Source organism: Phalangium opilio, unplaced genomic scaffold, assembly GCF_054372755.1.
Source record: "Phalangium opilio isolate 3A_F unplaced genomic scaffold, DU_Popi_V2 ptg000041l_1, whole genome shotgun sequence".
Taxonomy (NCBI): Eukaryota; Metazoa; Arthropoda; class Arachnida; order Opiliones; family Phalangiidae; genus Phalangium; species Phalangium opilio.
In genome coordinates, this window is record NW_028324165.1 from 5,721,131 (window position 1) to 5,782,408 (window position 61,278).

The 61,278-nt window shown below is 37.2% G+C and overlaps 3 protein-coding genes and 1 long non-coding RNA gene across 16 annotated transcripts; 2 read left to right on the top strand and 2 right to left on the bottom strand.

The window, feature by feature from the left end:
- The first annotated feature begins 25,648 nt into the window (after positions 1-25,648).
- On the top strand, positions 25,649-39,694 carry LOC149679555 (uncharacterized). Of its 10 annotated transcripts, none has more exons than XM_089835350.1 (8): positions 25,649-25,704; positions 25,792-25,974; positions 36,824-36,900; positions 36,962-37,082; positions 37,189-37,321; positions 37,412-37,450; positions 38,388-38,543; positions 38,620-39,694. In XM_089835350.1, the coding sequence occupies exons 3-8, from the start codon at positions 36,888-36,890 to the stop codon at positions 38,911-38,913; spliced, it is 756 nt and encodes a 251-aa protein (XP_089691476.1). In that variant the 5' UTR covers positions 25,649-25,704; positions 25,792-25,974; positions 36,824-36,887; the 3' UTR covers positions 38,914-39,694. The 10 variants fall into 10 exon arrangements, with proteins under 10 accessions (XP_089691476.1, XP_089691475.1, XP_089691474.1 ...); XM_089835351.1 differs by having other exon boundaries at positions 25,668-25,760; positions 25,834-25,974; XM_089835349.1 differs by having other exon boundaries at positions 25,667-25,974; positions 36,811-36,900.
- A 1,499-nt stretch (positions 39,695-41,193) lies between these two features.
- LOC149679556 (uncharacterized) lies at positions 41,194-41,479 on the bottom strand. The gene is made up of 3 exons (XR_016365826.1): positions 41,449-41,479; positions 41,320-41,385; positions 41,194-41,248 (listed from the first exon to the last, which is right to left on the bottom strand). It is a non-coding gene; the product is annotated as an uncharacterized LOC149679556 (long non-coding RNA).
- On the top strand, positions 41,469-47,146 carry LOC149679557 (uncharacterized). 2 transcript variants are annotated; one of them, XM_089835339.1, is made up of 8 exons: positions 41,469-41,783; positions 42,804-42,885; positions 42,946-43,008; positions 43,519-43,650; positions 43,741-43,910; positions 43,985-44,028; positions 44,752-44,873; positions 44,945-47,146. In XM_089835339.1, the coding sequence occupies exons 1-8, from the start codon at positions 41,737-41,739 to the stop codon at positions 45,785-45,787; spliced, it is 1,503 nt and encodes a 500-aa protein (XP_089691465.1). In that variant the 5' UTR covers positions 41,469-41,736; the 3' UTR covers positions 45,788-47,146. The 2 variants fall into 2 exon arrangements, with proteins under 2 accessions (XP_089691465.1, XP_089691464.1); XM_089835338.1 differs by having other exon boundaries at positions 41,473-41,783; positions 44,682-47,146.
- Positions 47,147-51,507: 4,361 nt separating this feature from the next.
- Positions 51,508-59,427, bottom strand: LOC149679558 (uncharacterized). 3 transcript variants are annotated; one of them, XM_089835335.1, is made up of 3 exons: positions 59,293-59,427; positions 54,278-54,394; positions 51,508-54,183 (listed from the first exon to the last, which is right to left on the bottom strand). In XM_089835335.1, the coding sequence occupies exon 3, from the start codon at positions 54,175-54,177 to the stop codon at positions 52,225-52,227; it is 1,953 nt and encodes a 650-aa protein (XP_089691461.1). In that variant the 5' UTR covers positions 54,178-54,183; positions 54,278-54,394; positions 59,293-59,427; the 3' UTR covers positions 51,508-52,224. The 3 variants fall into 3 exon arrangements, with proteins under 3 accessions (XP_089691461.1, XP_089691463.1, XP_089691462.1); XM_089835337.1 differs by having other exon boundaries at positions 51,508-54,197; XM_089835336.1 differs by having other exon boundaries at positions 51,508-54,394.
- Positions 59,428-61,278: the final 1,851 nt, after the last annotated feature.

A 61,278-nucleotide genomic window follows, 5' to 3' on the forward strand; every position in this document is an offset into this window, starting at 1 on the left:
GGGTTCGCCAGTAAATCTAACCAGTATCCCAGGACCTGAGGTTGGGTATCTCTTAATCACACGGTGTATATTTCAAAGGGTGGATGAAATAATAATCTGAGTTTTTTTTAACAAAGAAAAAAGTTTTTTGTATATTGTAAGTTAATCTAATTTAAACCAGGGTTTGCTTTTCAATGACTTTAAGGATTTTAACTTAAAATTGCGATTGGCGAAACTGAAGTAAAGACATCGATGTAAATGCCACTGTATGCCGCTGAGAATGTAATGTTTAAAGGAAAAGTTTAAGTAACATAATAATATACCTTAAAAGAACGGCCTTTTTCTAAACATAAATGGTAAATATTATATAAAAAATTATTTCTTATTACACATTATTTAGCATTTAATTAGTCTTAAAAACGAGGGATTGCCGGATTGGTTAATTGGCGTCTGCTATGTCGAACTACTTACCCTCGCGATTGGTTGAATTCTCACTGGCTGAGAGAGGTAAGGAGTAAGAGGTTCGATTGGGCAGGCGCCACTATTAACCAATGGCGGATGGAGCAGTAGTCCTTGTTTTTAAGACCAATTAAATGCTAATTATTAATTTGTAATAAGAGATCATTTATTTCTTTATTTTAATATTTAATTCCTTTTATATTTAGAAAAAGGTATAATGTTATGTCACCTGACTTTTCCTTTAATTCAAATTAGAAGCCTAAGTTCTGTGGCGCCATTTAACGTCAATAATAGTAGGGAAAAGATCATAAGTAACATAAGATTAATAAGTATAATACTCAATGAAATAGCAAATGTAGGCGTGTTTCTGTGTCAAACCGAGTGTTATTGCTCTAAACGTTCGTCGAACTGTCAATAGCACAACTTAACTTGTTATCACGCTTTCATACAAAAATCGCTATCTATAACATGGGAACAAACCTTATATAATAATTTGTGGTAATTTATTTTTTTACGTGTATGCACGCTTAGCAATTTATAATGTTCGGTAACTTACATAGGTAATTTAACGGTAGATTACCATTGTTAAATTACGGCATGATAAATAAATCATAAAAACATTTTACGACGGCATTTGGTAAAGCAACGGTAAGTTACAAAGGGTAAATTTCCGACACATTTTTAAATGCGAAAATGGCAAGTGTCACACTTTATGTTATTATGTTACTTACGATGCCATTAACTAGTACAAAGCCATCATACTTTTCTACCATAGAATAATTACTTATTTCAACGTATTAAGGTAAATTAAACACTATCATATAAGCACGTTTTAAATGAAAATAGTATGGTTTTTTGAATCGGAGTACATGAACTTCATTGACGTACAACTCACTCAGTCACCCTCCCTTCGAAAAACTCGCCAAGAATCAAGAAAGTCAAGTACGAAAGAGAAGAGAAAAAGGAAGATATGCTCTCTACTTACCACCTCCGTTTTCGTAGCACAAATAAGGAAACCGCCAAACATTTCCTAGTCCTACCGCGTAGCTGATGCAACCGAACATAAAGTCCAGTTTACCGGCCCATTGTCCGCGTTCGGGCATATTTGTCGCGTTTGACGTACAACTGTCCAATCCTTCGGACAACGACACGACACTAGTCAATTCGGTGGAGGCGGTGGACGAATGAGTCAATTTGGTCGGTACGTTAGGGTTAGCGTTCGGGTCTTCGATGTCCGCGTTAAAACCTTTATTAGAAGCTGGTGTCGCGTTGGACACTTTGCGACGCGACGCGCCGAACGTAAAGCAATTGAAAACCCACGTCTTCATATTGTCTTCCTTTTTATCCAGTTCTTGAGTTTCAGTCTATTTTGATGAAAAAAATAAATATTCAAAATAATGAATGATTTAACCTTGAACACTCTTTCAGCCTATTATAAAATTTAGCGCCAAAAATTTCCTCGTTTAACAGAACTTTAGCTATAAGTTGCGCAAGACGATTGCGGCGACCACCCACTTTTAAAATTTAACAACTTTTTTTAATCGGTTGTTGCGAATTTCTGAAATACTCAGTAATGTTTTTTCTATTATTTAATATAATATAATAATAATTATTTAAATATATATATATGTTATCACCGCTATTTCGGAGACTACGAACGACTCTTTTGTAGAGTGAAGATGGGTTCAGTTCGCCGGTTAACCAAGAAAGAAGCGAATTTTGTTTACTGCCTCTAGTTTTGTTCGAGAGATTTTTTTTTTAACTCTTAACGATTCTCCTAAAAGGGAGGACGGATTAAAAGCGAACTCTAGCGGATGAGTATTGCACTTAATTTGGCGCGAGATGAGGAGGATGGGTATGTATGGCTTTGGGTAAGTTCATCTCTACCGAGCTGCAGAGACGAGATTAATCTAGTTTTCAAAAAAGCGCCACTGGAAAGTACTGTACATACACGAAAGCCCAGGCCTCAATTAAATGCAAGGCTAACAGTACGCTGTCTAGTAGATAGAGTCAGGATTACGATGATTTCTTCCACTTGGAATCATTAACAGGCAATTTTCTTTGCCTTTCTGGTTGAAATAAAGGGGAGGGGTGAAGAAACCCTCAACCCTGACGTCATGCATAATGCATTTAACCTTAAGTTAATAAGATATGTTCCTCCATATGTTTGTCACTGGTTACAAACTAGAGTTTGTCATGAAGTGACGTAGTCATAGATTCGAGGTAAAGCGACGCCTGGTGAGGCGCTGTCAAAGGCTTAGTAATGTAGACTAAATAGGAAGATGGAAGTCCTGTAAAATTAACCGAGTGTAGTCAATTCTCGCTTGTCCTTCTCGAACTAGCTCGAGCTGTCTCTAGTAATACCAAGTATAGATAGTGTCATACTTATGGAACTTGTCTTATAAACTTATGATTTAACTTAGAAACCACGTGATATTGACCTGTGTTGAAACTCCCGTGACCCATGAGCGTCGAACTCGAGTGTAAACAAGTTGTCTTTGCGTCGTTTGGACGAATACACCTAGAGTCAACGGTTGTCTCATATATTTAAAAAGCCAATGAAGCGCTATGGAGGAGGTGCCTGTTTAAAGAAGTTTTAGGCCCTTCCCCTTAACTTCAATCAGATATTAGTATGGGGTCTATGGCCTCTTAAAGATTCTAAGTGGAAGAAATCCATGTATTCAAGATAAGATAGAGTATGAAGCAACGCGTAGCGCACCTATACAGGGTGGAAACCTTTGCCAGTGACCAGTCTAGATACTTTTCCTTACGCGTTGGTTGTATGCAGGGTATAATTTGCAAGTGGTTCACAGGCGCAAGTAGAGAAATTAAATGAAAAGTAGCCAAATGATTAAATGGTCCTGACTGACTGATAATCAACGCCCAGTCCAAACCGCTTGCCCTAGAAGGCTGAAAATTTGCAGGAACGTTACTGATAAGTAGTAGGCGCGTACTAAGAAAAATTTTTACAATCGGCCGCCATCTTAATAAATGGCGCCCAAAATGTAAAAAATCTTCTCTATGCAGCAAAGCCCGCGCGTTTCAACCCATTTCACTAATATTTAGTACACTGGTTTCCTTTAACCTATAGACGGGCTGAATGGTCTTTTGGATTCGATTTGTGGCCATCTTTTAAAATGGCTGCCAGAAATTTAAAACCCTTCTTTATGGAAAAGTATTAAAAAAATGTCCCGACGGGCTGACGGGCAACGCCGAGTGCCTTCGCTCCTAGAGTGCTACTAAAATATTAGTCATCAGTAAAATCAACCCATGGTTCCAATTGACGTATTCATTATTTTATACCCTCTTTCGATTAAAATAAACGAAAAATTCTAGCACTGGGTATCCATTTAAGTTACAATACCAATGAAAATCGGGTGTTTCAAAGTTAAATTTTCGGCAAGCCAATGTGCTTTCGAGCCAATGTGCTAGCGAGAGGTAGGCCTATGGGCCAATGAATTGATAATTGACTATGGTCTTTAAAGCTTGGCATTTGCTCAGATAATGGTTCCGGGACCTTGTTCAATTTTTCTTTTAATAGTCCGTGCTAGACTAAATTTATGTTTCCGGAAGAGATGGAAGACTGTACTCGAATGGAGGGACCTTATTTATTTTCTCTTAAACGAGTCACCTATCACGTACTCTCGTCGTTCCTTGAACTTGGACGCCATAACCTAAAATTATCTCAGTTCTGGCTATACGTAATAACGACATTACGTCATCGGAATTTAGTTTGTCTATAGTGTGTCTCCAAATTTATGACTTTAAATAGATGTATGTCTATGAATGTACGTTGCTCTAAACATGGATCAATTCATTTGGATCAGGAAAGAAATAATTTTAGATAAAACAATTCGTTACGTAAATTTATGGTTGTTTTTGAGCACTGAACTGAAATTATCTGTAGAGTAGTTATCAAACAAATGATCACGAGAGTTAAGTGTCCCATAATTATATTGTCAAAAGACCTAACTATCCCGATTTCCAAGCATAAATTGTCCAAAGACCTTACTATCCCTACCGAGCATAAACTTACTGAAAACCTTACTATCCTGAGCATATTGCCCAAGCATAATTGGTCCCAAGAATCCTAACTGTCACGAGACCCAATATGTTCCCAAGAATCTTTGCTGCCGCGAGACCTATTTGGTACCAAGAATCTTTACTGTCAAGAGACCTAATTGGTCCCAAGAATCCTAACTGTCACGAGACCTAATTGGTCCCAAGAATCTTTGCTGCCGCGAGACCTAATTGGTACCAAGAATCTATACTCTCACGAGACTTAATTGTTTAAAAATGGATACTGTACCGAGACTTAATTGTTTAAAAATGGATACTGTACCGAGACCTAATTGTTTCAAAATCCAGACTGTCACGAGACTTAATTGTTTCAAAATCCTGACTGCCACGAGACTTAATGGTTGTTTGTTTCGTTTGAATCGTCATCAGTCAGAACAAGAACAGATATTTAACCCATTTTAAAAGCAGTTCCACACGGGAAACACTGCGAGACTATGCTAATAATCACGAGTATAATATATCAACGTAGCTTTAATAACATGATTCATTAATGTTCTTATATAATTATTATCTTACCATGATCATTTAACCGTCTCAAATCGCATTCAGCACGTAAACTAAATTGCTAAATATCAAAAACCCTTTTATAATATCTGCATTTATTGCAATCTTCTCGTCTTGCTTATAAAAGAGGTTTAAAATATTGCTTAATTTTGATAAAATTAATCCCTTAATTCCTGGGAAAGTTTAAAACATCGATAAACTTGAAGAATGCTTTTTCTCATAGGTTTATACGAGGGTTTGGTTCCAACCGTGCCCTTAACAGCAGTTGATTAACCAATAACCGCTCGATCAGTTAATCTACTAACTTAATCCTAGCACTCGAATATTGATAAATTTCTGAAGTCGTAAGATTAATAAATATAAAACCAAAAAAAAGTGGATTGAAATCTGAAACGTAAGGTTTTTATGGATGTGTTTCGTTAAGCTCAGTTATCTATTACTATATTAATGAATATTAATCAACGCCCAGCCCAAACTGCTTTGCCTAGGAAGCTGAAATTTTGCAGGGACGTTACTCTTAAGTAGTTAGAAACGCTCTAAGAAATATTTTTCTAATCCGCCTCCATCTTGAAAAATGGCGGCCAGAAACGTATAAAACCTTCTTTTGTGGAATAACGTACGTGCATTTCAACAGATTTACTTAATATTTAGTATACTGGTTCCTTATATCCTATAGACTGGCTTCATAGCTATCGGGTTCAGAATTACGGCCATCTTATAAAATGGCGGCTCTTTATGGAATAATTTTGATCTCGCGTTTCAACCGATTTCACTAATATTTGGTATATTGGTCCCCTATATCCTATGCACGGATCTTATGGCTTTTGGGCTTCAACTTGCCGTCATCTTTAAAAATGGCGGCACGAAAACTAATAAAAAATGCTCCGTCGGACTAACGGGCAACACCGGGTGGCTTTGCATGCACTACTTCTAATTATAAATGACGATTAGAGCAAGTTAACAACTAGAAACAAAGATACTTGACAGAGTAAGAAAAAGAAATGTGATGTTATAACATAATGTAGTCTTATCTCAGATGCTACTTTTCTGCTTAATGTTATATCATAATATTGTCATATTTTAGATGCTGCTTTTCCTTCATGCAATCAAGTCAGGTGCAAGATGTATTAGTAGCAAAGGTGCACGCTCAAACTAAGAAAATTTTGTGCGTAGAACTTCATTTCATTATATTATATCAAGAATGTATTAGGGATGCTATAAGAACATCAAATCAATCGTAACTCGCATTTCTGATCTCTGCACATTATTGTTATCGCCTCCCTTATCCTTATACACCTTAAAATCCCTTTACATCACCATTAGGAGGTTAAGGTCAAAAATTGACCTTTTTTATAAATTTAACCACTAGAGGGAGAAAGTAAATTCCCTCATATGTTATGCAAAGTATCAGTTCATCTCTAAAACATTGCCTTGTTTAAAATTTCTTACGAAATCCTAAATACGTTCTTGATTAAAACCAGATAAATTCATAGATTGCCGTCTCCTAATCTAAGATAAGTAATTTCAAAGAATAATTTTCTATTAGCACATACATCTTGTGAAATCCGACAGTATTAGAGTGTGATTAGATAGGACGCAACCTCGTCTGACCTTGCTAGCACGTGTTCATTTCTCTCCTAATAGGTATTTCAGATTATTTTTATCAACTATATCAAATCATGCAATGAAGCAAGTTGAGGAATTGCCATTTTTAGGCTGACAAATTGTCAGCTATGGTCAAGGTCTTTTATACGATACAAGAGAAAAACAACACAAAATGTCTAACAGCTATTTTAGACTGCCTGCTAACGCGTGACCTGTGAGCACGCTTAAGAAGGAGATTCAAAGGGGGAAGGTAACTATAACGGCACAGCCCGATCTCTCTCTCACGCGCACCAACCTCGGCGCACAGCTGACGAGCCAGACGTCACGTGATCCGTACTGGTCGTAAGCGAACTTCTCTGATTTATTTTTCCTCCGGTTTTAAAAGGATAATTTGGTCTCTTAGATTCACTTTCTTAACCGTTCTCACTGGCGAGAGATTCTTTTTGGAGTGCGAATTGTTTTTAAATCATTTAGGCCAATCTGATTCTTCATTGATGATGTAATCGTTTCAGTAAAATCAGGTCGGGGTACTAGTAGTGAGACCTCACAACATCATACCCTTCTATCTCTTACTTCGGAGCCATGCTCCTATACGCTATACCTAAAAGGAATCTGCATGATTTCAGGCCATCTTCACTATTGGGAAACAATTAGCTCCCTGGATAAGTTAACGGGAAAGCTTGTTTGTGTTCTGACTACAAAAAAAATGCGCGTTTCTGTAATAACCTAAGCCAGGTTCACACACTTATTGGGGAAACCGGTTCGAAGCGATAACTGTGATCAAAACTGATGGTCGAAGAGCTAATTACCTACGCGGCTTTTTGAAGTTACTTTACGAACCAACATGAATAAGGTTTCGGGGCTAGGTTCGAGTTTTCAAGTTATTTCACCTGGGATGAGACTAGTCTTAGGAATATTTTCAGGACCAGTAACCACTAGTCCAGACTCCAAGTATATAATAAATTGATGTTGGACCAGAGGAAGTGTGCTATTTCCCAGACTGGACAGCACTAACAAAAACGTCTCAAAGTGTGAACCGTGGCTGGTGAAGTCGCTTCAGTCTGGTAACGAAGGTTTCAAAACTAGTTGGGCAAACCAGTTCCGAACCGACTCCCGTATGAGTGTGAACATAGCTCTATACTAGTTTAATAATATATTATCAATTGTTATAAAAAATTAGATAAGACTAGATAGGAGGAACTAATTTATGCCAAAAGATTTGACACGAGTTAAGAAATGTATGTTAAATCTGGCGATAACGCCTAAATACATCTTAAAATAGATGTACTGTACTTCTGATTACGTAACAATCAAAGCATAATAGATCCATTTCAAAAGGGGAACGCGTTATCATCTGGTTGATATAGGGTTAAGACGGAACATCCGGTATGTGGACACAAAGACGTTAAATTAGGGCTGCAAAGTTACCAGTCCAACGAAGTCCTTTTGTTTGAAAGTCTTTGGATGATCTACAAACCGAGTTTCTCTCTTAAAAAAACAATGATTGTGGTCAAACACTAGAATCTATTTTACATCCACTTTGAAACGGTGAAACAACGCAAGATTGTTGAAGGACTAAAGATCTAGTAGTAGTAATTGTTAACGTATGACAACTATAAACAAGAACCAAATACGGAGTCTTAATATTAACATACGTCAGTTAGCGTTATTCTAAAGATTTACACCTCAAAAATTACATAAAATTTCGGTGATCGATATTTTACTACTCTTATTGAGTCAATACGTTGATTTGTTTGATAGAAGTTTATGATTCATAAGTGTAAAAATATAGGCCTACTCTTCGTTCAAAGTAAGGCATGTAACATTTGAACTCGGCACATCATAACTTTCAAAAATGATTTTGCTATTATATTTAGTTCACTCTTCTTTTTTAAAAGGAGCACGTACAATTGAAACAAGTTGCATTTATTCTCTTTGGAATGATTAGATAGTCTCAAAGACCGTAATAAAACTCACCAAAACATTGGGTTGACGCTTTGACGATTTTAAAGGGTATGGGAATTTACAATTTCATATCATATTTTAGCACGAAAGTGGTATTATATTTCACTTTCAACTCTCTACTTTCAAAATATAAAGTTTTTAATATAATTGAACCAAAGTTTCTATTTTTAAAATCCATTGGAAGATCACGAAAACTCAGTTTCGATATATAAATAACTTTGTCTTGTCAGCTTGTTCGGTTGGTTTATGACATCACTATGACGTTAAGGAAAAAAGCGCGGGAAACCTATACGTGCGAGCGCGAGCGCGAGCTATACGCATCTCGAGCTCTGTCCATGCTTTGATAGCGGAGAGAGTGGCACCATCTCGCGTGCGTGACGTCAAAAACAAGAAAACGTTGTAGCCTTTCTTAAAAACTTTAAAAAGTGGATTTTAAATAATTTCATATGAAGCATTTTCAAATTCATATTGCCAAATAACTAGAAATCGGAGAATTAAAAGCTTGATATTTATGAATTCACAGTAATTAATTCTATCTTTTGCTATATAAATCAGAGGTTTTTCAAACGAAGCTTCTCATACCCTTTAAAAGATACTTGGCCCAAAATAAATTGACACATTTTACCCTAAGTTGCAGCAAACCAATGAAGAGGATAAACAAGATAAAATGGTATAGTTAATTAATTCGTTTTATTAATGGCAGCTTTAAAAATTTGGTTAAAAATAAACGTGAGTTTAAATATCACCTATAGAGCTGTGTCAGTTGAAGGGGGGAAACGTCACAGTTGGGCCTGCCAATAAACGGAGCCGGTTTTCACCCTCCCTCCGTGCGGGCCGCTGAAGAACTCTATGCTAAATTTCGCGCACAATATGGCGCCTAGGCGGGGACTGACGAAACCCCGCCTCAAAAGCTCTCCTTTCCCCCCGAATTGAAATAGCTCTATTTTATCAATCTGTAGGCTATAAAAAAACTTGTTTTTAACCCTTCATGATCACTTAAAGGTGACCTTCTCTTATAACATAGTTGTTAAGATATTATCAACTGTAATAAAAATTAGATAAGACTCGATTCGAGGAATTAATTTTTGCTAAAACGCTCGGAACGAGGAACTAACTGTATGTATTTTCAGACGATAACGTCTAATTACATTGTGTATCGTTAAATCTATTAAAATATATTTTCTTCTGATAAAAGCGCTATTGCTGGAAGAAGTTGAAAATATCCATAGGAATGTTGACACAACAAACTACCTCATAAAGGAAAGATCTAGAATTTCTGAACGTCTGACAGAAAGTTATTAGCTACAAAACAAGAAAATTTTTATTACGAATAAGAAATATCATTATCTACTTGTGTTTGCGTAATTCTGAAAAAATTAGACCTCATAAAGTTAAACCAGGGCAGTAATGAAGGTACGGTATTAGCCAAGAATTAAACGACACCATGAAAGCCCGCCCTAACCCTCAATTGAACCACCTCATTTTGTCCCAATACGAGTTCGAAGCTGCTTGAGGTTTATTCTCAACCAGTTTCTTGCCAAACTTGTTTTTCGTGTACCCGATCTTCACGGACACACTGGCACAGACACCAAAGGCTACTCATAACTAATCTTTGTTTAAAATCTACATGTAGATAAAAAAACCCCGGAAAATCTTCCCTTAAAATTTCATATTGAAGCATTTCTAGATTTTTAAAATTACCACTTTCCAATATAGCTTCATTAACATAACATCACTAACCGAAGCTTTATAATTAAAATACCTATTTTTAAATCAAAATTCAACCAACACCGAGTGGCATTTCCAAACAGTTGTGAAAAAGATTCTAAAAGAATCTTTTCTAAACAAAGACAAATTCTCCACTTCCAAGAGGTTATAAATGCAAGTAGATGATTTAAAAGAGCTTCTAGTGCGACATTCTTGTCTGTGATCATAAAATGAAAGTTAAAATAATAATGTGAAATTACTGTAACTTAAATGAGGTAAGATGGAGTAGAAATCATGATGGGCAACCTGCGGAACTGAAACTCTCCCACTGTACCTTGCGCACGCCCCTTCCCTTAGGTAGGCGATTGTTAAGTGCTGCCGCGTAGCACCATTACATTTATATGAGTTTTCGCTTCTATTTTTAAGACAGAGCGGGCGTCCTATAAGATTCCCTACCTAAACGATGAGGATGCTGGGAGGACTTCGTTGCCGTAGATGAGGGTACGGACGGCACTGCAGCGTTATAGGTATGGGGGTAACCACTCCATCCTTCTCTACTTCAAGTTCATGCGAACATGGAAAACAGAGAAGACTAGAAACATCTGGGCAATAATAGGCCATTCTGAAAAGGTTTCTGGGGTCTAGTTTAAATGGTCCCGCCACGCGCATATAAAGTTGTTAAACGTAGGATGGGTAAGTATTGTTGTCATATAAGGTTAGGCCTTTTTTAATTTCAAATTATAAAAACTTTAATTACACAATTCTGGCAAGCACTGCTGCACTGGAGCGACATAACTATAATTTTCCAAATTGTTATTTATCCAGAATTTTCAAAATAATTATGATTTTATTGATTATTTACCCGAGTTTGGCTCTAAACAAAACCCCCTTACAATTATTGTTTTCCCTGATTTTTCCAAAAAATTATGATTATCCTGATTTTTTCAAAATAATTATGACTTTCCCTGATTTTCTCAAAATAATTATGACTTTCCCTGATTTTCTCAAAATAATTACGATTTTTCCCTGAATTTCTCAAAATAATTATGATCTTTCCCCGATTTTCTCAAAATAATTATACTTTTTCCCTGATTTTCTCAAAATAATTATGATTTTTCCCTCATTTTCTCAAATTAATTACGATTTTCCCCTGATTTTCACAAAATAATTACAATTTTCCCCTGATTTTCTCAAAATAATTATGATTTTTCCTGATTTTCTCAAAATAATAAGAATTTCTATAATTTTCTCAAAACAATTATGATTTTCTATAGTTTCTCATAAATAATTATGATTTTCCCTGATTTTCTCAATATAATAAGAATTTCTATAATTTTCTCAAAACAATTATGATTTTCTATAGTTTCTCATAAATAATTATGATTTTCCCTGATTTTCTCAAAATTATTATGATCTTTCAAAATAATAATAATGATTTCCTACATTATATCCCTGCATTTATTTCTGTTCTAAACACATTTCCATGAAAATTCCAGGTCTTTTCTCTTTTCCCCCATTCCTTTGAACCTTTTAAAAGCCATACTTTCCTAATTAACTCTTCTCTTTGTACTATAACATGTCTCGTGTTATTTTCCGGAAAATAAAGGATTCTCTTTATAAACGGCACACGGTACACTAGTTACTATATCTGGAATACTCACGGAATACCTCAGTCAATCTGGAACCATTTACTAACCCCTAGGTAAACGGGAAACCTTCATTTTTAACAGCATTGTTCGTAACCTATGCCTGTGGTAAAGTTGCCTTAATGCACGATGTCTAACTTCTGTTTTACCAAAGGTTTTACGTCACAGGGGGAGACCTAGGAACTCAAGAATGCTCAAAAGTACTCAATCAAAGACGTACGGTCGTAGAAAACAAACCTAGCGGAGATCCGTGTACCGTACCACGACTCCACGAGGCATTTTTTTGGAAATATTCCAATTGTTTTAAAATTGAACAACAAACTGTTTTTATTTCAGCTTAAGTGTTCTACGAGCTTAATGCTTACAGCATCTTTAATTCTTAAAGCATAAATGAAGCACTTTTAGTAGGGGCTATCCTTAACACTGTTGTAAATTGTAGTTGAATCCACATCATATAAAACACATGTTTCGCTACTACTCAAAGACTGTGATTTTAGATTGTTAAGAAATTGTATTTAGACACAATTATATTTATACGGATTGTGAAATAGGAATTCAAAGTTTTATCATAAGCAAATGCAAATATGAAGAACAGAACAGGAACAGAGAAATAACCTGGACAAATGTCCACTTTCAAAAATTAGGTGGGCCAGTTTACAAATTAAATGCTTTTGGGTCTACTGGCCTTGTGGTCAATTAATTAATTAAAAACCTTTCCAAGGTTAGTTACCCATTTCAAATGGCCTGTGTCCAGTTATATTTCAATAAAAGTGCTTGGGCACTACTGGCCACAGGTCCAGTTTAAAAGAAAAGTTCAGGTAACATAACATTATAGCTTAAAAAAGGGGTCTTTTTCTAGATATAAAAAGAATTAAATATTCAAAAAAATAAATGATCTCTTATTGCAAAATAATTAGCATCTAATTGGTCTTAAAAACGAGGACTACTGCGCCACCCGCCATTGGTTTAGTGACGTCTGCTAAATTGAACTTCTTACCCCTTACCTCTGAGCCTATAAGAATTCAACCAATCCCATTACTCCCGTATTGGTAAGTGGTTGTGGCAAGTAGAAGCCACTAAACCAATGGCGAATGGCGCAGTAGTCCCCGTTTTTAAGACTAATTAGATGCTAATTATTTTCAGTAGCGTTGCTAGGGTTTGGAATTAGGGGGGGGGGCTTAATCTGGGCAAACTATTTGAAAGATGTTATAAGAAATTAATAATAAAATTTTGCATAATTGGTTCATGATATATATAAGTATATTCAAAAATTTGTGTCAACGTGAAATTATTTTAAACTTGATATACAAACTTTTATTGATAAAGAGTTAACAAAATTTCCGTTGCACGCTCTACATCTCATGCTACGATTGTCACATCGGGAGCAACTTTTATCAAATTTCGTGCTAATTTCATTAATCATTAATCATTCGGCAAGGACCACGTGCCACAAGAATTTTGTTATCAAGATGGCAGGGCCTTACACGATTGGTTGGAGGTCCTTATTTAAAATTATCCATAAAATCGGAACCTAATTTGAATTTTAAAATCATTTGGAGATATTTCCTGACTGTGTCACTATGCAGAATGGTCTTATAATTAGTAGAAGAATCGATTTAAAATCACTTGATTTTCCACTTCACCCTCCCTTTAAATAAATCTTAAGAAGACAATAAAAATTAAAGAATGGATTTCAACCCACTAAAGAATTTACCCTTTAGTCAAACCAGGATATAAGTTTCGGTTTCAATCAAGTTAAGAGGTCTTTCATAGAAATTATGTTATGCCATATTACGAAATATCCCTTAAATGCCTAAATGGGCTCTTAAAAGGGATGGGCCTAACTCGTCCGCGGGAGCGACGGGATATCCTCTGTCGTCCTTTTAATCTAAAACCAAGACTTTATAATATTTAATCTTTAATATTTTACGAGGCATTTCCAAAGTGAAGGAAATAATGTCTTTAAACTTCCTTCTTAATAATTAAGTTAAATTAGTTGCGTAAGATGTGCGTGTAAAAAGCTTGTTAGTCAAGAATTAATTATGCTAAAGTTATATAGACAGAGTACCATTTTTAATTGATTGAAGAAAAAAACTTCTAATTAATAAATAAATAACTTATTATTATAAAACAATTTCCAGCTTTCAAAAATTGATGCGCTAAGCCTAACTCAGAAATAAAGCATGCATTTTAATTTTTACAAAACCGGTTTAGGTTGGAATAACTGATTCAAAATCAACCTTTATCTGAAAAAAAAAATGCTAATGACTTGCGTGCTTTTTCATTTTAATACAAAGAAAGAATAAATTGGGATTTTGTTAATTTAAATAAAATGCTCGTATTTTAATTTTGAACTCGTGACTGAGACGTAAAAATGTTTGGTTCTTATTTAAAATTATTGTTATTTCGATCAAATTTAGCTTGAAATTAATTTTACCTTGTGTTCAAAAGGGTGGTACAGGACTAAAGTGTATAGTTACTGCAAGAAGTGATATCTAGTTTATTAGAAAGAAGGTATAAATTCGCCTCATTTCCAGCTTTATCTCCAGTCCATACGTAGGTCCGGAGTTAATCCCCGCCTCTAAATTACAACCAGCATCTCATTGGTTCTTGAAAAACTCACGTCAGCTCGACGCGAATGACGAAAATTACGTATTTTCCGACTGAGGAGAGGCGAAATAGTCCGGCCTCCTTTTACGTCCCCCCCCCTTGTATTTTGAAAGGGGGACTGGGACTATTGCGGGCGAATACTTAGGCATCTTATACCTTCTCCCTAATAAACTAGATATCACTTCTTGGTTACTGGGTTCTATTTGCGATTTTGAGTCGAGTGCTTTACGGAAAACCCCTTTATTAAATTTGCACTCCCTTTCATTTTCTTACTTTAATTAAAGGGGTAATCCATAAAACACTTAAATCCTAGCTTGTAAACTGTGATCCTTGGGGAAAAAATGTTTTAGAACATTTTTTTGACTCAAATTGGTTCAAATTCTTAAATTAACGAATTCTGATAGTGCAAAGGGACCAAACAAATAACGAACTTTGTTAAATGTATACAAAACTAGTTAAGTTACATGGCGTTTTCCGGGTGTTTTAATTGTCTAAACGCTAAGGAGTTTTTGGGAAGATCCGTATGAAATATCAGCATGAAAATGTTTTATTAGGGTTTTAATAAGGGGTTTCTCATAAAGCTTAAATGTTACGTGCCTATAATAGCACTTCATAACAGGTTTAATGGTTAGGAGCTCGCGAATCCAACCTTGAGGAACAAAAAAATACCACTCTAAAACCTTCCCCTTTTATTAATGATATCAATCATGCAATTTGTTCAAATTCTAAAATTGATAATTCGAATTGGGACTGTACATTAACAAAAAAAAACATTCTGAAATATACAGGGTGTTTCTGATAAGTCTGGCATAAATTAAGGGGGATGTTCTTTGGGAAATCGATTTTGAGTCGAAAATGTAACTTTCTTTCTTCATTTTGCCCCAAGGGACACTGTTTTAGAGTTAAGATTGGATGGAGTATTTTACGGATGACCCCTTAAATTTAATTAAGAAACTGATTTAGACAATGATTTCTAATTTAATTAATTAAGGGGCCATCAATAAAACATCCATCAAATCATAACTCGAAAACAATGGACCGGACTGCGAAATACCATAGATGTTACGACATTTTCGACTCAAAATCAATTTCCCAAAGAACATCCCCCTTAATTTATTCCAGAGTTATCAGAAATTAGAAATAAATTTTATTCACTTTTCAAAAACCTCCAAATAAGAAAAATTAAACTGAATTTCTAATATACACTATATATATATATTAGAAATAAATTTTATACATTTTTCAAAAACCTCAAAATAAGAAAAATTAAACCTGAATTTTAAACCAAAATAAAAAGAATATTCAACTTATAAAACTCACCATTTTTTCTCGTCTTACTATTTCCAACCCACGCACTGAAATGCAATAAAAAAAGTAGCAGTCGACTAAAGTACAGAGAAAAGATAAAAACAATGATCAGGTAGATTAGTTTTACTATACGCTTTGACGCCTCTACGGTTTTAAGGTTCTGGAGAGAAATTTTGAAGTAAATGTAACATTAAAACGCGTCAAACGTAAGGGTTTTTGATAGAAAGCGGATGCCTTATCCCCGTTTTTCGAATGAAGCTAACCCTAAACTTCAATTAAAAACACATGGAAGAAGCTTTTTTCTTGTGGGGAACCGGTTTATTAAAGTAGGACCTTTTATAAAATGGGAACGTTGAAATTTTAACCTTCTTTATTTGGATTAGTTTTGAAGAAATAATACTTTCGTTTGATCTAAGATCTTAGCGTTTTAGATTATAGAAAAATGAAGGACAAATATGCATACATTTGTGTGTAATGTTTTATGTATACATATATATATATTTATACAATATATTATATAATATATATAATTATATTTATTAGATATATTATTTATATTTATATGCATATATAAATAATAATAAATACAAATATATAAAAATAATAAAGAATAAACAATTTGTATAGATATAAGTGTATAATAAGTATATATAAATAACAATAAGTATATATATTAAGTATATATATTAAGTATTTATTATTGTTTATAAATAATAATAAATACATATGTATAAAAATAATAAAGAATAAACAATGTATATATATATATATATATATATATATATATATATATATATATATATATATATATATATATATATATATATATATACATATTACTATCATAAGTTTATAAGATATGTTCCATAAGTATGTCACACCTATACTTCGTAATGCTAGTGGCTTAATGAGAGCTAGTTCAAGAACGACGTGAGAATTGTCTACACTCGGCTTTGCAGTCCATTCTCCTCTTTAGTCTATACTAAGCCTTTGACAGCGCCTCACTAGGCGTCGCTTTACGAGAATCTATGACGTTTCGCCCACGTCACTTCATGGCAAACTCTCATTAACGAGTGACACACTTATGGAACATATCTTATAAACTTATGTTACTATTTATTACCTAGTTTAAAGTACAACTATGTAGTTTTGTTATGATATGTTCATAAATTTCAATATAGCACGAGTTTATCAATATTTTTGTAAGTACCGTAGTTGCAATAAGTTTGACTCTTCCTATACTACCGTAATAATAAATGTATTTTTGGATTTTTTTTATTAACATATTTTGGAAAGACTTTTTTCTTGAAAACGGGAGACCTTTCCATCAATTACCATTTTTCCCAATAACATAATTGTGGTATATTTTAATTTAAATGCATGTTTAATCAAGATAAGTATATTTGAGGCAACCAACTTATATTTTCAGTTAAATGAAGGCAATTGAGACTTATTATCAGCCGGGTATTTAGCGTATTACTGTTGACTCAAAGTCAAATTATTCTCGGTTGATGATCAAAAGACGACAAAGGTTTCAAAACCGACACCGAAACCTAAATTACCGTGCGGCACGTGCCCGACCCTAAAACGGACGTAGATAATTTAATCCAATTCGATCAAATTATTCTTTAAATTTATGGTGCACGTTACGATTTATATATAGTAGGAAAAAATAGTTTTCGATAAATACGCAAGCGTTTCAAAGTAAGTAGCTTGGCGAATGGTATTACCTCTCCGAGTGACGATGAAGTAACAGAGAGGTATTATACTGGACGTATCTGTGAGTCTGTGTCTGTCACCGCGTTCACAGTTGGCAAATCGGAGCAAACGTGTTCGCAGAAAGCAATATTAACTTCTACTCCATTATCATCGTTAGGGTTAAGATTTACGCGGCGATCGGCTAGGGTTACGAGAAACGTCTAGCCTCCCAATGGAAGTTAGGGCTTCCATCAAAGGTTCACGCAACTGCGGGTTTTTACCTCTCCGAGTGACGTATGTCACGGAGAGGTTCTAAATTCGACGTGTCTGTCTGTCTGTCTGTCTGTCTGTCTGTCCGTTGTTATACCCACGTGACCGCGTTCGCAGTTTGCAGATCGGAGCAAACGTGTATTCAATTTCCAGACCGCATTTACAGTCCCGGAAATTGTATTCCACTTACAGGCTATAACTCCATTGTCTGTCTAACAACTGTTCATTTGTCCACCCCACATGGACACCAGTCTGAACTTTCTAGCTTCTAAACACCACCATCTTCTAGTCTTTCGCCCATTCCACATGGACACCAGTCTGTACACCTGGCTTCTAACACCACTATCTTCTGGTCTTTGTTTTTGTCCATCCCACATGGACACCAGTCTGTACACCTGGTTTCTAACACAACCATCTTCTGGTCTTTGTTTTTGTCCATCCCACATGGACACCAGTCTGTACACCTGGCTTCTAACACCACCAACATCCTTAAGGTTAAGACATACGCGGCGATCGGCTAGGGTTACGAGAAACGTCTAGCCTTCCAATGGAGGGGTCTTCCTCCAAGGTTCACGCAATTGCGATGTTCTTATCTACAGCCGCGATTCGAATCCCTTATATACTACCTATTTGAGTAAGTCGAAGCAACCGGCGTATGCTTCATTTCAAACGCCAATATTAGTCAAGTCTCTCTAGAATGTTTAATTGTTCTATATCAAAACGATGTAACGTTCAATAAGGCAAACAACTGACGAAGAAAATATTTAATATTAATTATATTTATTTTAATATTTAAGATAATCTTGTTTCTCATCTCAAAATTAATACGGAAAGAGTTAACAAGTTGGGAAAACCAAAATATTACCTCTCCGAGTCAAGACGACTACTTACAAACTTATTTACCCAGATATGGAAATGTTTCTTAAGTTAAAATCTATGAAATATTAAAGCAGTATACAAAGCACAGCAAATATACTGTAAATCAGACGACATTTTACATCCAATAATGATATACTTGTACACATTAAAATCATCCGATGGGGGAAAAACGGGAAATGAAGAGATAAAACTTTGGAGGGATATTACCTTTACGTGTTTGTAAAGGCCCAATTTTCTACTCCTCAACTGTATGGCCTCTATGTTCAAAGCCATATTCACAACAGGGTTGCATTGTAAACACTATCCTTTCGTTTCATCTCAACGATTTTCGTAGTTTGTCAACATGACTGTTAACGTTACATAACACCAAAGCTTATTTGTGGCTACACACACTGAAAGTAAATGCGTACCATAAAAAGCATGAAAACACGAAGCTATTATCCGATTACGATCAGACCTTTCACTGGTCTGGGCTGCGTTCAGCAGAGCTCACCAAAAAAGACAGCGGATTTTGGAAATGTTTACCGGTGAGCTCTGTCGTCATAGCTTTTCTCCGGTCATCGGCGTTTTATAAATGACGCTAGCGCAATAAAGCGTGCAAGGTACCAAGGCTTAACAAAAATTGTATGATAACATATTTATAGAGATAGATAACAACTTTTATAATTAAAATTAGAAACTAATATATCTTTTAAAATTCTCGCGTGATTAACTGGTTTCACGCCAATTAAATAGCTATAGTCCCATAGTGCTATTTGTATTAATTCCTCCATGGTTTTTTCGCCAAGCTTAGAACTATGCGTTTTACGTCACGTTATCCAAAGAGCCGACTATTTTCTTTGAAGACCGCGCTAGCTCAGCGCTTAGCACCGTGACGTCAAAATTCAAAAACCAAATCCCGTTATGTAGGACACTGCTAATAGCGCTGGGCTCTGCTGAACGCGGCCCAGATTTCCACCATGATTTTATAATCTAAGCCTAATTATTTAAAAGTGTATTTAACTTTCGGCTCACTGTGAACCGTTAATGCCTCTGCATTACAGAAACGAAAACCAAACCCAAGCGTTTACTATTTGGTTCACTAGGCCTATTGACAAATAAAATTTCATTTGACCAACATAGTAGCGTTGTGCTTGTATTCACTTTAGAAAGGATTATGCTATAAACACATGTAGTATAGCTTAAGTATTATATAAACATCCATTTTAAATAATAATATTAAAAACAACTTTGGAATATCAAAATGAAATAGAGCTTTAAAGCTACAAAAGTACTAAATACATCATAATTACGAAAAATATTTCCACATATTCACTTTATATTAAGGATAAAGGGAATATTATGGTTCTGTAGGATTCATTTACACATCAAAACAAAACGAACTTCTAGCGCAGCGCACTACTGTAACAACGGACGGACACACACAGACAAAAACATAGACTGCTTTTTAACTCTTTCCGTATTAATTTTGAATTGAGAAACAAGATTATCTTAAATATTAAAATAAATATAATTAATATTTAATATTTTCTTCGTTAGTTATTCGCCTTATTGAACGTTACATCGTTTTAAAAAAGAACAATTAAACATTCTTGAGAGACTTGACTAATATTGGCGTTTGAAATGAAGCATACGCCGGTTGCTTCGCCTTAATCAAATAGGTAGTATATAAGGGTGTCGAACTACAGTTAAAAGCAAGAACAACCGCAATTGCGAAAACCTATCGTGGACAACCCACCCTAGGGAGGCTAGACGTTTCTCGTAACCCTAGCTGATCGCTGCGAATGTCTTAAACCCAACGATGACGATGGAGTAGAAGCCAGGTGTGCAGACTGGTGTCCATGTGTGATGGACAAAAACAAAGACCAGAAGATGGTGGTGTAGAAGCCAGGTGTGCAGACTGGTGTCCATGTGGGATGGACAAAAACAAAGACCAGAAGATGGTGGTGTAGAAGCCAGGTGTGCAGACTGGTGTCCATGTGGGATGGACAATGACCTGAAGATGGTGGTGTTAGAAGCCAGTAAGTACAGACTGGTGTCCATGTGGGATGGACAAAAACAAAGACCAGAAGATGGTGGTGGTTAGAAGCCAGTATGTACAGACTGGTGTCCATGTGGGATGGACGAAGGCCTTAAGATAGTGGTGATTAGAAGCCAGTAAGTACAGACTGGTGTCCGTGTGGGATGGACAAAGACCAGAAGATGTTGGTGTGAGAACTCAAGTAGAGTAGCCATTTCCGTGACTGTGAAAGCAGTTCGGAAATGGCGAACACGTTTGCTCCGATTTGGAAACTGCGAACGCGGTCACGTGGGTGTAACAACAGACACACACACAGACACACAGACAGACACACAGACACACAGACAGACACACACGATCGTTGCAGAACCTCTCCGTGACATACGTCACTCGGAGAGGTAAAAAGCAGCTTATTTTTTTGTCTGTGTGTGTCCGTCCGTTGTTACACTAGTGCGTCGCGTTAGCAGTTAGCCTTGTGTTGATGTGTTAAGAAATCATACAGAACCTTAATATTCCCTTTTTACATAATATAAAGTGAATATGTAGAAGTATTTTTCGTAATTATGATGCATTTAGTAGTTTTGTAGCTTTAAAGCTCTGTTTCATTTTGATATTCCAAAGATTTTTTTTAATATTGTTATTTGAAATGGCTGTTTATATATTACTTAAGCTATACGACATCTGTATATAGAATAATCCTTGGTTTAGTGACTTCATGAAGAAACCTAAGACCTAGACTCCGGCGGGTAAAACAAGTATTATCCGCAATAGGCTTAGTGAAACAAAGTGTAAATTATTGAGGCCTGAAGTGAAGTAAACTTTTGGCTTTGATTTTCGTGTCTGAAATGAAGAGACATTAACGGTTCAGAGTGAGCCGAAAGTTAAATACACTCTTAAATAATCAGGTAAAGATTTTATAATAGAAGAAAAGATCATGGTGGCAATTAGATTAGTAAAAGGGCTAGTGGTAAACGAGTAGCTACAGACTTTTTATTCTCTTTACGGTGCGCTATGACTATTAGTGCGTCTGGGTATAATTTAGCTTTGGTGTTATTTAACGTTAACATTCGTGTTGGCAAACTAAGAATATTGTTGAGGTGAGACGAGACGATTGTGTTTACACTGAAAACCAGTTGTGAATGTAGCTACCAGAATATAGGGTAAACAGCTGAAGCGTAGACTTCATTTCCTGTTCTTTTCCCCATTGACTGATTTCCATGTGTCCAAGATTTATCCTTATTGGATGTAAAATGTCGTCTACTTTACTGTTTGCTATGTTTGGAATACTACTTCAATATTTCGTAAATTTTTACTTCAAAAAAGTGAAATAACTCCATATCTGGGTAAATAAGTTTGTAGTAGTAGACCTCTTGACTCGGAGAGGTAATATTTTGGTTTTCCCAACTTGTCTTATCATTTAATGTGAATCAATCGCCTTATATACCCTAAATTTCCAAAAATTGTTAAAGAGGCATACGCTAGAATTCTATGTTTAAAATCATTTTAGGAATAAAGTCCCTTAAAACGATTTAACTAGAATTAAGGTAAATTAATGACGATTAAAATAATTGATATCAATTATATTTATTTAATTATTTATTTCAGAAAAACCTCTTAAATGCGTCTCGACTTGGAGAGGTTTATTTTGGTTACCCAACTTGTTTTACTATTGGCTAAAATCACCATTAGTAACGCGGCTAACGCCTGTCGAATAGTAGACGAAAAAAACGCCTCAGAAACGACTCCAACAACAAAAAGTATTCTGTGGCACATGCCAGGCAATAAAAACCTTGATATGTGCTACTAGTGACTAATTGTTTGAACAAATAACCTAATAAGTTTGTTGGTGAAAATCATGTTTCACTCATATTGTTGTTATCGTTTCAGCTGATAATTATTTACAAAATTACACTTTTACACTAAATATGCTGCTTAGCATTGACATGAAATTTTGTATTAAAATCACTATGAAATATAAGCGGGTATATAGCTACGGGGGAAGGATACTATTGACAAAATCCCCTAGCGAAAAAAATATCGCAGGCATTTCAGTGCAAGATTAGAACAAATTGAAATTAAGATAGTACAGTACCAAAGGTTGAGTGACAAAATAAGTAATTGCTTTAGACGGATTTTTTTTATATAAGATGGCTATATTCCAAGAATTTTGGCAAGATACACATTGAAGTTAGCTTCTGCCTAATTTTTTTTCTTTTCTCCAACTGTATAGTTATATGCTAATTAGTCTTGGCATGAGAATAAGAATCATAATAAAAATAAGTATAAACATAGTTTTCAGAATTCATACCATCTACATAAGGAGCCGACGCTACTTGCAGGTCAAAGTAGTCTGCGCGTTTGTCCACAAGTAGTCTGGTTGGGTATAAATTCACCCAGCCTGAAAACTAACATAATGCTAAATTTCTTAAATCTCCTGTGGTGCCCCTTCAGGCTAATCTTCTACACACCAATTTGACCTCGCCAACGACATGAACCAATCAGAGCTCGTATACGAGGGCGTAGCTAAAAATAGTCTTGGTAAGCATATAGCGGGCCTGTTAACTCCATCCGAGACTCCATCCCTCGACTATGGGAGCATCTAGTGGCATTTGTTTAAACTAAATCACACTCACAGCAGAGACTTGATTTAAGGAAGGTTTGGCATCTTGGAGTAGTAATTAAAGTTCGATTCATCAGTAGCCACTTCCCATATTTATAAGCAAAATTAACCCATGATAGTTAGTACCCTACTTATAGGTTGGGTATAAGATTATGGTTCCACCTGATGATAGCATTTTCTATAGAGCGGTACTGAGAGGGGAGGGACTACGGAAACGTGACGTCAATATTGGTAGTCTAAATTGTATGGCCTGAGCTGATGACTTCCAATATGGTTGCCAAAACCGACATAAGAAATAGGAGGGTATGACGTCACGAGAAAGTTCGTAGTAGCAGACTATTTACAAGTGACCTCGCAACGTAAAAAAAAGAATCCACCTAGAGGTGGCTGGCTGCAATGACAACAACGAAAAGCATTCTGGGAATTTTAAACAGCTGCACTATGATAAACGAATTTCATTGAGAGTCATACTTTTTATGATTTTGTTACTTATGGCAAGCTCTTAATTTTATTTTAAACGTGGCATAACCATAAATTGAAGAAACCCTGCTAAAATCATGAACGTCTTGGTTTCTTGAATCTAGTATATTCCGTCTCAACGACAATAGCTGACACAGTCTAGTTTCAATTATATTCAATGGACTATTCTAATAATTACTTACAGAGAAACCAACACACAGGCGGGGCTGCCCTCTCAGGTTATTTCCTTCTCGCCCAGGGGCAACGACAGATGGCACCCTAGTTCACAACAAGCGGGGGGGGGGAAACTAACTTGCGCTGCATCAAGCGGTACTTTCTGGAGCGAAGGAAATAACCCAAGATTTTGGCCTTCTCCCCTTTGTGTTTGCTTCTCTTCAGAATATACAGGAATGGTCTATTTAAACTTGAAGCTTAGTAATAAAAAGTGCCCAAAGGGCTAAAAATATTCCCCATTAAACGTCATGCCTCCGCTTAGCCAATCAGAGGCATTCACCCATAAGGCTTCCACTCTGTAAAGTTTGCTGCCTTTTGGGGAGGAGTCAAATAGACTACACCCCTCTGGCCTCTCTCTATAGAGCTATATCAGTTGAAGGGGGAAACGTCAGAGTTGGGCCTGCCAATAAACGGAGCAGGTTTTCATTCTCCCTCCGTGTGGGCCGCTGAAGAACTCAATGATAAATTTTCCGCACAATATGGCGAAACCCCACCTCAAAAGCTCTTCTTTCCCCCGAATTGGAAAAGCTCCATAAAAAGACATATCAAGAGATAATTTCGAGCATAAGTGAACTTATAAATGTCCGAGAAAATATCACGCTGCTTATCCTAGCGGACCACACCATTTTCCGGCCTTTTTCGTTAAGACGAACTTAATTTTTGGCGCCAAAAGCAAGAGCAAGGCATAGAATCGGAGTCTGTTGAGACTAGACAATTTTTACCACCACCCATGTCACTCTCAATGAATAAATAGGCAGTGAAAGATCTTGGCTAATGTACAGATTAAATCTCCCGTTTTTCAAGTGTTTTTAACTTTAGAAAACATATAGCGCACTTTGTATACCTGTGACCTTCGCATTTTAGAACAAACTTTTGTTAAAAAGGGTGACTATTCCTCTATACTGTAATCATGAATTTACAATTGCTAAAATCTAGGTTTCGTAGATCTAAATTAAAACATTAGAAACATCTGTTTGTTTCTGTCCAACCACTTTTAAAGTGTGTTCATTGTTCTTTGGGCAAATAAATAAATTCTTACCAAAGGAATATTTTTATTTTAACTAGAAAAGTATTTGTACAATTTAAACTTGGCCCACCTTTTGAATTAGAAAAACAATAAATGTGGTAAATGCGGTTAACATATCACGTGTTGAGATTTATTATTTCGGGGATTTCCATCAAGGTTATTTTTACATGCTTTTATTTAACTTTATTTGTAAGGTAGGCAAATAGTATAAGCTCATTTTGAGCCACTTCCTTATATCCAACATAAATGTTTTCACAAATACACAGTTCCTATGACATTTATACAATATTTTCTCGTCTCTGATCAGTGATGGAGTCATTAGACCTGCCATTATTTGCCTACCGAAATCGTATATATAAATAAAAGGTTTGTTTCAATTTTAAACATATTTGAAAGTAGCGGGTTAATCTCTGTTTTTGTTTTTAAACCGTTTTCCACTGGCTGCTAAAAATCCCTCACCATGGAGTAATATTTTAGAAGACTAAGCTGAAATATAAGCACTATAAGGAACAATCAGCTTACCCTCCTATAAAACTACTCCATGTAAAATACTATTTTAAAAGGGCGCTTGCTGTCTGCTGTATATTCTGCCAGTGTTTATGACAGCCGCTGCTCGGTAACAGTCCGGACTCGTGTAATAATTTTTTTTTATTGAATTCGTTTATTACGAAATACGTTAAATTTAATTGCGTAAGTTAATTGATTATTGTTGTATACGTAGTCGAGAAAAACTGTCAGTAAAATAGCGGAATGGTGGTAACAGGAAAAGAAGGTTGGCCTACTGAACTCACATTCTAGTTGCTTGTTCATCTGGTTTTAACTTTTATCAACTGTCAACGGTTTTCTAAGTTTGAATTATTTCGAACTTTGCTGTTGTAGAGAGCTTTACTAGTTCGTTGCGAATGTAAAGTTGACACGAATTTGTTGCTGTTTTTATAATTTTTTATTTAAATAATTTGCATAACATATTTTAGGAAATAGTAGTACCATTGAGTTCTAATATATGTATTTCTAGAGTTTTTGTTGAATTTCCTCCTCGCGTACTCGGATTCGTCGAATTTCATTACTTTATCATTAGTCGTTAGCGCCATCTGTCGCCTTACGTGAGAAGCTTAAAAGAATTTCCCACGATTTTGCGGAAAGCGCCCGATTTTGCGGAAAGCGCCCGCAAAATCGCCGCAGCTTGAGTTTGAAAATTAGGCTTAGGAAGAAGTAAAGCGCGAAATATGAAAGTTAGGTAATTGAAAAACAGTAAGTGGAGCCTAATAAATAAAATTTGATATTTAGTAAATGGAATATTGATCAATTTCTTATGAAATGCGTGTTTTGCTTGGGAATTATATGTTATTAGTTATTAAAGTAACACATAATGTGAAAATGTATTAAATTTTAAAATGGGTCGAGACTCAAAAATGCTCAGTAGAAAAGTGTGTCAACACTGGTAGAAATAAAAATGTTTTGTAACATAAGTATATAGTATACGTATAGAAAATTAATAAATATTTAGATAGTTCAACCCTATTTGAACTGTACCATTAAGATTCCCTACAAAAAATTCGGAATTACCAAAACAATGGTGTCAGGCCATTAATGGAATTGAATGGACTCCAAAAAAAGACATTTGCGGTGATCATTTTTGTCAAGTTGACTATCACGAAAGCTCAAAAATACATATACTATCGGTTAATGCAGTTCCTTCTCTGTTTTTACTCGAATCTAGCAATTTACTTCCATTCTCATAGCGGTTTCTAAACATTTCCTATCCATATTAAGAAATTATAGCAGACGCCATAGTAACAAATATGTGTTTTTAAGTGAAATAGATGGCGCCACCACCTAATGATAAAGTTATCCGTCCGTCCCATAATTTCAAAAACGATGGTCGCGCGAGCGCGAAAACCCGATATCCAAATAGAACTCTAGAAAGATATATGTTCTGAACTCAATGAGTAGTACTAGTAACATTAATAACACCATAGCCCACTTGATCACGCACGCTGGCTGCACGCGCTCTAGAAGCCCGTCCAAACGATTTTTTTTACATGTTAACTCGCGAATGCGGCGCGTCACATAGGTTCGGTCTAAAATGCAAACCCGTTTGGTTTTAACATGGGCCTCTATGGGAGGGGACCAGTTTTATCAACGTTTTTGACAATATTAGTGCATCCACTGGTTCAAATCTCTTGAATTTTTAATGAGACGTGTATTGAAGGGTTTGATATTATCCTGTAAAATTTAAAGTCTTCAGCTATAATAGTTTTTTTTATAAAAAATAAAAATCATCACATAGTAGAGAAATAAATCCTTCAATTTCTCTACTATGTGATAATTTTTATTTTTTTTAAAATCAAGTTGAGAAAACCAAAATAATACCTCTCCGAGTCGGGGAAAAGACTAGTATACGACTCAATAAAGAAATACTAGAGCAACATTTTTTCGCTTTGTTTTGTCTAACGAGGCTTAAGTCAATGAATAGTTTTCTCTACATTGTCAAAATATATAATCATCCGCTAATGCTAGGTTTCAAATCATTACTTTCAAAGAATATATAAGTTCTATGTTAAATTTTATTCTCTGATGCATACCACTAACCTGATAACGATTAGCCCTTTCACTGATCTAATTGCTACCATGATGCTTTCTTCTATTATAATATCTAAATATGATTATTTAAACGTGTATTTAACTTTCGGCTCACTCTGAACCGTTAATGTCCCTTCATTACAGACACGATAATCAAAACCCAAAGTTTACTCCACCTCAGGTCTCAATTACTTACTCTTTGGTTCACTAAGACTATTGCGGATCAAACTTGATTTACCCGACAGAATCCAGGCCTTAGCTTTCGTCTTGAAATAACTAAACCAAGGATTATTCTATATACAGATGTAGTATAGCTTAAGTAATATATAAGCAGAAATTTCAAATAATAATATTAAAAAACATCCTTGGAATATCAAAATGAAACAGAGCTTTAAAGCTACAAAAGTACTAAATGCATCATAATTACGAAAAATACTTCCACATATTCACTTTATATTATGGAAAAAGGGAATATTAAGGTTCTGTAGGATTTCTTAACACATCAAAACAAAGCGAACTGCTAACTCGGCGCACTAGTGTGACAACGGACAGACACACACAGACAAAAAAATAGACAGCTTTTTAACTCTTTCCGTATTAATTTTGAATTGAGAAAAGAGACTATCTTAAATTTTAAAATAAATATAATTAATATTTAATATTTTCTTCGTTAGTTGTTCGCCTTATTGAGCGTTACATCGTTTTAAAAAGGAATAATTATACAACCTTGAGAGACTTGACTAATATTGACCTTTGAATTGAAGGATACGACTGTTGTTTCGCCTTACCCAAATAGGTAGTATATAAAGGATTCGAATCGCAGCTGTAGATAAGAACATCGCAATTGCGTGAACCTTGGAGGAAGACCCCTCCATTGGAAGGCTAGACGTTTCTCGTAACCCTAGCCGATCGCCGCGTATGTCTTAACCTTAAGGATGATGGTGGTGTTAGAAGCCAGGTGTACAGACTGGTGTCCATGTGGGATGGACAAAAACAAAGACCAGAAGATGGTGGTGTTAGAAGCCAGGTGTACAGACTGGTGTCCATGTGGGATGGACAAAAACAAAGACCAGAAGATGGTGGTGTTAGAAGCCAGGTGTACAGACTGGTGTCCATGTGGGATGGACAAAATCAAAGACCAGAAGATGGTGGTGTTAGAAGCCAGGTGTACAGACTGGTGTCCATGTGGGATGGACAAAAACAAAGACCAGAAGATGGTGGTGTTAGAAGCCAGGTGTACAGACTGGTGTCCATGTGGGATGGACAAAAACAAAGACCAGAAGATGGTGCTGTTAGAAGCCAGGTGTACAGACTGGTGTCCATGTGGGATGGACAAAAACAAAGACCAGAAGATGGTGCTGTTAGAAGCCAGGTGTACAGACTGGTGTCCATGTGGGATGGACAAAAACAAAGACCAGAAGATGGTGGTGTTAGAAGCCAGGTGTACAGACTGGTGTCCATGTGGGATGGACAAAAACAAAGACCAGAAGATGGTGGTGTTAGAAGCCAGGTGTACAGACTGGTGTCCATGTGGGATGGACAAAAACAAAGACCAGAAGATGGTGGTGTTAGAAGCCAGGTGTACAGACTGGTGTCCATGTGGGATGGACAAAAACAAAGACCAGAAGATGGTGGTGTTAGAAGCCAGGTGTACAGACTGGTGTCCATGTGGGATGGACAAAAACAAAGACCAGAAGATGGTGGTGTTAGAAGCCAGGTGTACAGACTGGTGTCCATGTGGGATGGACAAAAACAAAGACCAGAAGATGGTGGTGTTAGAAGCCAGGTGTACAGACTGGTGTCCATGTGGGATGGACAAAAACAAAGACCAGAAGATGGTGGTGTTAGAAGCCAGGTGTACAGACTGGTGTCCATGTGGGATGGACAAAAACAAAGACCAGAAGATGGTGGTGTTAGAAGCCAGGTGTACAGACTGGTGTCCATGTGGGATGGACAAAAACAAAGACCAGAAGATGGTGGTGTTAGAAGCCAGGTGTACAGACTGGTGTCCATGTGGGATGGACAAAAACAAAGACCAGAAGATGGTGGTGTTAGAAGCCAGGTGTACAGACTGGTGTCCATGTGGGATGGACAAAAACAAAGACCAGAAGATGGTGGTGTTAGAAGCCAGGTGTACAGACTGGTGTCCATGTGGGATGGACAAAAACAAAGACCAGAAGATGGTGGTGGTGTTGGAAGCCAGGTGTACAGACTGGTGACCATGTGGGATGGACAAAAAAAGACCAGAAGATGGTGGTGTTAGAAGCCAGGTGTACAGACTGGTGTCCATGTGGGATGGACAAAAACAAAGACCAGAAGATGGTGGTGTTAGAAGCCAGGTGTACAGACTGGTGTCCATGTGGGATGGACAAAAACAAAGACCAGAAAATGGTGGTGTTAGAAGCCAGGTGTACAGACTGGTGTCCATGTGGGATGGACAAAAACAAAGACCAGAAGATGGTGGTGTTAGAAGCCAGGTGTACAGACTGGTGTCCATGTGGGATGGACAAAAACAAAGACCAGAAGATGGTGGTGTTAGAAGCCAGGTGTACAGACTGGTGTCCATGTGGGATGGACAAAAACAAAGACCAGAAGATGGTGGTGTTAGAAGCCAGGTGTACAGACTGGTGTCCATGTGGGATGGACAAAAACAAAGACCAGAAGATGGTGGTGTTAGAAGCCAGGTGTACAGACTGGTGTCCATGTGGGATGGACAAAAACAAAGACCAGAAGATGGTGGTGTTGGAAGCCAGGTGTACAGACTGGTGTCCATGTGGGATGGACAAAAAAAGACCAGAAGATGGTGGTGTTAGAAGCCAGGTGTACAGACTGGTGTCCATGTGGGATGGACAAAAACAAAGACCAGAAGATGGTGGTGTTAGAAGCCAGGTGTACAGACTGGTGTCCATGTGGGATGGACAAAAACAAAGACCAGAAGATGGTGGTGTTAGAAGCCAGGTGTACAGACTGGTGTCCATGTGGGATGGACAAAAACAAAGACCAGAAGATGGTGGTGTTAGAAGCCAGGTGTACAGACTGGTGTCCATGTGGGATGGACAAAAACAAAGACCAGAAGATGGTGGTGTTAGAAGCCAGGTGTACAGACTGGTGTCCATGTGGGATGGACAAAAACAAAGACCAGAAGATGGTGGTGTTAGAAGCCAGGTGTACAGACTGGTGTCCATGTGGGATGGACAAAAACAAAGACCAGAAGATGGTGGTGTTAGAAGCCAGGTGTACAGACTGGTGTCCATGTGGGATGGACAAAAACAAAGACCAGAAGATGGTGGTGTTAGAAGCCAGGTGTACAGACTGGTGTCCATGTGGGATGGACAAAAACAAAGACCAGAAGATGGTGGTGTTAGAAGCCAGGTGTACAGACTGGTGTCCATGTGGGATGGACAAAAACAAAGACCAGAAGATGGTGGTGTTAGAAGCCAGGTGTACAGACTGGTGTCCATGTGGGATGGACAAAAACAAAGACCAGAAGATGGTGGTGTTAGAAGCCAGGTGTACAGACTGGTGTCCATGTGGGATGGACAAAAACAAAGACCAGAAGATGGTGGTGTTAGAAGCCAGGTGTACAGACTGGTGTCCATGTGGGATGGACAAAAACAAAGACCAGAAGATGGTGGTGTTAGAAGCCAGGTGTACAGACTGGTGTCCATGTGGGATGGACAAAAACAAAGACCAGAAGATGGTGGTGTTAGAAGCCAGGTGTACAGACTGGTGTCCATGTGGGATGGACAAAAACAAAGACCAGAAGATGGTGGTGTTAGAAGCCAGGTGTACAGACTGGTGTCCATGTGGGATGGACAAAAACAAAGACCAGAAGATGGTGGTGTTAGAAGCCAGGTGTACAGACTGGTGTCCATGTGGGATGGACAAAAACAAAGACCAGAAGATGGTGGTGTTAGAAGCCAGGTGTACAGACTGGTGTCCATGTGGGATGGACAAAAACAAAGACCAGAAGATGGTGGTGTTAGAAGCCAGGTGTACAGACTGGTGTCCATGTGGGATGGACAAAAACAAAGACCAGAAGATGGTGGTGTTAGAAGCCAGGTGTACAGACTGGTGTCCATGTGGGATGGACAAAAACAAAGACCAGAAGATGGTGGTGTTAGAAGCCAGGTGTACAGACTGGTGTCCATGTGGGATGGACAAAAACAAAGACCAGAAGATGGTGGTGTTAGAAGCCAGGTGTACAGACTGGTGTCCATGTGGGATGGACAAAAACAAAGACCAGAAGATGGTGGTGTTAGAAGCCAGGTGTACAGACTGGTGTCCATGTGGGATGGACAAAAACAAAGACCAGAAGATGGTGGTGTTAGAAGCCAGGTGTACAGACTGGTGTCCATGTGGGATGGACAAAAACAAAGACCAGAAGATGGTGGTGTTAGAAGCCAGGTGTACAGACTGGTGTCCATGTGGGATGGACAAAAACAAAGACCAGAAGATGGTGGTGTTAGAAGCCAGGTGTACAGACTGGTGTCCATGTGGGATGGACAAAAACAAAGACCAGAAGATGGTGGTGTTAGAAGCCAGGTGTACAGACTGGTGTCCATGTGGGATGGACAAAAACAAAGACCAGAAGATGGTGGTGTTAGAAGCCAGGTGTACAGACTGGTGTCCATGTGGGATGGACAAAAACAAAGACCAGAAGATGGTGGTGTTAGAAGCCAGGTGTACAGACTGGTGTCCATGTGGGATGGACAAAAACAAAGACCAGAAGATGGTGGTGTTAGAAGCCAGGTGTACAGACTGGTGTCCATGTGGGATGGACAAAAACAAAGACCAGAAGATGGTGGTGTTAGAAGCCAGGTGTACAGACTGGTGTCCATGTGGGATGGACAAAAACAAAGACCAGAAGATGGTGGTGTTAGAAGCCAGGTGTACAGACTGGTGTCCATGTGGGATGGACAAAAACAAAGACCAGAAGATGGTGGTGTTAGAAGCCAGGTGTACAGACTGGTGTCCATGTGGGATGGACAAAAACAAAGACCAGAAGATGGTGGTGTTAGAAGCCAGGTGTACAGACTGGTGTCCATGTGGGATGGACAAAAACAAAGACCAGAAGATGGTGGTGTTAGAAGCCAGGTGTACAGACTGGTGTCCATGTGGGATGGACAAAAACAAAGACCAGAAGATGGTGGTGTTAGAAGCCAGGTGTACAGACTGGTGTCCATGTGGGATGGACAAAAACAAAGACCAGAAGATGGTGGTGTTAGAAGCCAGGTGTACAGACTGGTGTCCATGTGGGATGGACAAAAACAAAGACCAGAAGATGGTGGTGTTAGAAGCCAGGTGTACAGACTGGTGTCCATGTGGGATGGACAAAAACAAAGACCAGAAGATGGTGGTGTTAGAAGCCAGGTGTACAGACTGGTGTCCATGTGGGATGGACAAAAACAAAGACCAGAAGATGGTGGTGTTAGAAGCCAGGTGTACAGACTGGTGTCCATGTGGGATGGACAAAAACAAAGACCAGAAGATGGTGGTGTTAGAAGCCAGGTGTACAGACTGGTGTCCATGTGGGATGGACAAAAACAAAGACCAGAAGATGGTGGTGTTAGAAGCCAGGTGTACAGACTGGTGTCCATGTGGGATGGACAAAAACAAAGACCAGAAGATGGTGGTGTTAGAAGCCAGGTGTACAGACTGGTGTCCATGTGGGATGGACAAAAACAAAGACCAGAAGATGGTGGTGTTAGAAGCCAGGTGTACAGACTGGTGTCCATGTGGGATGGACAAAAACAAAGACCAGAAGATGGTGGTGTTAGAAGCCAGGTGTACAGACTGGTGTCCATGTGGGATGGACAAAAACAAAGACCAGAAGATGGTGGTGTTAGAAGCCAGGTGTACAGACTGGTGTCCATGTGGGATGGACAAAAACAAAGACCAGAAGATGGTGGTGGTGTTGGAAGCCAGGTGTACAGACTGGTGACCATGTGGGATGGACAAAAAAAGACCAGAAGATGGTGGTGTTAGAAGCCAGGTGTACAGACTGGTGTCCATGTGGGATGGACAAAAACAAAGACCAGAAGATGGTGGTGTTAGAAGCCAGGTGTACAGACTGGTGTCCATGTGGGATGGACAAAAACAAAGACCAGAAAATGGTGGTGTTAGAAGCCAGGTGTACAGACTGGTGTCCATGTGGGATGGACAAAAACAAAGACCAGAAGATGGTGGTGTTAGAAGCCAGGTGTACAGACTGGTGTCCATGTGGGATGGACAAAAACAAAGACCAGAAGATGGTGGTGTTAGAAGCCAGGTGTACAGACTGGTGTCCATGTGGGATGGACAAAAACAAAGACCAGAAGATGGTGGTGTTAGAAGCCAGGTGTACAGACTGGTGTCCATGTGGGATGGACAAAAACAAAGACCAGAAGATGGTGGTGTTAGAAGCCAGGTGTACAGACTGGTGTCCATGTGGGATGGACAAAAACAAAGACCAGAAGATGGTGGTGGTGTTGGAAGCCAGGTGTACAGACTGGTGTCCATGTGGGATGGACAAAAAAAGACCAGAAGATGGTGGTGTTAGAAGCCAGGTGTACAGACTGGTGTCCATGTGGGATGGACAAAAACAAAGACCAGAAGATGGTGGTGTTAGAAGCCAGGTGTACAGACTGGTGTCCATGTGGGATGGACAAAAACAAAGACCAGAAGATGGTGGTGTTAGAAGCCAGGTGTACAGACTGGTGTCCATGTGGGATGGACAAAAACAAAGACCAGAAGATGGTGGTGTTAGAAGCCAGGTGTACAGACTGGTGTCCATGTGGGATGGACAAAAACAAAGACCAGAAGATGGTGGTGTTAGAAGCCAGGTGTACAGACTGGTGTCCATGTGGGATGGACAAAAACAAAGACCAGAAGATGGTGGTGTTAGAAGCCAGGTGTACAGACTGGTGTCCATGTGGGATGGACAAAAACAAAGACCAGAAGATGGTGGTGTTAGAAGCCAGGTGTACAGACTGGTGTCCATGTGGGATGGACAAAAACAAAGACCAGAAGATGGTGGTGTTAGAAGCCAGGTGTACAGACTGGTGTCCATGTGGGATGGACAAAAACAAAGACCAGAAGATGGTGGTGTTAGAAGCCAGGTGTACAGACTGGTGTCCATGTGGGATGGACAAAAACAAAGACCAGAAGATGGTGGTGTTAGAAGCCAGGTGTACAGACTGGTGTCCATGTGGGATGGACAAAAACAAAGACCAGAAGATGGTGGTGTTAGAAGCCAGGTGTACAGACTGGTGTCCATGTGGGATGGACAAAAACAAAGACCAGAAGATGGTGGTGTTAGAAGCCAGGTGTACAGACTGGTGTCCATGTGGGATGGACAAAAACAAAGACCAGAAGATGGTGGTGTTAGAAGCCAGGTGTACAGACTGGTGTCCATGTGGGATGGACAAAAACAAAGACCAGAAGATGGTGGTGTTAGAAGCCAGGTGTACAGACTGGTGTCCATGTGGGATGGACAAAAACAAAGACCAGAAGATGGTGGTGTTAGAAGCCAGGTGTACAGACTGGTGTCCATGTGGGATGGACAAAAACAAAGACCAGAAGATGGTGGTGTTAGAAGCCAGGTGTACAGACTGGTGTCATGTGGGATGGACAAAAACAAAGACCAGAAGATGGTGGTGTTAGAAGCCAGGTGTACAGACTGGTGTCCATGTGGGATGGACAAAAACAAAGACCAGAAGATGGTGGTGTTAGAAGCCAGGTGTACAGACTGGTGTCCATGTGGGATGGACAAAAACAAAGACCAGAAGATGGTGGTGTTAGAAGCCAGGTGTACAGACTGGTGTCCATGTGGGATGGACAAAAACAAAGACCAGAAGATGGTGGTGTTAGAAGCCAGGTGTACAGACTGGTGTCCATGTGGGATGGACAAAAACAAAGACCAGAAGATGGTGGTGGTGTTGGAAGCCAGGTGTACAGACTGGTGTCCATGTGGGATGGACAAAAAAAGACCAGAAGATGGTGGTGTTAGAAGCCAGGTGTACAGACTGGTGTCCATGTGGGATGGACAAAAACAAAGACCAGAAGATGGTGGTGTTAGAAGCCAGGTGTACAGACTGGTGTCCATGTGGGATGGACAAAAACAAAGACCAGAAGATGGTGGTGTTAGAAGCCAGGTGTACAGACTGGTGTCCATGTGGGATGGACAAAAACAAAGACCAGAAGATGGTGGTGTTAGAAGCCAGGTGTACAGACTGGTGTCCATGTGGGATGGACAAAAACAAAGACCAGAAGATGGTGGTGGTGTTGGAAGCCAGGTGTACAGACTGGTGTCCATGTGGGATGGACAAAAAAAGACCAGAAGATGGTGGTGTTAGAAGCCAGGTGTATAGTCTGATGTCCATGTGGAATGGACAAAAAAAAGACCAGAAGATGGTGGTGTTAGAAGCCAGGTGTATAGTCTGGTGTCCATGTGGAATGGACAAAAAAAAGAGCAGAAGATGGTGGTGTTAGAAGCCAGGTGTATAGTCTGGTGTCCATGTGGAATGGACATAGACGAGAAGGTGGTGGTGTTTAGAAGCCAGTAAGTACAGACTGGTGTCCATGTAGAATGGGCGAAAGACTAGAAGATGGTAGTGTTTAGAAGCCAGTATGTTCAGAATGGTGTCCATGTGGGGTGGACAAATGAACAGAGTTGTTAGACAGGCAATGAAGTAATAGCCTGTAAGTGGAATACAATTTCCGGTACTGTATATTCGGTCTGGAAATTGAATACACGTTTGCTCCGATTTGCAAACTGCGAACGCGGTCACGTGGGTGTAACAACGGACAGACAGACAGACAGACAGACACACAGACACGTCGAAATTAGAACCTCTCCGTGACATACGTCACTCGGAGAGGTAAAAACTATTATAGCTGAAGACTTTAAATTTTACAGGATAATATCAAACCTTTCAATACACGTCTCATGAAAAATTCAAGAGATTTGAACCAGTGGATGCACTAATATTGTCAAAAACGTTGATAAAAATGGTCCCCTCCCATAGAGGCCCATGTTAAAACCAGACGGGTTTGAAAGTTTAGACCGAACCTATGCTATTCTCATTTTTAGGGTCGATTGAGCGGGCTTCTATAGCGCGTGCAGCCAGCGTGTTCAAGTGGGCTATGATAACACTAACTGAATCTGAAATATTAGAATTTTTTTGTAGTTTAGGAAAATATCACAGTGAAAGGCTTAGGAAACTTTTGGAAATTTTGGCTTTGGAAATTACTATGGCGAATAAAGGTAAAAAATTGAACTAAACCAATTACTGTCTGACAAATTAGAAATCCATTATGTTTTGCAGAACCTATTCATAGAATAAAGCTCAGTAATGCAGTTTTTCAAAGATGGACAACAGAGAGGAATCGGTGGGGTATCGGATCACAAAATGATAAATTTGTCACATTCCTACTTGACAAACTGCAGTAAGTTTTTGAGGCCTGTTCTTACGCTATTGCGACCCCCAACTCTCTTTTTCACAGTAATAATTATACTGTTAACTAATATATATATATGTTTATTGAAAACAAGCCAAGGGGAAATGTGTAACAAATGGACCCAAAGTGTATTTGATACTACGGAGAAAAATATTCAAACTGACCCCATTCCCACATTTGAAACGATAACATCTCCACGGTTTCCTCCTCAAAGACATTATATGAAGGTTGTAATTCATATTTGTTTTAGTTTGACAGCGATTAAGAGACCCATGCTGTAAATTTATATTTTACAATAAAACTGAAATTTATTTTAGGAAAGCAAAGATGATCAAATTAAGGAACTGAAAGCCAAGGTAATTTACATGGTATTCCACGAAGGTTGTTCTTTTTGGGCTGGGCGTTTATGTCGAGAATGTCCCCTATGTCTTAAAAAAAGTTTATTCTCACTGTGACACAAATAAAATGGGAAAACAGTTCTGAAAAATGGCGCTAAGTGGCAGCACTTGTCACTAGGTACACTTGGAGACATGACCCACAAAAATTTCTACTCCAGTATACACTTTCCTTCATGTTAAAGCAAGTCTCGGCTGTGGTTTAGTTTAAAAAAATGCCACTAGCTGTTCCTATAATCGAGGGGTGGAATTGACTGACCCTCTAATAGCGTTTTCCTTTGTGGTCGCCCGAGATCGCTCCATATTTTTGTGTAACGTCATCGCTCTAGCTCGGAGGACCAAATGTAGTTGCTCCCAATGAAAGACAAAAGTGTTTTCAGAGCGGTTTTGTGACGTCATCTGGCGCTCCATTTTGTTCGCTCCGTCTCTAGAGTCGGAGCGGTTGGGATCAATCCGGGAGCAAAACGGGAGGGAGCGACTGGGTCAATGTAAGACGCGCCTCCGTCTCGTAGCAGCTCGTTTTTTTCCAATGAAAGACGACTTTTTTTTCGGAGCGCTCGGATCACCTCCAAGAAAAACGCTATAAGCTTATTAAAAGATAGTTTTAGCTCCGCCCTCACGGACGAGTTCTGATTGGCTCCTGCCTTTGGCAAGGTAAAATTTGTGTGTAGAAGATCAGCCATATTGTTAGGGTTTTGCATAAATAGGTGATACTATGATCAAGCGCCATATATTTGTTTAAAATGAACTAAGAAAATATCGGGAAAATATCATGTGGCGCCATCAAACGGATTTTGAATCAGTATTGGTTTAACCGATACAATACTATCTTGAAATAATCAGTATCACTGTCAATACTGATATGTACAGGTTTTAATTTTTTTTGTTTTTTGCGTAGTGTGATGTTTTAATTCTGAACATGAGGAAAGAGAAAATGAAAATTACACTAACGCTAAATCATCAACGAGAGGAAACAGAAAGACTAAGTGCGGAAAGTGAAAGGCTCAATACAGTCATTGAAGAATTGAAAAAGGTACTTGAAGAAGATCTCTTGGTATGTTCATGTTGATGAGAAGCGAAAATCTGGTTGAAGTATCAGTTTAATCATTGTTAATTTACAATATGCTTAGGAGAAAAATGACACTTATCAAAAGGCCAGCAACGAATGCGTGAAAGATGAACCAGTTGAACATGATTATCAAAATACTAACGATGAATGCGTGAAAGATGAACCAGTTGAACATGATTATCAAAATACTAACGATGAATGCCTCAAAGCTGAACCAATTGAGTATGGTTCGGAAATGTATAGCCAAGAAATGCAAATTGGCCAAAAACGATTCAAATGTGATCAGTGTGACTTTGGATGCAAGAGCGAGGGTTATTTCATTAGACACAAACGATTCAAATGTGATCATTGTTAGTTTAGGTGCAAGAACATGAGTGATTTGATCATACATCAAAACATTCACCGTGGTAAAAACCATTCAAATGTGATCAATGTGACTATGGATGCTCGAAAAAGACTACTTTGATCATACATCAAGGAATTCATAGAAGTGAAAACCCGTTAAAATGTGATCACTGTAAGTTTAGATGTAAGAACAAGAGAGGTTTGATCAAACATCAACGCGTTCACAGTGGCGAAAAACCATTCAAATGTGATCAGTGAGTGTGATTATGGATGCGCGGTCAATAGTAATTTGATCAGACATAAACGCATTCACAGTTGTTGTGAAAAGATATTTAAATGCGATCAATGTGACTATAACGGCAACTGTAAGCATAATTTGATCAATCATCAACGCTATGGCATCACTTCCTGAAAAACACTTCAAATGTGAACAGTATAACTCTACTAAGGTGCAGAAGATTAGTTTGATTTATCAGTCAAATCTCACTTATGGGAACCTGAAATAGATTTAACATAACATAACAGAAAAGAATGTTTGCCCACTGAAAAAGCTGGAACAAGACCGTTGTTGCGTCAAAATGCACTTATCGTTCAAATTAGAATCGGTAGTATCTACTCTGGAAGATGAAGAGACTTTTCTGTGCCATACGATGAACATTTTTTTAGAAATTAAAACCATTTTTTAAAGATAATTTTAATTTTATAAGTGCCAAATGTTATTCGATCTTACTTAAGTAATAAACTATAAAGAGGCAAAAAAGGTTTAATAAATATGCCTATGCAAATCCGCATCTTTGTTCTTTCTTTATAAGCATGAGTAGAATCACAAGACATCCGCCGCTTTTACTTCAAATTTCGATGACACCTAACCCTAATCGCCTATGTAGATCTCGGACTCTCTTAGAACGGCCGATGTTAACACTGTTTATTGGATATTTATCTCTAGCGTTATTTCACTAATTGGGGGGGGGGGACTTATTGTGTTTTGAGGTAAGTGTAGGGTAATGACAGTACTACGTGAGAAAACGTCATATCCTTCTATATCACAGCTCAGTGTCACAGCCCCTACTGGGCGCGTACATGAATTAACTAACGCTAGGGATTGTTCACTAACCGTGTTTCCCATGTAATGCTATCGCCAACTACATGTTCCGAATTATTCCTTGATTCCCCTCTTCATTCCCCCAATTTATTGAACCAAAACGGATGTAGATAGCGCCATCTCTCGCCAAAATAAATCGTTTTTGCCCAATTGGCCATATGTCTAATCAGCGCCACTAGCGGATGCTCTGAGAACTACTCCATAGAGACTAGTTAAATTTAAGAGGGTTTTCAGAATCATAGCCAGGTGGCTCGAACACCGCGCCATCTGACGGAAATTCTGCAAACCCGCTTAAATATACCTAGACTCTATGGGAGTAGTTTTCAGACCATCCGCTAGTGGCGCTGATTAGACATATGGCCAATTTAGGCAGTATTTCAATTTTGACGTCATAGGGCACGTGACATTTAGTCCAATTTTCTTATAACTTCCTGTTAGGGATAGTAGCTGCTGCTAGGGGGCGTTTGGAACATGCGTGCTTTATCTTTTTGGGGGAACGAACTATCCCTAGGGTTAGTTAATCCATGGCGCGTATTTCTCATGTCTGAGAAATAGCACACTTCCTCTGGTCAAAAACCAGTTCATTAATTGCTTGGAGTAGTTTTAAAATTCAAAAAGTGGGGGTTAATGGTTCTCTGGACCAGTTTATAAATTGCAAATCTAAAGGAGAACAAAGGCTGGGACCATTTTATTATTTCAGACATTAGGGGGTCACTGCTCCAAAGGACTAGTTTAAAATATCCTTTTTTTCCCAGACTGGCGTACAATCCCATCTTACAAGAGCACGCCTAGAAGGGGGATACCCAGTCTACACCCCTCTCTATGCTCACTGGTTTATAGAGTAATTTCTTTCCAATATATGGAAACGTCATAACCCTCTATCTCTTACAAAGTTTCCCCCAACGTTGGGGATACAAAGTTCACTCCCCCTCTCTACCGAAATTACTCTGCTAGTTATCATTGGAAAATTTATTTTTTTTGGGGGGGGGGGATATTTTTCACATTTTAAAATTTAAAATAATCGGCGACGAATCAGTACGGATGGTTCACTAATGTTTTACTCCAAATTCTGACTTTTGCGATATCTATTTGCAGTTGAGATTTAAATTTCCCGCCGATAATCCCAGAGTTACGTTTTTGGGCCAGGCAGAGAAATAAGGATAAATATCCTCCTTAGAAATTAACTGCGCCAGATTAAAAATTAACTACTTGGGGTCTACTGGAGTACTGGCCTCGTGGCTACCTAATTAATTAAAAATGTTCCAAGATTAACAATTTCAAGTGGCTAATGTCCTGTTTATTTAATAAAATTACTTGAGCTCAACTGGCCATATGACCAGTTGAAAAAAAAACTTTATTCTCAGCCTGTGCAGCGTGACTCTAGAGAGATAAATCAGTAACTACTGTATTATCTCAATACCACTCCAGTAGTCAAAATATTACCGTCTCCAAGTCCGAAACTGGGAAACATTCCTGTCTGCTAGTCATTCTTGTCTTATTATGGCGGCGCGAAAAGTGGTCAAGGAACAACGTAGACGGAAGCCTTTAAATGTTTATTACTAAAATTATTAAGGCTCCTTAGTACTAGAAATACTATTAATAAAACAAGAACAAAAGGCATTAGTTACTTGTAACAGGAAAACTTTTCAGTTAGACGATAAAGGGCTTGATTTTTAGCCTTGAATGATTGGTTAAATCTGATTCTTCGACGGGTAAAAGAGGACAAGTAGGATGGGTTCATTGAAAGATTGTGTTGTTACGGTGAAGCCTTTAAGCTGGTAAGTAATAAAAATATTTCGGAAATTTGAAGAATACCTCAAGAGGTTTAAGGGAACTGCCCTGGCAAAACCTAACCTAAGTTGATCTATCCTGGGCCAGCGAATCTAGAAAAGATTCGTAATTTAGAGGCCGTTTTTCTATGAGCGGCTAAATGTGCGCCTGTTTTTGTTATTATCAAGTTTTATCAACTGAATAAATTTCCCCTTTTCCAAAATTTTACTAAATAGAATATGTTTTTACCCCTAATTATTGGTACCTTTCCAAATTATGGCTAATTAGCTTTTTTATTGCCACCTTTTCCAAAAAATTGTTATTTTTAGTTTCTTTTTACCCTAAAAAGAGGCGCACTTTTAGCCATTCGTGTTTTCCTTAGTGAGAAATATTTTAGTAGGATAGTAGTAAAAATAGTAGTATTCACCCCTGCGCGGAAAAGCAAAACCTATGATGAAGAAAATGGGATAAAATTGCTACATTGTGCCGTGCGGACTAATTGTAGTAACAGTAAAGAATAGGGAGCTCATATTGAAATATGCCTCATGAGTAGTCAAACTGTAGCTATCCATAGTGTAGCTATCTACAGTATTTTCTCCGTCATTGGTTTAGCTTTTCAGTCTAGAAAAAATAGTACTATTTTTACTACTATCTGCGACCTCGTAACCAGGAATGATCCCACATAATGATGTACATTCTTTCGGAAATATTAGACCCCTCACTAATCACAGTTCAACAACATTTTATAATGAATGTTAAATATACAAAATTATTTTATTTAAAATTTATATATACGAAGATCTGATTAGTTTTAACATGAAATGATTGATTCGGAATTTTGACAATGCTCTTGCTCTTGCACTAATCAAACCTTTCAGCCTTGAAACTCTTTGTCTCACAAAGGTCATGGGAACGCTATAAACTCATATTAGTTTAAAATATAAACATTTTTTTTTCCATTCCTTCGCTTGTTGTTCAAATAATGTTTCATGTTTCAAAACATACCTTCATTCAAAGTTTAATTTTAGGGAAGAAATGTGTCGACACAAACTGTCTTTACGCAAAGCCTATATGAATTTGGTCGATTCTCAAAGAGTTGTTCTCGGAGAGGTATTTGAGCAAATATTGTTCTACCGCGTGAAATTACAAAAAAACTGCTGTTTGTTTTAGGAAATGGATAAGAATGATTGTTTCTTAAGCAAAGATGATAAAATGAAGAAACTGAGGAAGAAGGTACTATTTGACAAAACGAGAAAACTTCCCAAATATTATCCCTATAGAGAAAGCATTAAGAGGCAAACTGGTAGGAAAAACGAAGCAAGGGGCACTTTCACCATGCTTGAGCGAAAGCGCCCAGTTTTCTTGTCTAACGCCATTAAATGGCTGATGAACATTGAACTTTTTTAAATGTACTGCCAATGAAAAATTCCCGTCTGATTGGCTAAAAGCTCAGAGGGTTTGATGTCCCTTGTTTTAAGCATCATTGAAAATAAGGACCTATAACGTTTTTTCGCGTCATTGGTTTTCCCTCTTTCTTGGTTGTCCCTTAAAAAGGCATTCTGTCTGAAGGTCCCATGGAAATTGGCTAGAAGTTTAGAGGATAAAGGTCCCTTGTTTTAATGGTCATTAAAAAATGAGGATCAGCAATGTTATTTAAACGACATTAGTTTCCTCTCTCTCTTGTTTGTCCTGAAAGTCCCATGGAAATCAGCTATAGTAATGGAATCTTTTTTGAATTTTTAGTTTGACATTTTAATTTCAAACGTGAGAAAAGAGAGAATGGAAAATGAGCTAACTATTAATGAGCAAGGAGATAAAATTGACAGGCTCAATAAGGTCAGAGAAGAATTGAAAAACAAACTCAAAGATCTCAAGGTACGCGACATTGTTTATTTGATGTAAACGCAAAGATGAGATTAGATGTTAGGAATATTCATTAATCATTGTTAATTGTTTAAAAATTAGGAGAAAAATGAAACTGTTCAAAAGGCTAACGATGTATCAGTGAAAGTTGAACCAGTTGAATATGATTCAGAGCCAAAAGTTGAACCAGTTGATAATGATTCAGAACCTGATAGCCAAGCATTATCCCTACCAGTTGCGGAACAGCAACAACCTCAACCTCAAAATGAAAGGTATTGCGAGAGAAAAAAGGGTGTATTGATTTTGTTGTTTACACGTGTTTTTTTATCATAATTTATCTCTGTAGTTCGGAAGGAGTCCCTACTGAGGACCGGAACCACAAGCAGCCTGGTGCGTAAATTTTTATTTATGTAGAAATATTGTAGGTCTCCCCAAGTCACTTATGTTGGGTGCATAATCCTTTCGACCACTTATTTCTGTCAGATTTTTGAGTTAAAATGTTGGAAAGTTTTAATACCCTTCATTTTCAGCATTAGCCCAAAAACTCATCCCTGGGTCGATATAATTGGTTTCTTTTAAACTTTCATCTGTTTTAAAGATTATCACTATTGCAAATGAGCTTGATTATATAAGGAAATGAGAGGAGAATTAATGGATAATCTCATTTGAAAGATAGACATTTTCCAACTTTGCTAAGGGGAAATAGTTTGACCCTATGTGCCCACAACAAGGCTTGCATTGGTTTGGAGAAACTACTTCTTTTCTTTAATGTTGCGCGTCTTCATACGCCCCTGCATTCCTTATTTTATTATGTGCGCTTGCAGAACAAAGCATTTTTGATGTTAATTTATAAACTACGCGTGAATATTACTAAGAAAAAAATACATGCGATTCTTTGAAAAGTGGGCGGATACTTAAGAAAGCTCGCGACTAATTAAGGGGTGTGACACGAGCTCCGTCCACATCTCATAGAATCATCGCGGTTTCCTTGTGTCGAATCAATAATTTCCAGACGTTACATGATTATTTCCTTATTTATGTAGGTAAACCCAAGGCAAAACATGATATTGAAGATAAAAGAGTTGTTGAACTAAGTTCTAAAATTCATACTAGAGAACGAAGCTTCAAATGCGATCAGTGTGAATTTTCCAGCACACAGAAAAGTAATTTCATCAGACATAAACGTATTCACGTTGGGGGAAAACCCTTCAAATGTAATCAGTGTGATTATGCAAGTAAGGAGAAGTGTTATTTGATTAGACATAAACGTATTCACAATGGTGGAAAACCCTTCAAATGTAATCAGTGTGATTATGCCAGCAAGCTGAAGGGTAATTTGATCAGACATCAACGCATTCATAGTGGTGAAAAACCGTTCGAATGTGATCAGTGTGATTATGAAAGTAAGGATAAGTATTATTTGATCAGACATCAACTCATTCACAGTAGTGAAAAACCCTTCAAATGTGATCAGTGTGATTATGGTAGCAAGCGAAAGTCCAATTTGAAAAATCATCAACACATAAATCACAGTAGTGAAAAACCCTTCAAATGTGATCAATGTGAATATGCTAGCGCGACTAAAGATTATTTGTTTAAACATAAACATATTCACATTGGTGAAAAACCCTTCAAATGTGATCAGTGTGATTATGGTACCAAGAAAAAGTATGATTTGATCAAACATCAACGCATTCACAGTAGTGAAAGACCCTTCAAATGTAATCAGTGTGATTATGCAAGTAAGGAGAAGTGTTATTTGATCAGACATCAACTCATTCACAGTAGTGAAAAACCCTTCAAATGTGATCAGTGTGATTATGGTAGCAAGCGAAAGTCCAATTTGAAAAATCATCAGCACATAAATCACAGTAGTGAAAAACCCTTCAAATGTGATCAATGTGAATATGCTAGCGCGACTAAAGATTATTTGTTTAAACATAAACGTATTCACATTGGTGAAAAACCCTTCAAATGTGATCAGTGTGACTATGGATCCACGCAGAAGGCTCATTTACTCGCACATCAACGCATTCATAGCGGCGAAAAACCCTTCAAATGTGATCGGTGTGACTATAAATGTAGGCATAGTAGTAATTTGATCGTACATCAGCGCATTCACCTTAAGAAGAAAAACTTTCAAATGTGATTATACCAGCGCAAGTGAGTCTAATTTGATCACACATCAGCGCGTTGATAGTGGTGAAATACCATTCAAGTTTTATCATTGTGAAGATGTATCATCACACCAACGTAGAAAGCACACGGGCGAATGGAATGGATTTGAAGGACTAGTAAAGAGTAGAAACAAGGAATGAATGAAAAATTTCCAATGATGTAAAATTACGAAAAAAAATTGAGATTTCGCTTTTGAATGAAACGATGTCCCTGTGACAAATTCCTAATATCTTTTCCGTTGCACGCACTATTTCGGGCCACATTTATAACCCGAAAGGTTTATCAGCTTTTCATTTCAGGTTGTTACGTAACTGTCTAATTATCTATGAAATCTATACTTATTTTGATTTTTAAAATAATTGAAAACCATGAAGGAGCAGTAATGGATGAAACCATTGTCCAATGAATATGAATGAATATGAATGAATATTAAAATTCCTAAAATCTTTTTAAATTATATCAGTTTTTAGATGGTAATTTCAATTGAAGTAAGTTACCTAACCTTTTGGGGCAACATCGTGCATAGAGATGTGAAATTACCATAATTTTTGAAAACGGTAAATTACCGATAAATTACCAGTAAATTACCGATTTAAATTTTTGGAAAACAAAAATTACTGTTCAGTCGGTAATTTTTGCTAATTTATATTTTCGTGTGCTTACAATCCATTACTTAAAACCAAGTTTAATTATGAGCACTATCTGACTACTTTACACGTATTTGCGGCTTTTGCTACCAAGACGGCAGCCGTGGCCTATCTAATCTGATTTCTAATTAAAGTTTTATTAAAGACAAATATCTAGCGCAACTTTGTAAGAACTGGCTAGCGAATAGCGCCTGGTGAGTCATTTTAGAAGTAAACACAGAAATTCTTGATCATTTAAGAGTAAAATGAACATTTAATTAATGCGTAGTAAAAATGTTTGGTAATTTACCGGTAAATTACCATTGTAAAATTACGGTAAGATATAAAACGTTATTTACGCGGTATTTGGTAAATTACCAGTAATTTACGGACGGTAAATTACCGACTCACATCTCTAATCGTGCATATAAAGAAATGAAAAGGTATTAAGCAGTGCAATTTACAATCGTAATTTGTGGGGCGGGACCGTATTAGAGACTTGGCTTATTAGAAAGTGTACTAATTTCTGCCCAACATATTGATATGTGAATCTTGACAAAAACAAATTGAAAGAAAAACTTTACAAGTAAGAAAACCAATATAAGAAACTAAAGTGGTATCAGAAGTATATTATAAGTAGCAAAGTGCCTTGTTACACCTTAAGTCTAATAAAAACAATGAATTAATTATTTTACTTAGATAAATATTCGTAGGTTTTCATTAATAATAATTTTCCGTCGTGGAGCTATTTCTTCTTGGGAACATCCATCGAGGAGGCGCTATCTCTTTCCTAGTTGCAATGTTTTTTTTTAACCGTACAATAAAGGTAGAACTTGATATTGTTACGAGTTACTAATTCGAATAAAACCGCATAATCCTCGAAAATCTTGATATTCAAGCGATATAAAACTATTTGGCCCGTGAAGTTTTAAATTAAAAATAATCGAATTTATCCTTACCGCATTTAGTGTATAGTTCCTCCTCTCACAATCCAGCAAAGCAACTGATTTAATGATTTTGGCTTACACAATGCCTTTATCTCCGAGCACCAATCTTTTAAACGTTTGCTCTAAACGATTTTGTAGGCTTTAAATATAATGTAGGTAATTGGCACGGCTGTCTATTAAATGTATTTTGGTGTCATTTATATTTATAGAAATCCAAGATGTCGGACAATATGCCAATGGAAACTACAAGGCGCACCTAATATTCTCCGCAATCTTCTGAGAAACAATGTACCTTGTCAAAGGCAGGAACCATTTATAACTCATTCACGAGGGTGGAGCTAAAACTAGCCTTTGCTAAGCTTAGGGGGCCAATTAACTCCACCAAAATTTAGTATCATTTCTTTAAACCACAGTCGAAAAAGGGGGGGGGGGTAGGCAACCCTCAGTATCGGGACAAACAAGGGGGTTGATGTACTGCCGTCTTTGCGAAATCTCATGATACAAATTAAAAGCAAGGTGGAAGGCAAAGTTTTACCCGAGTGTCTTTCCCTTTTCTTTTAGTTACATCGAAATGGTCGATTGACAGTGAGACATTTTTTAGGAACGTTTATTTCACTTCGAAATCTAAAAGGCTAAAATTAAAATTGTCCTTTCCCTCCAAGAATTCAGAGTAGGTTAAAACCAGACTTGCTGAATCTATCTTTGACTTGAAACTTTACATCTGTTAATCAAGTCACGAAAAATATTTCGTAATATCTGCTTGTGTGTGTGTGTACTGTTTTGTGTCGCGGCATGGTAAACTGAACTTTCGATGGAAGTGATTCCATGAAGGGAAAATGATTCTAGTTAATCATTGTTGTTAAGATAAATTTCAGAATTTCATTTAGACCGCGAGCTTGACTTTAAAAATTTTCTGCGTTCCTATTTTTTCCGAAAGTCCGAGCACATTTATTAATCACGAAAACTATTTCGTAATATCTGCTTGTGTGTACTAATTTGTGTCGCGTGTATATCTTTATATCCTAGGTGTTAAATTAGTACACAATAGAGTGCTGTCAGAAGCGCCGGTGTGACGTCACCCATGCTGTTTTCCCATAAAGAAAAAACCGGTAAGTGTCATGGCCGCGCATTGCTAAAGGCAGGCTCGTGACGTTTAACCTTGGATCTGACGTCAAAACTGACAGCACTCTATACCCGTGTTTTCTAATGTTCTAAGGTAAGATACAAGATGTTGACACTGTGTTTAGTCGATAATCATCACTTGCGATAGCTCGCTGAAAAGTATATCCCCAATTGCCTGTTACGCGGGGGGGGGGGGTACTATGGTTTGAGGAAAGTGGCCCATAGAGACTTGTTCCCATGTCTATGAAGCTACTAATACTGTACATATAGTTTCCGGACTTGGAGGATTCATACTATTTACACAAGGGCTACAAAAGTGCAGACTTAATTGTCCTCCAAGTAGCTAGCTTGGCCACCTTATGTGAATGGTATGTATTCTCCTAGTCTGAAAACTATGCATAGAGTAATGGCAGTACTCAATGAGATAGAATATATATATTAAACCTAGAGTCACAACGTGAAATCTCGAGATCGACGTTTCGCGATACACCTTTTGTCGAGCATGAATCTTTATCAAATACGGGTGGCGCCACCCTAAGAACTTTTTTACTACCGTCTGCTGCTATTCTAGAGGGCCGGTAGGCCCTTCTAGATAAGATCCCACACCCTCCCGTAATGTTAAATGAAAATTCACAGATTTTCGCCGATTTTCGCCGATTTTCCCATAGGAATAACATGGGGTTTTTGGTGCTCCTGTACATCGAATCATTTAAAAACTACATGGAAGTTAGCTTTCGGAATACTTTTAAATTAACAAGTAACTATTCAAGGTGTGCCTTTTTCAAGTTTCACCAAATTTAATTAAGTCTAAGTATGTTAATTTAATTAAAAATGTAAGTACCTCAAAAGATTATTCTACAGCAGACGACGCTAATTGTTCGTTACTCTACAGTAGACGACGCTAATTTGCCATTTCACCGCCTTGAAACTTTAACTTGATATTTTTAAATAAATATAACACTATATTTATTAAAAACTTCTCTGGCGGGTCTAATTTTCGTTTAATTATGTGTCTCGGTTGAAATTCTATACTTAAGATACCTTTTTAATTTATATTTTAGATGTTAGTTTCGACCAAGGCTTAAGTTGCCTTACTTAGGCCATGGATTTATAATAGGAGCTTACGCTTCATGGATATTTCCCTGTAGCCTTCAGTAAGGCATTTTGATTTTAAACACATTTATGTCACAAAAATTCGCGCGGGTGGGGACGTAGAAATTGAAGCAAACTTTTTTCTTTAGGCGCGCGCGATCGCGCGCTATTCAAAATTTGAACTCGATCACGTGAAAAACTTCAACCCCCCTCTGAATTTGCCTCAAATTCTACGTCACAAACGCGCGTGCCAGGCTGGTACTATTTTAGACGAGGAATAAATGTTGTGCGCGTTTTAAGGTGAGTGAAATATCCAGGAAGCGTAAGCTTCTATTCTAAATCCATGCTTAGGCAGACTATTGAGTGAGTCTATGCAATGGGTGATTGTAAAAGCTGGAAGGATAGATGGATCAGTGTTGGAAATAAGGATATTTTTAAAACTGGACCTGTGGCCTAGGTATTTTAATTAAAATAACTGTCCACGGTGCCAATCACTGTAAACGTACAAGGGCAGTGCACGCAATGTCATGGATAATTGCAATGGTAAAGTGGACTGTAAAAGATACGGCTTTGATAGTTTAAAATCGTGGCAGGTTTGTTTTGAAGTTGACTATAAAGCTCGGGTTCTAAAACGAATTGTGAGCCGTATCATATAAGAATTAGTAAAAGTGTAGAACCATTTTTAACCTCGTCCTAGAAGTGAAAAATTTCGCATTTCAGGCAAATATTATTTTATAATAGATTAATACAAATAAAGACTGAAGGAACAGATATTATATAAAAAAGGACTTGGTTTGCCCAAGCCTAAAAAACAAAACGATAAGAGTTTTTTCCAGTTGACTGAAGCGCGGATATTTTATTTTTCTATATAATTTTAAAGACAATCTGTATTTTACTACTCTTTGATTCAATCTCCTGATTTTACTGGTAATGGATTTATTTCCTATAAATTAATTGAAATAAAATATTATCTCAGATTTTTCATGATAAAATTTTTACGAAAATGGAATTGTTGTTGAAAAATCTGAGATAAGATATTTTATTTCAATTAATTTATAGGAAATAAATCCATTACCAGTAAAATCAGGAGATTGAATCAAAGAGTAGTAAAATACAGATTGTCTTTAAAATTATATAGAAAAATAAAATATCCGCGCTTCAGTCAACTGGAAAAAACTCTTATCGTTTTGTTTTTTAGGCTTGGGCAAACCAAGTCCTTTTTTATATAATAATGTGTGTAACAAGCTGTCAAGATAGTTTTTAAACGTGTTAAATAAAATACGCGAGTTAAATAATAAAAACTTTAGTCCTTTTTAATCTAATAAATAGATGAAATAAAAATTATAACGATGTTTCTGATTGCAAATAAACAAGTAAAAGCTGTAATTAGTTCCGCTGGAGGGTCACGGATGGCGCTGTCATGTTTTGATAAACGTGCTTGATAAAAGCAATGTGTTTCGCGGTAAGCCGATTTGAATTGTAACTCTATCTATCTCATTGGCAGTACTACTTGTGCAATGACAATAGTCATATCCTTCTATCTCACACCTCAGTGTCACCTCCATACAAGAGCGCTCCCAGAGGTAGGGATACACAGTCTGCACACCTTTCTACTGCCACTAATCTAGTTATTATTCGGAAATTTAAAAATTCCGAAGCGAATTAGTAGAGATGGCTCTAATATTTCATTCCATTTACTACTTTGGAGCGATCCGAAGACTTTTTCGATTTCTATTTGCAGTTGTGATTTTTCGCCTCCTTTGAATTTTCCGCCGATAATCCGGGAGTTACTTGGGCTCTACTGGCCATATGACCAGTTTAAAAAAAATCCTTATTTCTCAGCCTGCGCAGCACCTTCCTATCCTTAGTCAGAGAGGAAACTTGGTCGTCAGTGACTCTAGCTCTAGAGGTAATCAGACAAGTATTTTATTTTCTAAATGCCACTCCAATAACAAAAATATTACGACCTCCAAGCCCGAAAGCCCCGAAGCTGGGAGTGGGAAACTTAACTTACCCAGGGTGAGAAATAAGGAAATTTTTTAAACTGGTCATTTGACCAGTGGAGCCCAAGGGTTTTAATTAAAAAACTGGTCAATGACCACTTAATATTTCTACATACTGTCAGAACTGCGCTGAAATGGTTCTAGGTTTTATATACTGTCTATTTGTTTTTTATGTATTAATTTCTATAACCCACTACTGGGAATTTATTTTTTACTAAAGAAGGGGAATTTAAAAAGTGGTCACGGTGACCACTAGACCCTCAGGCATTTAATAAATAAACTGGTCAAGCCATTTTTAAACTGGTCATTTGCCCAGTGCCACCGCCTTATTTCTCACCCTGAATTTAATGCAAGTTATTTTGTAACTTTCATTTGCAAACATTCAATAAACTTTTGACCGTTTGTTTCCAAATAGAGAGGTTAAGAAGAAACAGAATATACATAAAAAGTCTTACTTAAAGGGAGTTGTTTTGAGGCAGTTAGAAAGTTTGTAACGAAATTCATCAATTGGAAAACATACATAGACTCTTTAGTCAAATGACATTATTAAAAACATAGTCAAAAGGAAACTCAATGACAGTATTCAAAACATACATAGACTCTTTGGTCAAATGGAAACTAAATGACATTATTCAAATTAACTTTAACCGCCTCGTAAATGTAAGGTGGTTCTTTCATTCTTATGTAATAGTATCCAACATAATTCCCCGAATCTTCCAATTTTTTCAAAATAATAGAACAATGTTTGTTGGTAAACTGATTTTCATCGTTACCCAAACCGAACTCATTCTTCAGGTGATTAATTGGTTCTTGCCATTTTACGCTTGATTCCAACCTCGAAGCGTCAGGATCTGGGCAATAAATCACTTCGTTCACTGGGAGAGGCGTTGCAGCTTCGTTTTCCAATTTGACACGATTTAAGTGAAACTCTGAACTAACATTATCACTCGATAAAGGTTCTGGTTCTTTTTTTACTTCCTTGGAAGTTATGGTATTAACTTCGCACTTGGAAGGCGAAGTATTTAATGAAATTACTTGGTTAATGTTGGAACCGATATGTTTTGAATTGGTACATTTAGACTTCCTCGCGTTTCCGGGTTCATCAGGATCTGATTCTGAATGAATTTCGTCTTGTTTTGACTGGTCAGTTTCATTGAGAGAATCATCGTTTATATTTGTCATCTGTCCCCGTTTGTCGTCTGGCTTGAATTTTAATGGACACGCAAAGTCTGCAACATTCTTTGATTGATCGCTATCGTTCTTCCTTCTTAACGAGACCGTTTTCCGAGTTTTTCGTCCAATTCGAGATTTTAACGGATGAAGTCTAGCAATGTGATTTCTTAGTCCATGTTTTAATTTGGCTGCGAAATCACAAAACGTACACTTAAACGGACGTTCGTCACTGTGAGACACGACGTGCTTCTTTAAACTCCAGCGTGTTCGGGTACGGTGACCGCAAATATCGCATTTGAATGGACGCTCCTCACTGTGAGTCATGACGTGTATCTTTAAATTCCCGCGTGTTCGGGAGCGATAATCGCAAATATCGCATTTGAATGGACGCTCCTCACTGTGAGCCAAGACGTGAATCTTTAAATTCCCGCGTGTTCGGGAGCGATAATCGCAAATATCGCATTTGAATGAACGCTCGTCACTGTGAGTCATGACGTGTATCTTTAAATTCCCGCGTGTTCGGGCACGGTAATCGCAAATATTGCATTTTAATGGACGCTCGTCACTGTGAGTTTCGACGTGTATCTTTAAATATCTGCGTGTTCGGGCACGGTAATCGCAAATATTGCATTTGAATGGGCGCTCGTCACTATGAGTTGTGACATGTTTCTTTAAATCATCTCGTCTTTGGGAACGATAATCGCAAATATCGCATTTGAATGGACGCTCATCGCTGTGCGTCAATATGTGTCTCCTTAAATCCTCTCGCCTACGGGAACGATATTTGCAAATATCGCATTTGAATGGACGCTGGTCACTGTGAGTTACGACGTGTATCTTTAAATTCCTGCGTGTTCGGGTACGGTAATCGCAAATATTGCATTTGAATGGACGCTGGTCACTGTGCGTCAATACGTGTGTCTTTAAATTCCTGCGTGTTTGGGTACGATAATCGCAAACATCGCATTTGAATGGACGCTCGTCGCTGTGCGTCAATACGTGTCTCTTTAAATCCACGCGTGTTTTGGAGCGATGCTCACAAACATCGCATTTGTACGGACGCTCGTCACTATGAGATGCGACATGTTGCTTTAAAACATATTGTCTTTGGGTACGGTAATCGCAAATATCGCATTTGTACGGACGCTCATCACTGTGCGTCAATACGTGCATCTTTAAATTCCCGCGTGTTTTGGAGCGATATTCACAAATATCACATTTGTACGGACGCTCGTCACTATGAGTTGCGACATGCATCTTTAAATGGCTGCGTTTTCGGGAACGATAGTCGCAAATATCGCATTTGTACGGACGCTCGTCACTGTGAATTAATTTATGATTCTTGAAGACTGAGCTCATTCCTGTCTGGAAACCGCACTGTTCACACTTTAACTTCATCTCTCCCTATTGAATCAATACTTTAAATCACTATGCTTTGGGAATCTCATAAGAGTTGCATTTAAACAATGTAACGGTAAGATAAGTGATTTGGGCATACCGGTTAATTCTCACATAAACATCCAAATGTCTTATTGATCGAAATCTGAATCGGATTGCAAATTTTACATCAGTATACGTGTTGAACAGCAGATACTGAGCTAAATTGTCATTAAAGCTGAAATAACATAATTATATTATGAAAATGCTCCACAATTACATTAGTTGAGGATTCATGCAAAAATGAGGAAATCATCCAACATTCTAACTTGAGTAATCTATCCAGTTTACCTTAGGACTGCGATAAAAGACGAATGGCTAAAAGTGAGCCTCTTTTTAGGGTAAAAAGGAACTAAAAATAACAATTTTTTGGAAAAGCTGGCAATAAACAAGCTAATTAGCCAGAATTAGGAAAGGTACCAATAATTAGGGGTAAAAACATATTCTATTTAGTAAAATTTTGGAAAAGGGGAAATTTATTCAGTTGATAAAACTTCATAATAACAAAAACAGGCGCACATTTAGCCGCTCATGATAAAAGTGATCTAATTAATTAATCAGCCAAAAAGGCATGGCCAATATGACACTATCAATGGGAATTTTGAAGAATAGTACCTGCAGCGCCAATTTTTTATTTTTTGTTTGTTTTAGACTCGTTAGACCGTGAAAAAAAATATGGTGCTAAAATTTTTTGGCGCAAATGATTATTAATGGTAGAAAATCAAATTTTAAAAATCGTGTAAAAATAGCAGGAAAATCAAATTTGACATGTTTACCAAGTGATCTAACGTAACCTAACCTAACCTAACCTAACCTAACCTAATCCAACCTAACCTAGGGAATTTTGAAGAATACATGTGTTTGACGCCTTATTCATTCTCCTTGCCTAACCTAACCTAACCTAACCTAACCTAACCTAATCCAACCTAACCTAGGGAATTTTGAAGAATACATGTGTTTGACGCCTTATTCATTCTCCTTGCCAGGACCCTCCATAATATATATAGCAGTGACTACGGCACTGCCATATGTATAATACTAATTACAACCCTTAATTATCTTTTGCGCTTATTATAATGATATGCAATGAATAGAGTAAGGTGTGAGCTTTCATTTGGTATATATTTTATTATATTTCGGGGTGCAGGTACTATTCTTCAAAATAGCCCTATCAATAAGGGTAGGATTGCACTTTACGTGACCCACCCAACTAACAATGGTTTCTAGTTAATTAGACTGTGGGGAGTCCGAAAAAAATAGTTAAAAAATTATTTGGCCGCCGCAAGTTAGTTAAAAAAATTTTTGAAAATTTCAAAATCCACTCACTTACCCTCATTGAAGCCGCTATCCGCTTAACGCATTCTGTACTCAATCTTGCAAAATAAGCCGGGGGGACTGTGAAAAATTGACGTACTCGCGCCGGAGATATAGCTATGGAATTTTTTAAGCTTACTGAAACTGTTCATTTCTGATAAAAGGACGGAAATATAATGCGAGAAAAACTGCTATGTTTTGGGAAAATCGTTGAATTTTTGGGGAATTCGATAAATGATAACGGTAAATTTTGGTAAATGCCGTCAAATTATTCTTGAATTTGATAAATCTGAAGGACAATATTTTGGAAAAGGTGTCAAATTATTCGGGAATTTGATAAATGTGAAGGACGATATCATGGAAAAAAGTGTCAAATTAATCTGAATTTGATAAATCTGGAGGACGTTATTTTGGAAAAGGTGTCAAATTATTTGGGTGTTTGATAAATGTGAAGGATGATATTTTGGAAAAGGTGTCAAATTATTTGGGAATTTGATAAATGTGAATGACGATATTTTGGAAAAGGTGTCAAATTATTTGGGAATTTGATAAATGTGAATGACGATATTTTGGAAAAGGTGTCAAATTATTTGGGAATTTGATAAATGTGAATGACGATATGGAAAAGGTGTCAAATTATTTGGGAATTTGATAAATGTGAATGACGATATTTTGGAAAAGGTGTCAAATTATTTGGGAATTTGATAAATGTAAGGGACGATATTTTGGAAAATGTGCCAAATTATTCGGGAATTTGATAAATGTGAAGGACGATACTTTGGAAAAGGCATCAAATTATTCCCGAATTTGGTAAATGTAAAGGACGATATTTTGGAAAAGGTGTTTACATTTATCAAATTGCCGAAAAATAGGCACTCTTTCCAAAATATAGTTGCAATGACTTCCAAAATATTGCTGAAATAACTAGACGCCTTTTCCAAAATATTGAAATAAATTGACGCCTTTTCCAAAATATTGAAATAAATTGACGCCTTTTCCAAAATATTGAAATAAATTGACGCCTTTTCCAAAATATTGAAATAAATTGACGCCTTTTCCAAAATATAGTTGAAATAAATTGACGCCTTTTCCAAAATATTGAAATAAATTGACGCCTTTTTCAAAATATAGTTGAAATAAATTGACGCCTTTTCCAAAATATAGTTGAAATAAATTGACGCCTTTTCCAAAATATAGTTGAAATAAATTGACGCCTTTTCCAAAATATAGTTGAAATAAATTGGCGCCTTTTCCGAAATATAGTTGAAATAAATTGACGCCTTTTCCGAAATATAGTTGAAATAGATTGACGCCTTTTCCAAAATATAGTTGAAATAAATTGACGCCTTTTCCAATATATAGTTGAAATAAATTGACGCCTTTTCCGAAATATAGTTGAAATAAATTGACGCCTTTTCCGAAATATAGTTGAAATAAATTGACGCCTTTTCCGAAATATAGTTGAAATAAATTGACCAAAATATAGTTGAAATAAATTGACCAAAATATAGTTGAAATAAATTGACCAAAATATAGTTGAAATAAATTGACCAAAATATAGTTGAAATAAATTGACCAAAATATAGTTGAAATAAATTGACCAAAATATAGTTGAAATAAATTGACCAAAATATAGTTGAAATAAATTGACCAAAATATAGTTGAAATAAATTGACCAAAATATAGTTGAAATAAATTGACCAAAATATAGTTGAAATAAATTGACCAAAATATAGTTGAAATAAATTGACCAAAATATAGTTGAAATAAATTGACCAAAATATAGTTGAAATAAATTGACCAAAATATAGTTGAAATAAATTGACCAAAATATAGTTGAAATAAATTGACCAAAATATAGTTGAAATAAATTGACCAAAATATAGTTGAAATAAATTGACCAAAATATAGTTGAAATAAATTGACCAAAATATAGTTGAAATAAATTGACCAAAATATAGTTGAAATAAATTGACCAAAATATAGTTGAAATAAATTGACGCCTTTTCCAAAATATAGTTGAAATAAATTGACGCCTTTTCCAAAATATAGTTGAAATAAATTGACGCCTTTTCCAAAATATAGTTGAAATAAATTGACGCCTTTTCCAAAATATAGTTGAAATAAATTGACGCCTTTTCCAAAATATAGTTGAAATAAATTGACGCCTTTTCCAAAATATAGTTGAAATAAATTGACGCCTTTTCCAAAATATAGTTGAAATAAATTGACGCCTTTTCCAAAATATAGTTGAAATAAATTGACGCCTTTTCCAAAATATAGTTGAAATAAATTGACGCCTTTTCCAAAATATAGTTGAAATAAATTGACGCTTTTTCCAAAATATAGTTGAAATAAATTGACGCCTTTTCCAAAATATAGTTGAAATAAATTGACGCCTTTTTCAAAATATAGTTGAAATAAATTGACGCCTTTTTCAAAATATAGTTGAAATAAATTGACGCCTTTTCCAAAATATAGTTGAAATAAATTGACGCCTTTTCCAAAATATAGTTGAAATAAATTGACGCCTTTTCCAAAATATAGTTGAAATAAATTGACGCCTTTTCCAAAATATAGTTGAAATAAATTGACGCCTTTTCCAAAATATAGTTGAAATAAATTGACGCCTTTTCCAAAATATAGTTGAAATAAATTGACGCCTTTTCCAAAATATAGTTGAAATAAATTGACGCCTTTTCCAAAATATAGTTGAAATAAATTGACGCCTTTTCCAAAATATAGTTGAAATAAATTGACGCCTTTTCCAAAATATAGTTGAAATAAATTGACGCCTTTTCCAAAATATAGTTGAAATAAATTGACGCCTTTTCCAAAATATAGTTGAAATAAATTGACGCCTTTTCCAATATATAGTTGAAATAAATTGACGCCTTTTCCAAAATATAGTTGAAATAAATTGACGCCTTTTCCAAAATAAAGTTGAAATAAATTGACGCCTCATTTATATTGATGTTGACATTTGCTAACTGCCCAATAATTTGCCGCCTTTTCCGAAATATTGTTGAAATAAATTGACGCCTTTTCCAAAATATTGATGTTGACATTTGGTTCTTTCTCAATAATTTGTCGCCTTTCCCAAAATATAGTTGCAAAAAAACTAGACTCCTTTTCTGAAATATTGACGTTGACATTTGCTAATTTCCCTATATTTTGACACCTTTTCTCTACGCCTTTTATTTAAATTTTTTTTTACAAAAAATCATATTTACCAGGGATTTGACACATTTTCCCAAAAATAATGTTGAGTGAATTAAAAAAAATCCCGAATAATTTGACGGTTTTTTTCAAAATTTACCGTTATCAATTATTGAATTCCCAAAAAATTCAACGATTTTCCCAAAACATTTCAGTTTTTCTCGCATTTATATTTCCCTCCTTTTATCAGAAATAAATGTTTCCGTAAGCTTAAATAAATCCATAGCTATAAAACTCCGGCGCGAGTCCGGCAACTTTTCACAGTCCCCTCTGGCTTATTTTGCAAGATTGAGTGCAGAATGCGTTAAGCGGATAGCGGCTTCAATGGCGGTAAGTGCATGGATTTTAAAATTTTCAAAAATTTTTTTGACCAACTTGCGGCGGCCAAATAATTTTTTAACTATTTTTTTCGGACTCCTCATGGTCCAATTAACTAGAAACCATTGTTAGTTGGGTGGGTCACGTAAAGTGCAATCCTACCTCAATAAGTCTGCCAGAATGAGATATAGTTTTAAAAATTAATATTCAAAAAATCGAAATTACCTTTAATTTTAAACTCCGAGATAACGTTTTTATACGCTTCCAACTTCCGAGTTCCGAGTAGATCCAACGTACCCTCCTTGGGGGAACACTATTTTACCCCGAAATTATTTTTGCCGAATTACCCCAAATTCTAAAATAGTAGAAATCTCCCATGCGTCGTCTGCTAAAACATCCTAAAGACTTCTGGCTTCGCCTTCGGCTTATCGGGGTAAATTAGTGGCCGTTTCGGCACTTTTCGGCACAAAAGAGTGGGGTAAAATATAAAAATACGGCCCCCACACTAAAAGTCGCAATTAAATCAAACTCTTTTGTGCCGAAAAGTGCCAAAACGGCCACTAATTTACCCCAAAAAGCCGAAGGCGAAGCCAGAAGTCATTTAGGATGTTTTAGCAGACGAGGCATGGGAGATTTCTACTATTTTAGAATTTGGGGTAATTCGGCAAAAGGTCGGCAAAAATAATTTCGAGGTAAAATAGTGTTCCCCCCCGTGTTCCCCCTTTCCGGGGACCGCGTCTACAAAACCAGGGTGAGAAATAAGGAAATTTTTAAGAACTGGTCATTTGACCAGTAGAGCCCAAGGGTTTTAATTAAAAAACTGGTCAATGACCACTTAATATTTCTACATACTGGGTACGTTCAGTAACCCTCTTTGATGACAGCGCTTACTAAGCGATGCCAGATTTTCACTACTGTACGCTTTTTCGTGTTTCCGGTTTTGACGTCATGATGCTCAGCGCTTGCTCATCAAAAAAACCATCTAATCGATATGGTTTTTTTGATGGCGTGACGTAGCGCTTGACTGGTGTTGGCGCGGAATTTATTTATTTATTTATTTATTTATTTGATACAACATCCGCAAAGACAACTTGTTGTCTTAGGAGCAGACGGCGGTAATAGCGAGGGGGCCGTGACAAGAAAGTATATAATGACTAGGAGGTCTAAAATACCAATGAGAATACTTGAGTAAAAAATAATTGAAAAAAAAAAAAATAAAAATAACTAAATACGGGGATGCATCAGGGTTTAAATTAGGTCGTTAAAATGTTCAGAGAGTTTAAAATGTTCAGAGAGTTTAATTCGAAACAGAGATTTGTTGGTAATGGCAATAATGCTAGGGGGCAAGGAGTTCCAATCGTTAATTACAGTATTAGAAACATGGGTCTGTCGAAAGGTAGTTAGGGCTCGTGGTTTGACCAATTTTTGAGAGTGTCCACGGGTATTCGCGCTCGTATTTCTGGTGAAAAAGAGGGAGAAGTCAATGTCAAGGTGACCACTGATAAGGTTATGGACAAGGCATAAGTTGTTAATTTTATGACGGATGTGGACCGGGTCAATATTGAGTAAAGAGAGGCGGTGGGATGCTGGAGAAGAACTGTGTTTGTTGGGAAGCTTAGTGTAAGCGTTTTGTGCCCTTTGTAAGGCATTAAGATCCAATTTAAGATGGAGAGACCATATTGGGGAGCAAAAATCGAATATGGGGAGGACCAGAGAATTGTATAATGTTTTGATAAGGGGTAAGGACCGGAAATTAAGGTTGCGGCGGATCATACCCGTGATGCTACGCACGCGCTTGGCGACTTTTGAACACTGGGTCGACATTTTGAGAAGGGGGTCTATTAGGATGCCTAGATCACGTTCGCAAAGAGACTTAGTTAAGGGAGCCGAATTAATGGAGTAATCGAAAGAGGGGTTCCTGCGGCCAAGGTGGAGTGTCTCACACTTGCCAATATTAAAACTGAGCCCATGAGATGAGCCCCACCTAACGATAGCATCAAGGTCAGCCTGGAGGGCATCGCGATCAGCCGGAACACTAACCCGACGATAAAGTTTCGCGTCATCGGCAAAGAGGATCAGGGAAGAATTTTGGACTACTGATGGCATTGAGTTTATTAAGATGTTAAAGAGGAGTGGACCGAGTATTGAACCCTGAGGCACGCCCTGTTCTATATGTTTCCAAGCGGTAGTGACTCCTTGGAGGACTACACG

Bases quoted from the DNA above. Each gene is read 5' to 3' on its own strand.
- LOC149679555 (XM_089835344.1), top strand. From the start codon at position 36,708: ATGCTATTCTCATTTTTAGGGTCGATTGAGCGGGCTTCTATAGCGCGT. The intron at 37,083-37,188 runs GTAAGTTTTTGA...ATTGAAAACAAG, and splicing joins TTCCTACTTGACAAACTGCA to CCAAGGGGAAATGTGTAACA. The intron at 37,451-38,387 runs GTAATTTACATG...TTTTTTGCGTAG, and splicing joins TTAAGGAACTGAAAGCCAAG to TGTGATGTTTTAATTCTGAA.
- LOC149679557 (XM_089835338.1), top strand. From the start codon at position 41,737: ATGGGTTCATTGAAAGATTGTGTTGTTACGGTGAAGCCTTTAAGCTG. The intron at 43,651-43,740 runs GTACGCGACATT...TTTAAAAATTAG, and splicing joins ACAAACTCAAAGATCTCAAG to GAGAAAAATGAAACTGTTCA. The intron at 43,911-43,984 runs GTATTGCGAGAG...TTATCTCTGTAG, and splicing joins CCTCAACCTCAAAATGAAAG to TTCGGAAGGAGTCCCTACTG.
- LOC149679558 (XM_089835335.1), bottom strand. From the start codon at position 54,177: ATGAAGTTAAAGTGTGAACAGTGCGGTTTCCAGACAGGAATGAGCTCA.